We start from the raw sequence: 72,089 nt of genomic DNA on the forward strand, positions 1-72,089 counted from the left end.
GACTAACGACTTAACCAACATTCCTTCGTCTTTGTTGTCTCTTTTGAAGGAGTTCCAAGACGTCTTCCCCGACGAGCTACCTCATGGACTACCACCGCTTCGGGGCATCGAGCATCGCATCGACCTCATACCCGGCGCTCCCCTACCAAACCGCGCCGCCTACCGCACCAACCCCGAAGATACCAAGGAGATACAACGACAAATACAAGACCTCCTCGCTAAAGGGTATGTCCGAGAAAGCCTTAGCCCTTGTGCCGTTCCCGTCATTCTTGTGCCTAAACCGGATGAGACGCAACGGATGTGTATGGATTGCCGCCCTATCAATGCCATTACCGTCCGTTATCGCCATCCCATTCCGCGTTTAGATGACATGCTTGATGAATTGAGTGGTGCCACCATTTTCTCTAAGATTGATTTGCGTAGTGGCTACCACCAAATTCGCATGGCAATTGGTGATGAATGGAAGACGGCATTCAAGACCAAGCTTGGTCTCTATGAATGGCTCGTCATGCCATTTGGTCTTTCCAATGCTCCTTCCACTTTCATGCGTCTTATGAATCATATTTTGCGACCTCTCATTGGCAAGAGCGTGGTTGTTTACTTTGATGATATCCTCATCTATAGCAAAAATCTCGAGGACCATGTTCAACATGTGAGAGAAGTCTTATGCATCTTGCGCCACGAGAAGCTCTTTGCCAACCTACCAAAATGCCATTTCGCTCAAAACAAATTGGTTTTTCTTGGTTTTGTGATTTCCGCCAACGGGATTGAAGTGGATTCTTCCAAAGTTGAGGCCATCCACAATTGGCCCACTCCCACAAATGTTGGTCAAGTTCGAAGTTTCCATGGACTTGCCGGATTTTACCGCCGCTTTGTGAAAGATTTCAGCACCATTGCTTGCCCTTTAAACGATCTTACAAAAAAGAATGTTCCGTTTGTTTGGGGCAAAGCACAACAAAAAGCTTTTGATGAATTGAAAAAGAGACTCACCGAGGCACCACTACTTGCTCTTCCCGATTTTACAAAAACATTTGAGATAGAATGCGACGCGAGTGGCCTTGGAATCGGTGGTGTTCTCATGCAAAATGGAAAACCCGTGGCATACTATAGCGAGAAGTTGGATGGCGCACGCCTCAACTATCCTATATATGACAAGGAGCTTTATGCTTTGGTTCGTGTTCTTGAAGTTTGGCAACATTACCTTTGGCCAAAAGAGTTTGTTATCCACTCGGATCATGAGTCCTTGAAGTATTTGAAAAGTCAACACAATTTGAACAAGAGACATGCTAAGTGGGTTGTGTTCATAGAGTCCTTCCCTTATGTAATCAAATACAAAAAGGGCAACGAAAATGTGGTTGCGGATGCACTTTCCCGCAAGATTACTCTTCTACTCACCCGCTTGGAGTTTCACATTTTGGGTCTTGAGGAGATCAAAGAACTTTACCCTTCCGACGCTTTCTTTGGTCCAATCTTTGCCAAGTGTTCCGTTGACCGCGGATTTGATGATTTCTATTTGCATGATGGCTACTTGTTTAAAGCTAACAAGATTTGCATTCCCGAGTCTTCTCTTCGTAAGTTGCTTTTGCAAGAGTCACATGGAGGTGGTCTCATGGGTCACTTTGGACGAGAGAAGACATATGCCATACTCTCAACCCACTACTATTGGCCAAGAATGTACCGCGACGTGGAACGCCTTTGCCGCCGGTGTACAACATGCTTACAAGCTAAGTCTACTTCCAATCCCTATGGTCTTTACATGCCTTTACCCATTCCATATGCACCTTGGTCGGACATAAGCATGGACTTTGTACTTGGCTTACCACGCACAAAACATGGTCATGACTCAATATTTGTGGTAGTGGATAGGTTCTCTAAAATGGCTCATTTCATACCATGTCATAAGAGCGATGATGCTTCACACATTGCTTCGTTGTTTTTCAGGGAAGTGGTTCGCCTACACGGAATACCGGCAAGCATTGTGTCGGATCGAGACGTCAAGTTCATGAGTTACCTATGGAAGTCGCTCATGGCGAAGTTTGGAGTGAAGCTCTTGTTCTCATCGTCCTCGCACCCGCAAACCGATGGACAAACCGAAGTGGTCAATCGAAGCCTCGCAACACTCCTCCGCACACTTGTGAAGACAAATTTGAAGTCATGGGAAGATTGCCTACCCCACGCGGAGTTCGCCTACAATCGAGCCAAGCACTCCACAACCTCAAGGAGCCCCTTCATGATCGTCTACAGATTCGAACCTCTAACGGCACTCGACATCCTCCCACTACCTCTTCATGAAATAACGAACATGGACTTCGACGAGCGTACCACCGCCATGAAGAAACTACATGAAGAGACAAGAGCAACCATACAAGAGCATGTTCTTCGCCAAGCTAACCGCCTCAACGCCAAGAAAAAGGAACGCGTGTTTGAAGAAGGAGACCTCGTTTGGATCCACCTAAGGAAAGAAAGGTTCCCGCAAGAACGCAACTCCAAGCTCAAGCCAAGAGGAGATGGACCTTTCAAGGTCCTCAAGCGCATCAACAACAACGCCTACGTCATCGACATACCAACATCCAAGTACTTGGTGAGTAACACTTTCAACATCTCGGATCTCTCACCCTATCATGGAGATGAGGAGGAACAAGAGTCGAGGACGACTCTCTCCCAAGGGGGGGGAGATGATGCGGGGTGGCCTTCGGACACCTCCTCACCAAGACCAACAAGTCCCCCAAGTGGACCAATGACAAGGGCTCGAGTTAAAGCTCTACATGACAAGGTGAACTCGCTCCTCACTACCCTCGATCTCGATACCCCATTGGATGGAATGCTACCTCATGCCGAAACCCTTTGTGTCATTAGGTACGTGGAGCATCAAGATCACGGAGAGGACGGTACGTCATGGTCAAGGGAAGGAGAGGAGCAGCTGATCGAGAAGATGTACACGGAGCTGGACCCGAAGTCGCCCCAAGAACGCAAGGAAGAGACGATGAGCGGCCAGTCCAGAATCCGGTCTGACCGGCCTCCTGACCGGGCCACCCGGCTCAGAATCCGGTCGACCGGCCGCCTGACCGGGCCACCCGGTCCCCAACCGGACCACCAACCGGTGCCATCCGGACGACTTCCCGGGGCTCCAGAACCTCGCCCGGTTACTGCCCGGTCCAGGATCCGGTCACCGACTGGACGACCCGGTCCCAGGTCCGGTCCAACCGGCCTCCTGACCGGCCTACACGACTGAAGACTACTTTTCGGCCCGAAACGTTTTCCTTTGTGCCTTTTCGGCCCGTGTCGCCTTGTACCGCTATATAAGCACCTTGGACACCCCTTTTTCCCCTCAGACTTGTTTAGAACTCAAACCTAACTTTGAGCTTAGTCTCCCTTGGGTATCATCCCTCTGTAATCAAGGCAACCCTTGTGGATGTATGGATTTGGTAGTGAGAGATTCTAGTGTTTACACTCTCTCTCCCACTCCTTGATTCGTCCTCCCCACCGGTCTCTCCTCTCGGAATTCTACCTCGAGTCTCTTCCGGGCGGATTCTATTGGCACGGTCCATCGAGCCGTGAGGGTAAGCATCAATTGTATCGGGTTGGTGTGCGTGTTTCTTCGTGTGTTCTTCGCGTTCTTCGTGTTCTTCCGCCTCTCCCCCTCTTTCCCCCTTGATTCCTTGGGTCATTCGCGAGATCGGGCCACAATCGGGGTCTTAGACCTCATCACTATTGCTATGATAGTATTGATGTGTATTATTCCTCCTACATAAGCATGAAGGTGACAGTGTGCATGCTATGTTAGTACTTGGTTTAGTCGTTTCGATCTTTCATGCACTCTAAGGTTATTTAAATATGAACATTGAATTGTGGAGCTTGTTAACTCCGGCATTGAGGGTTCGTGTAATCCTACGCAATGTGTTCATCATCCAACAAGAGAGTGTAGAGTATGCATTTATCTATTCTGTTATGTGATCAATGTTGAGAGTGTCCACTAGTGAAAGTCTAATCCCTAGGCATTGTTCCTAAATACTGCTATCGCTGCTTGTTACTGTTTTACTGCGTTACTACTGCTGCGTTACTACTGCATGTTTACTTCCCGCAATATTACTACCATCAACTGCACGCCAGCGAGCTATTTTCTGGCGCCATACTACTGCTCATATTCATTCATACCACTTGTATTTCACTATCTCTTCGCCGAACTAGTACACCTATTAGGTGTGTTGGGGACACAAGAGACTTCTTGCTTTGTGGTTGCAGGGTTGCATGAGAGGGATATCTTTGACCTCTTCCTCCCTGAGTTCGATAAACCTTGGGTAATCCACTTAAGGGAAACTTGTCTTTGTTCTACAAACCTCTGCTCTTGGAGGCCCAACACTGTCTACAAGAATAGAAGCACCCGTAGACATCAAGCACTTTTCTGGCGCCGTTGCCGGGGAGGAAAGGTAAAAGGCACTCATACTCCGGTTCCAGGTAACAGTACTTTTCTGGCGCCATTGTGTGTGTGCTCGAAGCTATTTCCTTTAGACTCTGCAATTGCGACATTTGGTTTCTTGTTTACACTAGTTAGGCATAATGGACAACAATGACCTTTTTATTCTATTTCCTGATTTAAGACATGGATGGTTTGATGCGAAAATTAAAAAACCCATGGAACATATTAATATGAATGCTTTGAACACTATTGTTGCTAATGATATGGAAAATTCTAAGCTTGGGGAAGCTGGCTTTGATGAGCATGATATTTTTAGTCCCCCAAGCATTGAGGAGAAAATTTACTTTGATGATACTTTGCCTCCTATTTATGATGATTATAATGATAGTAGTCTTTTGTTACCACCTGTTATGGAGGATAAATTTGATTATGATTACAATATACCTCCTATATTTGATAGCTACTTTGTTGAATTTTCTCCCACTACAATTAATAAGAATGACTATGCCTATGTTGGGAGTAGTAATTATTTTATGCATGAGACTCATGATAAGAATGCTTTAAGTGATAGTTATATTGTTGAGTTTGCTCATGATGCTACTGAAAGTTATTATGAGAGAGGAAAATATGGTTGTAGAAATTTTCATGTTACTAAAACACCTCTCTATGTGCTGAAATTTTTGAAGCTACACTTGTTTTATCTTCCTATGCTTGTTACTTTGCTCTTCATGAACTTGTTTATTTACAAGATTCCTTTTCATAGGAAGCATGTTATACTTAAATGTGTTTCGAATTTGCCTCTTGATGCTCTCTTTTACTTCAACTTCTATTTCTTGCGAGTGCATCATTAAAACTGCTGAGCCCATCTTAATGGCTATAAAGAAAGAACTTCTTGGTAGATAACCCATGTGTTTATTTTACTACAGCAATTTTTGTTTTGTTGAGTCTTGGAAGTTGTTTACTACTGTAGAAACCTCTCCTTATCATGTTTTTGTGCCAAGTAAAGTTTCTATGTTAAAGTTGATGTTATATTTGGGATCGCTGCGCAGAAACAGCATTGCTGTCTGTCACGAATCTGGGCCTAAGTCTCTGTAGAAAATTCGAAAAAATCTGCCAATTTACGAGCGTGATCCTCAGATATGTACGCAACTTTCATTAGTTTTGAGTTTTTCCATTTGAGCAAGTCTGGTACCATTTTAAAATTCGTCTTTACGGACTGTTCTGTTTTTGACAGATTCTGCCTTTTATTTCGCATTGCCGCTTTTGTTAAGTTGAATGAGTTTCTTTGTTCCATTAACTTTCAGAAGTTTTGTGAAATGTCCAGAAGTGTTAAGAATGATTGTGTCACCTGATGCGGGGTGGCCTTCGGACACCTCCTCACCAAGACCAACAAGTCCTCCAAGCGGACCAATGACAAGGGCTCGAGTTAAAGCTCTACACGACAAGGTGAACTCGCTCCTCACTTCCCTCGACCTAGATACCCCATTGGATGGAATGCTACCTCATGCCGAAACCCTTTGTGTCATTAGGTACGTGGAGCATCAATACCACGGAGAGGACGGTACGTCATGGTCAAGGGAAGGAGAGGAGCAGCTGATCGAGAAGATGTACACGGAGCTGGACCCGAAGTCGCCCCAAGAACGCAAGGAAGAGACGATGAGCGGCCAGTCCAGAATCCGGTCTGACCGGCCTCCTGACCGGGCCACCCGGCTCAGAATCCGGTCGACCGGCCGCCTGACCGGGCCACCCGGTCCCCAACCGGGCCACCAACCGGTGCCATCCGGACGCCTTCCCGGGGCTCCAGAACCTCGCCCGGTTACTGCCCGGTCCAGGATCCGGTCACCGACCGGACGACCCGGTCCCAGGTCCGGTCCAACCGGCCTCCTGACCGGCCTGCACGACTAAAGACGCCTTTTCGGCCCGAAACGTTTTCCTTTGTGCCTTTTCGGCCCGTATCGCCTTGTACCGCTATATAAGCACCTTGGACACCCCTTTTTCCCCTTAGACTTGTTTAGAACTCAAACATAACTTTGAGCTTAGTCTCCCTTGGGTATCATCCCTCTGTAATCAAGGCAACCCTTGTGGATGTTTGGATTTGGTAGTGAGAGATTCTAGTGTTTACACTCTCTCTCCCACTCCTTGATTCGTCCTCCCCACCGGTCTCTCCTCTCGGAATTCTACCTCGAGTCTCTTCCGGGCGGATTCTATTGGCACGGTCCATCGAGTCGTGAGGGTAAGCATCGATTGTATCGGGTTGGTGTGCGTGGTTCTTCGTGTGTTCTTTGCGTTCTTCGTGTTCTACCGCCTCTCCCCCTCTTTCCCCCTTGATTCCTTGGGTCATTCGCGAGATCGGGCCACAATCGGGGTCTTAGACCACATCATCACCTCTAAACATGTGAATTTTTGATTATGCACTAACCCTCTAATGAGTTTGCTTGAAGTTTGGTGTGAAGGAAGTTTTCAAGGGTCAAGAGAGGAGTATGATATACTATGATCAAGAGGAGTGAAAGCTCTAAGCTTGGGGATGCCCCCGTGGTTCATCCCTGCATATTCTAAGAAGACTCAAGCGTCTAAGCTTGGGGATGCCCAAGGCATCCCCTTCTTCATCGACAAAGTATCAGGTTCCTTCTCTTGAAACTATATTTTTATTCGGTCACATCTTATGTACTTTACTTGGAGCGTCTGTGTGTGCTTTTATTTTTGTTTTGTTATCTTAGTTCTCTGAATAAGTTCATCCTTGTGTGGGAGAGAGACACGCTCCGCTGGTTCGTATGAACACATGTGTTCTTAGCTCATAATATTCATGGCGAAGTTTCCTCTTCGTTATATTGTTATATGGTTGGAATTGGAAAAATGCTACATGTAGTAATTGGTAAAATGTCTTGGATAATGTGATACTTGGCAATTGTTGTGCTCATGTTTAAGCTCTTGCATCATATACTTTGCACCCATTAATGAAGAAATACATAGAGCTTGCTAAAATTTGGTTTGCATATTTGGTCTCTCTAAGGTCTAGATAATATCTAGTATTGAGTTTTGAACAACAAGGAAGACGGTGTAGAGTCTTATAATGTTTACAATATGTCTTTTATGTGAGTTTTGCTGCACCGGTTCATCCTTGAGTTTGCTTCAAATAAACCTTGCTAGCCTAAACCTTGTATCGAGAGGGAATACTTCTCATGCATCCAAAATCCTTGAGCCAACCACTATGCCATTTGTGTCCACCATAACTACCTACTACATGGTATTTCTCCGCCATTCCAAAGTAAATTGCTTGAGTGCTACCTTTAAAATTCCATCATTCACCTTTGCAATATATAGCTCATGGGACAAAATAGCCTTAAAAACTATCGTAGTATTGAATATGTACTTATGCACTTTATCTCTTATTAAGTTGCTTGTTGTGCGATAACCATGCTTCTGGGGAACGCCATCAACTATTATTGAATATCATGTGAGTTGCTATGCATGTCCGTCTTGTCTGAAGGATCTATCACCTTAATGATTGGAGCATGCAAATTGTTAGAGAAGAACATTGGGCCGCTAACTAAAGCCATGAATCATGGTGGAAGTTTCAGTTTGGACATATATCCTCAATCTCATATGAGAATAATAATCATTGCTACATGCTTATGCATTTAAGAGGAGTCCATTATCTGTTGTCCATGTTGTCCCGGTATGGATGTCTAAGTTGAGAATAATCAAAAGCGAGAAATCCAAAATGCGAGCATTCTCCTTAGACCTTTGTACAGGCGGCATGGAGGTACCCCTTTGTGACACTTGGTTGAAACATGGCATGCAAAGATCCGGTAGTCCAAGCTAAGTAGGACAAGGTGCGGGCACTATTAGTATACTATGCATGAGGCTTGCAACTTGTAAGATATAATTTACATAACTCATATGCTTTATTACTACCGTTGACAAAATTGTTTCATGTTTTCAAAATAAAAGCTCTAGCACAAATACAGCAATCGATGCTTTCCTCTTTGAAGGACCATTCTTTTACTTTTATGTTGAGTCAGTTTACCTACCTCTCTCCACCTTAAGAAGCAAACACTTGTGTGAACTGTGCATTGATTCCTACATACTTGCATATTGCACTTGTTATATTACTTTATGTTGACAATATCCATGAGATATACGTGTTATAAGTTGAAAGCAACTGCTGAAACTTAATCTTCCTTTGTGTTGCTTCAATACCTTTACTTTGAATTATTGCTTTATGAGTTAACTCTTATGCAAGACTTATTGATGCTTGTCTTGAAAGTACTATTCATGAAAAGTCTTTGTCATATGATTCAGTTGTTTACTCATGTCATTACCATTGTTTTGATCGCTGCATTCATTACATATGTTTACAAATAGTATGATCAAGGTTATGATGGCATGTCACTTAAGAAATTATCTTTGTTATCGTTTTACCTGCTCGGGACGAGCAGAACTAAGCTTGGGGATGCTGATACGTCCCCAACGTATCGATAATTTCTTATGTTCCATGCTACTTTATTGATGATACCTACATGTTTTATGCACATTATATGTCGTATTTACGCATTTTCTGGAACTAACCTATTAACAAGATGCCAAAGTGCCAGTTCCTGTTTTCTGCTATTTTTGGTTTCAGAAATCCTAGTAACGAAATATTCTCGGAATTGGACGAAATCAACGCCCAGGTTCCTATTTTGCCCGGAAGCATCCAGAACACCCGAGAGCCGCCAGAGGGGGGCCCTATGGGCCCCAGATGATAGGGTGGCGCGGCCTGGGCCCTGGCCGCGCCAGCCTATGGTGTCGTCGCCCCTTCAACCCTCCGAGGCTGCCCTTTCGCCTATATAAGGTCCCTGACCTAAAAACCCCGACGAAAGAAGCCACGGTACGCGAAACCTTCCAGAGCCGCCGCCATCGCGAAGCCAAGATCTGGGGGATAGGAGTCTCTGTTCCGGCACGCTGCCGGAGCGGGGAAGTGCCCCCGGAAGGCTTCTCCATCGACACCGCTACCATCTCCACCGCCATCTTCATCATCGCTGCTGCTCCCATGAGGAGGGAGTAGTTCTCCATCGAGGCTCGGGGCTGTACCGGTAGCTATGTGGTTCATCTCTCTCCTATGTACTTCAATACAATAATCTCATGAGCTGCCTTACATGATTGAGATTCATATGATGATGCTTGTAATCTAGATGTCATTATGCTAGTCAAGTGAGTTTTACTTATGTGATCTCCGGAGACTCCTTGTCCCACGTGTGTAAAGGTGACAGTGTGTGCACCGTGTGGGTCTCTTAGGCTATATTTTACAGAATACTTATTCACTGTTATGAATGGCATAGTGAAGTGCTTATTTATATCTCTTTATGATTGCAATGTGTTTTGTATCACAATTTATCTATGTGCTACTCTAGCAATGTTATTAAAGTAGTTTTATTCCTCCTGCACGATGTAATGGTGACAGTGTGTGCATCCGTGTTAGTACTTGGTTTATGCTATGATCATGATCTCTTGTAGATTGCGAAGTTAACTATTGCTATGATAGTATTGATGTGTATTATTCCTCCTACATAAGCATGAAGGTGACAGTGTGCATGCTATGTTAGTACTTGGTTTAGTCGTTTCGATCTTTCATGCACTCTAAGGTTATTTAAATATGAACATTGAATTGTGGAGCTTGTTAACTCCGGCATTGAGGGTTCGTGTAATCCTACGCAATGTGTTCATCATCCAACAAGAGAGTGTAGAGTATGCATTTATCTATTCTGTTATGTGATCAATGTTGAGAGTGTCCACTAGTGAAAGTCTAATCCCTAGGCCTTGTTCCTAAATACTGCTATCGCTGCTTGTTACTGTTTTACTGCGTTACTACTGCTGCGTTACTACTGCATGTTTACTTCCCGCAATATTACTACCATCAACTGCACGCCAGTGAGCTATTTTCTGGCGCCATACTACTGCTCATATTCATTCATACCACTTGTATTTCACTATCTCTTCGCCGAACTAGTACACCTATTAGGTGTGTTGGGGACACAAGAGACTTCTTGCTTTGTGGTTGCAGGGTTGCATGAGAGGGATATCTTTGACCTCTTCCTCCCTGAGTTCGATAAACCTTGGGTAATCCACTTAAGGGAAACTTGCTGCTGTTCTACAAACCTCTGCTCTTGGAGGCTCAACACTGTCTACAAGAATAGAAGCACCCGTAGACATCAGTTGGTGATCTTGGACCTTTCCCATTCAGCGGTCCCCAGATCTGCGGCGGCCATGGAGGATTCCGGCGTGTTATGCCTGGTCAAGCGACGCGGTGGCATCAACAATGGCGCAGGAATGCAGCTGGAAAGAGATGAGCTCTGGGAGTTGTGGGACGCATGAGGAAGTTTTGCAGGTGAAAGCAGGGGAACGGCGCGAGCGGAAGTGCTCGAGGTAGAAGAAGGAGATCTTATATAGTGGTGCGGTGAAGCGGCAGACCGTTTGATGCGGGGTGGCCTTCGGACACCTCCTCACCAAGACCAACAAGTCCCCCAAGTGGACCAATGACACGGGCTCGGGCTAAAGCGATACATGACAAGGTGAACTCGCTCCTCACCACCCTTGACCTTCGTACCCCTTTGGATGGATTGCTACCTCATGCCGACGTGCTATGTGTCATTAGGTACAAGGCGCACCAAGACCCCGGAGAGGATGAGACGCCATGGCCAAGGGAAGGAGAGGAGCAGCAGAAACTGGAGATGAACATGAAGCCGACGTCGCCCGAAGAGCGCCAAGGAAGAGAAGGACGCTGGCCGGTCCAGGACCCGGTCAGACCGGACCCACGACCGGACTCCCCGGCCACAGGCCCGGTCAACCGGGCGCAAACCGTGCCAACTCCCTCATACCGGACGACGACCGGACCCAGGACCGGACTCTTCGCAGAATCCCGGTTGGCGGCCGGTCGACCGGACCCATGACCGGACAGCCCGGTCACAGGCCCGGTCTGACCGGACCCCTGACCGGACAGCCCGGTCACAGGCCCGGTCTGACCGGACGCCCAACCGGATCCGACGGGAATACCCCACCAAACTGCCTTGACTTACCCATTCGCGTACCTGTTCGCCCTTGCTGGCTGTGCTTGCCTATTTAAGTAGCTGGACCCCCCTCCTTGACTTTTCAGACTTGTTTAGAACTCAAACCTAACTTTGAGCTTAGTCTCCCTTGGGTATCATCCCTCTGTAATCAAGGCACTCTTGTTGTTGATTTGTGAATTGCTAAGTGAGATTCTAGTGCAAGGCACTCTCTCTCCCTTATCAATCCCCTTCTCTCCAACACCAATCTCTCTCCGGGAATTCTGCCGCGTGCCTCTTCCTTGGAGATTCTATTGGCGTGATCTACCGAGTCACGGGGGTAAGTATCGGGTGTATCGGGTTGGTGTGCGTGCGTGAGTACCGTGTTCCTCGTGTTCTTCGTGTTCCTCACGTTCTCCCGCCTTTTCCCCTTGGTCTTTGGGTTGAATCGCGAGATCGGGCCACATCCTCGATCTTAGATCGCATCATATGGTATCAGCAGCCTTTGGTTACCGCGATTTTGACCCTCCACCCACCCGATTTCGTTTCTAGAAAATTTTCCAAAAATAGCCCAAATTGCCTTTGGACCGATCTGTGATTTGGTTGAGTTTTGAGTGGTTTTGGTCCGTAGATCTGGTGTTGTTGTGCTTGATCTACTATTTCCCCAACTTTTAGCCTCCAATTCCATCGTTTCCTTTCGATTTGGTCGATTTGGCTTGGTTTTCATGAAGAACAGGAGAGAGAAAGCTCAATCCCGCGAAATCCGGTTGAGCAGCCGGTCGACCGGGCTACAGACCGGCCGGGCCGGTCCAGAATCCAGTCAACCGGCCACGCAACCGGCCAGGCCGGTCCAGAACCCGGTCCAACCGGGCCTCCGACCGGGCGACGCAACGCCCTCCTTCGACCTCGACATCCGGCGATCTCCACCACCACCACCACCACCACCATCGCAGGTATAACTTGCAGTAACCTTTGTAGCCCTCTTCTTTTTGCGATCTATCCCACGAGCGAAGCTTTTGAGTGTTGCGAAACATCGCACGAGGTCCCGACCGTGAGGGTGTGCGTTGTGTGAGTAAAGCTCATAAGTGGAGCTCGTGAGTGGCCAGCAAAAGAGTAAGAGCATAGTGTGCTAGTGAAAAAAAAAAAGAGAAAAGCAAAGTGCAAAGTGCCACCGATACAAAAAGAGTGAAAAGCTTTTAAGCAAGCAAGAGAGATAGAGAAGAGAGACCTCGTGCGAATCTTGGTGTTTCTACTCTATGCAACCTAGCTTCGATCTCTTCTTGCGTTAGTGTGACATTGAGCACCCTTGTTTTGGGTTTTCATTTTTCCGCTCGTTCCTTGGTTGCACTAACCCCGCTCATCCCGTGTGTGAGTTCCACATTTTTCCGTGTTTATAGTGATCTCCACTTTGACACTTGATTTTTGGACCTTACCCACTTTTAACAACATACTCGATTTTGGATTTCGTCTTTTGGCTTTCCACCATCCACTCCTAACACCATATTTGCTAGCTTTTGCGTGTGCCTTTGTGTGTGTCCCGATACACTTGATCTTACCTTGGGCTTGGTTGATTGCCTCAATACTATCTTACCAAGGTAAGAGTACGAGGTAGTCTCCTTCCACTAACATCCACAACATAGTTCTTGTCTTGTGATCATGGATAGGCACGGAGACCAAGCAAAGGAGGATGAGGTCCTACACCCCTCCGAGAGGTTGGCCACCCAACACAACCTATGGGTGCAACGCCAAGAGTTCAAGGACCAACTCAACTTGTTCGAGACACGCATCGATGAACAATATGAAGAAGTGGCCCACAACTTCGGCCAAGTGAACCAAGATATGATCCTTCTTCACGAAGCTACGGACAACTTGCATGACCAAGTGACGGCCAATGATGCAAACATGGAGCGGCGCATGGATAGCCTCGAGCGCGCCATCAACAACTTGGGACGTCGACATCGACATCGCTCTACTTCATCATCGTCATCGACCTCCTCACATGATGACTACTCCCGTGATCACCATTCGTCCTCAAGCTCCGACTCAAGGCATGGAGATCATCATCGCTCTCGTCGACCGCACGCTCGTCATGATGATTCTCGCTCAAACTCAAGGCGCGGAGAGTTCCACCGCCATGCTCGTCCTCATGAGCGTCCTCAACAAGACCAAGCTCTTCACCAAGATCGTCATCAAGCGGCTCGCCATGCCCACCACGGGCATGACGACCAACCCCAAGACAACGTCCTCCACAACATGGACCCGGCACCTCATCGTCAAGCCCATGTGGATGCTCAAGACCAAGGTCATCAAGATCCACCAAGGCGTGACCTTCGGAACCATCCTCGCCATGACCAAAGGGGCCGAGGACAACCTCAACATGATCAAGATGAGAGAGCCAACATTGGACAACGTCAACAACCTCGTCAAGATCCGCAACAACATCCCCAACATGAGCCAAGTGAAGCTAGTGTTCACCTCCAACGCCAACCCAATGCTATGGTTGGTCGTGGAAGACCTCCTCTACCACCTCAAGTCGCAAGAGATGAAGGCATCCGTCCTCGCCGAAGGAACATGGAAGATGAAGAGAATATGTATGGAAAGCTCAAGTTCAACATGCCCAAGTTCAAGGGTGAAGACGACGCCGAGGCCTACCTCTCATGGGCACTCAAGGTTGACAAGATCTTCCGCATCCATAACTACTCCGGTGCCAAGAAAGTAGCCATGGCCTCCCTCGAGTTTGAAGATTATGCGAACACTTGGTGGGAACAAGTTGTCACTCTTAGGGCAGAAAAGGGTGATCCTCCAATTGATACTTGGGAAGACATGAAGGAGGAGATGGAAGCTCGCTTTGTCCCTAAACACTACAAGACCGATCTCTTCAACAAGCTACAAAAGTTGAAGCAAGGCACCAAGACCGTTGAGGAATTCTTCAAGGAGATGGAGTTAACCATGATGCGAGCAAACATCCAAGAGTCCGAGAACCAAACCATCGCTAGGTTCTTCAATGGCCTCAACTACCCCATCAAGAGGATTGTGGAGTTCCAACAATACTCCAACATGGTTGAGTTGGTTCACCAAGCTTCTAAGGCCGAGCGTCAAGTGAATGAGGACATCAAGTACTCGAAGTCCAAGCAATACTTCGCCTCCAAGCTTGCCACATAAACTCCTACAACAAGTGTCAAGCCAACCGCATCCTCTACACCTTCCAAGCAACCTTCCATACAAAGTCGCATGAAGCAAACGGTATCCTCCACCGCCTCCTCTAAGGCCTCTACGGGACCCTCCAATGTCACTTGCTTCAAGTGTGGCACCCAAGGCCACAAGTCCTTTGAGTGCAAGAACACCAAGGTCATGATCACTATGGAGAATGGTGACATAGAAACTCTAAGTGAAGGTGAATATGAAGCCCTAGTGCAAGCCGCCGTTGCTAATGAGGAAGAGTATGATGAAGAAAGTGGAGAAGACCCTCTCTTATGCACACATGATCCAAGCCCTTCTCTTGTGGTCACTCGAGTGCTCACCACTCAACGCCAAGCTATGGAAGACCAAAGATGCAACATCTTCCAAACGCGTGCCGGCATTGGTGGCAAGTCAATCAAGGTCATCATCGATGGTGGGAGTTGCCACAACTTGGCAAGCACCGAGCTATGTGAGAAGCTCAACCTCACGCTTCGCAAACATCCTCATCCATACCATGTCCAATGGTTGAGTGACAAGGGCAATGTCAAGATTCAACACACCGTCACCGTCAACTTCAAGATAGGACCCTATGAAGACACCGTCGAGTGTGACGTGGTGCCTATGACCGTGTGCCACATGTTGCTTGGCCGCCCATGGCAATTTGACAAGAAGGCCATACATGATGGTTACTCCAATGCATACACCTTCAAGGTGAAGGACAAGAAGTTCGAACTTCGCCCAATGACTCCTAGCCAAATCATCGCCGACAATGCGAAGGCTTTAGCGAGGGCACAACACCACAACCACCATAGTGAGTTGAGAGGAGAGGAAGCTACCCACCAAAAAGAGAGTGAGCGCCACCACCCACATATGAGTGAGAGAAAGAGTGTCCTCCTAACCACCAAAAGCGAGTGGAGAGAAGTGAAAGACAACCCATCCACCACCATACACTACGTGCTCATTTGCAAGGGCCTCTCGTCGGAGACTAACGACTTAACCAACATTCCTTCGTCTTTGTTGTCTCTTTTGAAGGAGTTCCAAGACGTCTTCCCCGACGAGCTACCTCATGGACTACCACCGCTTCGGGGCATCGAGCATCGCATCGACCTCATACCCGGCGCTCCCTTACCAAACCGCGCCGCCTACCGCACCAACCCCGAAGATACCAAGGAGATCCAACGCCAAATACAAGACCTCCTCGCTAAAGGGTACGTCCGAGAAAGCCTTAGCCCTTGTGCCGTTCCCGTCATTCTTGTGCCTAAACCGGATGAGACGCAACGGATGTGTATGGATTGTCGACCTATCAATGCCATTACCGTCCGTTATCGACATCCCATTCCGCGTTTAGATGACATGCTTGATGAATTGAGTGGTGCCACCATTTTCTCTAAAATTGATTTGCGTAGTGGCTACCACCAAATTCGCATGGCAATTGGTGATGAATGGAAGACGGCATTCAAGACCAAGCTTGGTCTCTATGAATGGCTCGTCATGCCATTTGGTCTTTCCAATGCTCCTTCCACTTTCATGCGTCTTATGAATCACATTTTGCGACCTCTCATTGGCAAGAGCGTGGTTGTTTACTTTGATGATATCCTCATCTATAGCAAAAATCTCGAGGACCATGTTCAACATGTGAGAGAAGTCTTATGCATCTTGCGCCACGAGAAGCTCTTTGCCAACCTACCAAAATGCCATTTCGCTCAAAACAAATTGGTTTTTCTTGGTTTTGTGGTTTCCGCCAACGGGATTGAAGTTGATTCTTCCAAGGTTGAGGCCATCCACAATTGGCCCACTCCCACAAATGTTGGTCAAGTTAGAAGCTTCCATGGACTTGCCGGATTTTACCGCCGCTTTGTGAAAGATTTCAGCACCATTGCTTCCCCTTTAAACGAGCTTACAAAAAAGAATGTTCCGTTCGTTTGGGGCAAAGCACAACAAAAAGCTTTTGATGAATTGAAAAAGAAACTCACCGAGGCACCACTACTTGCTCTTCTCGATTTTACAAAAACATTTGAGATAGAATGCGATGCGAGTGGCCTTGGAATCGGTGGTGTTCTCATGCAAAATGGAAAACCCGTGGCATACTATAGCGAGAAGTTGGATGGCGCACGCCTCAACTATCCTATATATGACAAGGAGCTTTATGCTTTGGTTCGTGTTCTTGAAGTTTGGCAACATTACCTTTGGCCAAAAGAGTTTGTTATCCACTCGGATCATGAATCCTTGAAGTATTTGAAAAGTCAACACAATTTGAACAAGAGACATGCTAAGTGGGTTGAGTTCATAGAGTCCTTCCCTTATGTAATCAAATACAAAAAGGGCAAGGAAAATGTGGTTGCGGATGCACTTTCCCGCAAGATTACTCTTCTACTCACCCACTTGGAGTTTCACATTTTGGGTCTTGAGGAGATCAAAGAACTTTACCCTTCCGACGCTTTCTTTGGACCAATCTTTGCCAAGTGTTCCGTTGACCGCGGATTTGATGATTTCTATTTGCATGATGGCTACTTGTTTAAAGCTAACAAGATTTGCATTCCCGAGTCTTCTCTTCGTAAGTTGCTTTTGCAAGAGTCACATGGAGGTGGTCTCATGGGTCACTTTGGACGAGAGAAGACATATGCCATGCTCTCAACCCACTACTATTGGCCAAGAATGTACCGCGACGTGGAACGCCTTTGCCGCCGGTGCACAACATGCTTACGAGCTAAGTCTACTTCCAATCCCTATGGTCTTTACATACCTTTACCCATTCCATATGCACCTTGGTCGGACATAAGCATGGACTTTGTACTTGGATTACCACGCACAAAACATGGTCATGACTCAATATTTGTGGTAGTGGATAGGTTCTCTAAAATGGCTCATTTCATACCATGTCATAAGAGCGACGATGCTTCACACATTGCTTCATTGTTTTTCAGGGAAGTAGTTCGCCTACATGGAATACCGGCAAGCATTGTGTCGGATCGAGACGTCAAGTTTATGAGTTACATATGGAAGTCGCTCATGGCGAAGTTTGGAGTGAAGCTCTTGTTCTCATCGTCCTCGCACCCGCAAACCGATGGACAAACCGAAGTGGTCAATCGAAGCCTATCCACACTCCTCCGCACACTTGTGAAGACAAATTTGAAGTCATGGGAAGATTGCCTACCCCACGCGGAGTTCGCCTACAATCGAGCCAAGCACTCCACAACCTCAAGGAGTCCCTTCATGATCGTCTATGGATTCGAACCTCCAACGGCACTCGACATCCTCCCACTACCTCTTCATGAAAGAACGAACATGGACTTCGACGAGCGCACCACCGCCATGAAGAAACTACATGAAGAGACAAGAGCAACCATACAAGAGCATGTTCTTCGCCAAGCTAACCGCCTCAACGCCAAGAAAAAGGAACGCGTGTTTGAAGAAGGAGACCTCGTTTGGATCCACTTAAGGAAAGAAAGGTTCCCGCAAGAACGCAACTCCAAACTCAAGCCAAGAGGAGATGGTCCTTTCAAGGTCCTCAAGCGCATCAACAACAACGCCTACGTCATCGACATACCAACATCCAAGTACTTGGTGAGCAACACTTTCAACATCTCGGATCTCTCACCCTATCATGGAGATGAGGAGGAACAAGAGTCGAGGACGACTCTCTCCCAAGGGGGGGAGATGATGCGGGGTGGCCTTCGGACACCTCCTCACCAAGACCAACAAGTCCCCCAAGTGGACCAATGACACGGGCTCGGGCTAAAGCGATACATGACAAGGTGAACTCGCTCCTTGATACGTCTCCAACGTATCGATAATTTCTTATGTTCCATGCTACTTTATTGATGATACCTACATGTTTTATGCACATTATATGTCGTATTTACGCATTTTCTGGAACTAACCTATTAACAAGATGCCGAAGTGCCAGTTCCTGTTTTCTGCTGTTTTTGGTTTCAGAAATCCTAGTAACGAAATATTCTCGGAATTGGACGAAATCAACGCCCAGGTTCCTATTTTGCCCGGAAGCATCCAGAACACCTGAGAGCCGCCAGAGGGGGGGCCTGTGGGCCCCAGATGATAGGGTGGCGCGGCCAGGGCTGGGCCCGCGCCACCCTATGGTGTGGTCGCCCCTTTCACCCTCCTGCGCCGCCTCTTCGCCTATTTAAAGCCCCTGCATCGAAAACCCTTACAGAGGAAGCCACGATACGAGAAAAGTTCCAGAGCCGCCGCCATCGCGAAGCCAAGATCTGGGGGACAGGAGTCTCTGTTCCGGCACCCTGCCGGAGCGGGGAAGTGCCCCCGGAAGGCTTCTCCATCGACACCGCTGCCATCTCCACCGCCATCTTCATCACCGCTGCTGCTCCCATGAAGAGGGAGTAGTTCTCCATCGAGGCTCGGGGCTGTACCGGTAGCTATGTGGTTAATCTCTCTCCTATGTACTTCAATACAATGATCTCATGAGCTGCCTTACATGATTGAGATTCATATGAGTTTTGTATCACTACTATCTATGTGCTACTCTAGCAAAGTTATTAAAGTAGTTCTATTCCTCCTGCACGTGTGTAAAGGTGACAGTGTGTGCACCGTGTTAGTACTTGGTTTATGCTATGATCATGATCTCTTGTAGATTGCGAAGTTAACTATTGCTATGATAATATTGATGTGATCTATTCCTCCTACATATGCATGAAGGTGACAGTGTGCATGCTATGCTAGTACTTGGTTTAGTCTTTTGATCTATCTTACACTAAAGGTTACTAAAATATGAGCATTATTGTGGAGCTTGTTAACTCCGGCATTGAGGGTTCGTGTAATCCTACGCAATGTGTTCATCATCCAACAAAAGTGTAGAGTATGCATTTATCTATTCTGTTATGTGATCAATGTTGAGAGTGTCCACTAGTGAAAGTCTATTCCCTAGGCCTTGTTCCTAAATACTGCTATCGCTGCTTGTTACTGTTTTACTGAGTTACTACTGCTGCGTTACTACTGCATGTTTACTTCCCGCAATATTACTACCATCAACTGCCTGGCAACTAAGCACTTTTCCTCCCTCGTCAACTACGCGCCAAGCACTTTTCTGGCGCCATACTACTGCTCATATTCATTCATACCACTTGTATTTCACTATCTCTTCGCCGAACTAGTGCACCTATTAGGTGTGTTGGGGACACAAGAGACTTCTTGCTTTGTGGTTGCAGGGTTGCATGAGAGGGATATCTTTGACCTCTTCTTCCCTGAGTTCGATAAACCTTGGGTAATCCACTTAAGGGAAACTTGCCGCTGTTCTACAAACCTCTGCTCTTGGAGGCCCAACACTGTCTACAAGAATAGAAGCACCCGTAGACATCAAGCACTTTTCTGGCGCCGTTGCCGGGGAGGAAAGGTAAAAGGCACTCATACTTCGGTTCCAGGTAACGGTACTTTTCTGGCGCCATTGTGTGTGTGCTCGAAGCTATTTCCTTTAGACTCTGCAATTGCGACATTTGGTTTCTTGTTTACACTAGTTAGGCATAATGGACAACAATGAGCTTCTTATTCTATTTCCTGATTTAAGACATGGATGGTTTGATGCGAAAATTAAAAAACCCATGGAACATATTAATATGAATGCTTTGAACACTATTGTTGCTAATACTATGGAAAATTCTAAGCTTGGGGAAGCTGGCTTTGATGAGCATGATATTTTTAGTCCCCCAAGCATTGAGGAGAAAATTTACTTTGATGATACTTTGCCTCCCATTTATGATGATTATAATGATAGTAGTCTTTTGTTACCACCTGTTATGGAGGATAAATTTGATTATGATTACAATATACCTCCTATATTTGATAGCTACTTTGTTGAATTTGCTCCCACTACAATTAATAAGAATGACTATGCTTATGTTGGGAGTAGTAATTATTTTATGCATGAGACTCATGATAAGAATGCTTTATGTGATAGTTATATTGTTGAGTTTGCTCATGTTGCTACTGAAAGTTATTATGAGAGAGGAAAATATGGTTGTAAAAATTTTCATGTTACTAAAACACCTCTCTATGTGCTGAAATTTTTGAAGCTACACTTGTTTTATCTTCCTATGCTTGTTACTTTGCTCTTAATGAACTTGTTTATTTACAAGATTCCTATGCATAGGAAGCATGTTAGACTTAAATGTGTTTTGAATTTGCCTCTTGATGCTCTCTTTTGCTTCAATTTCTATTTCTTGCGAGTGAATCATTAAAACTGCTGAGCCCATCTTAATGGCTATAAAGAAAGAACTTCTTGGGAGATAACCCATGTGTTTTTTACTACAGTACTTTGTTTTATATTTGTGTCTTGGAAGTTGTTTACTACTGTAGCAACCTCTCCTTATCATGTTTTTGTGCCAAGTAAAGTTTCTATGTCAAAGTTGATGTTATATTTGGGATCGCTGCGCAGAAACAGCATTGCTGTCTGTCACGAATCTGGGCACAGGCCTCTGTAGAAAATTCGAAAAAATCTGCCAATTTACGAGCGTGATCCTCAGATATGTACGCAACTTTCATTAGTTTTGAGTTTTTCCATTTGAGCAAGTCTGGTGCCAGCTTTAAATTCGTCTTTACGGACTGTTCTGTTTTTGACAGATTCTGCCTTTTATTTCGCATTGCCGCTTTTGCTTTGTTGAATGGGTTTCTTTGTTCCATTAACTTTCAGAAGTTTTGTGCAATGTCCAGAAGTGTTAAGAATGATTGTGTCACCTCTGAACATGTGAATTTTTGATTATGCACTAACCCTCTAATGAGTTTGCTTGAAGTATGGTGTGAAGGAAGTTTTCAAGGGTCAATAGAAGAGGGTGATATAATGTGATCGAGAATAGTGAAAGGTCTAAGCTTGGGGATGCCCCGGTGGTTCATCCCTGCATATTTTAAGAAGACTCAAGCATCTAAGCTTGGGGATGCCCAAGGCATCCCCTTCTTCATCGACAACTTATCAGGTTTCTTCTAGTGAAACTATATTTTTATTCCATCACATCTTATGTTCTTTACTTGGAGCGTCTGTGTGCTTTTATTTTCATTTTGTTATTTTCATTCGCTGAATAAGTTCATCCTTGTGTGGGAGAGAGACACGCTCCGCTGGTTCGTATGAACACATGTGTTCTTAGCTCATAATATTCATGGCGAAGTTTCCTCTTCGTTAAATTGTTATATGGTTGGAATTGAAAAATGCTACATGTAGTAATTGGTAAAATGTCTTGGATAATGTGATACTTGGCAATTGTTGTGCTCATATAGATCTTGTTTAAGCTCTTGCATCATGTACCTTGTACCCATTAATGAATAATTACATAGAGCTTGTTAAAATTTGGTTTGCATGATTGGTCTCTCTAAGTCTAGATATTTTCTGGTTGAGGTGTTTGAACAACAAGGAAGACGGTGTAGAGTCTTATAATGTTTACAATATGTCTTTTATGTGAGTTTTGCTGCACCGGTTCATCCTTGTGTTTGTTTCAAATAACCTTGCTAACCTAAACCTTGTATCGAGAGGGAATACTTCTCATGCATCCAAAATCCTTGAGCCAACCACTATGCCATTTGTGTCCACCATACCTACCTACTACATGGTATTTCTCCGCCATTCCAAAGTAAATTGCTTGAGTGCTACCTTTAAAATTCCATCATTCACCTTTGCAATATATAGCTCATGGGACAAAATAGCCTTAAAAACTATCGTAGTATTGAATATGTACTTATGCACTTTATCTCTTATTAAGTTGCTTGTTGTGCGATAACCATGCTTCTGGGGAACGGCATCAATTACTCTTTGTTGAATATCATGTGAGTTGCTATGCATATCCGTCTTGTCTGAAGGATCTATCACCTTAATAATTGGAGCATGCATATTGTTAGAGAAGAACATTGGGCCGCTAACTAAAGCCATGAATCATGGTTGAAGTTTCAGTTTTGGACATATATCCTCAATCTCATACGAGAATAATAATTGTTGCTACATGCTTATGCATTAAAGAGGAGTCCATTATCTGTTGTCCATGTTGTCCCGGTATGGATGTCTAAGTTGAGAATAATCAAAAGCGAGAAATTCAAAATGCGAGCTTTCTCCTTAGACCTTTGTACAGGCGGCATGGAGGTACCCCTTTGTGACACTTGGTTGAAACATGGCATTGCGAAGATCCGGTAGTCCAAGCTAAGTAGGACAAGGTGCGGGCACTATTAGTATACTATGCATGAGGCTTGCAACTTGTAAGATATAATTTACATAACTCATATGCTTTATTACTACCGTTGACAAAATTGTTTCATATTTTCAAAATAAAAGCTCTAGCACAAATATAGCAATCGATGTTTTCCTCTTTGAAGGACCTTTCTTCTACTTTTATTGTTGAGTCAGTTTACCTATCTCCCTCCACCTTAGAAGCAAACACTTGTGTGAACTGTGCATTGATTCCTACATACTTGCATATTGCACTTGTTATATTACTTTATGTTGACAATATCCATGAGATATACATGTTATAAGTTGAAAGCGACCGCTGAAACTTAATCTTCCTTTGTGTTGCTTCAATACCTTTACTTTGATTTATTGCTTTATGAGTCAACTCTTATGCAAGACTTATTGATGCTTGTCTTGAAAGTATTATTCATGAAAAGTCTTTGTTATATGATTCATTTGTTTACTCATTATCTTCATCATTGCTTCGAATCTCTGCATTCACCTCACGTGCTTTACAATAGTATGATCAAGGTTATGATGGCATGTCACTTAAGAAATTATCTTTGTTATCGTTTTACCTGCTCGGGACGAGCAGAACTAAGCTTGGGGATGCTGATACGTCTCCAACGTATCGATAATTTCTTATGTTCCATGCTACTTTATTGATGATACCTACATGTTTTATGCACATTATATGTCGTATTTACGCATTTTCTGGAACTAACCTATTAACAAGATGTCGAAGTGCCAGTTCCTGTTTTCTGCTGTTTTTGGTTTCAGAAATCCTAGTAACGAAATATTCTCGGAATTGGACGAAATCAACGCCCAGGTTCCTATTTTGCCCGGAAGCATCCAGAACACCCGAGAGCCGCCAGAGGGGGGCCTGTGGGCCCCAGATGATAGGGTGGCGCGGCCAGGGCTGGGCCCGCGCCACCCTATGGTGTGGTCGCCCCTTTGACCCTCCTGCGCCGCCTCTTCGCCTATTTAAAGCCCCTGCATCGAAAACCCTTACAGAGGAAGCCACGATACGAGAAAAGTTCCAGAGCCGCCGCCATCGCGAAGCCAAGATCTAGGGGACAGGAGTCTCTGTTCCGGCACCCTGCCGGAGCGGGGAAGTGCCCCCGGAAGGCTTCTCCATCGACACCGCTGCCATCTCCACCGCCATCTTCATCACCGCTGCTGCTCCCATGAAGAGGGAGTAGTTCTCCATCGAGGCTCGGGGCTGTACCGGTAGCTATGTGGTTAATCTCTCTCCTATGTACTTCAATACAATGATCTCATGAGCTGCCTTACATGATTGAGATTCATATGAGTTTTGTATCACTACTATCTATGTGCTACTCTAGCAAAGTTATTAAAGTAGTTCTATTCCTCCTGCACGTGTGTAAAGGTGACAGTGTGTGCACCGTGTTAGTACTTGGTTTATGCTATGATCATGATCTCTTGTAGATTGCGAAGTTAACTATTGCTATGATAATATTGATGTGATCTATTCCTCCTACATATGCATGAAGGTGACAGTGTGCATGCTATGCTAGTACTTGGTTTAGTCTTTTGATCTATCTTACACTAAAGGTTACTAAAATATGAGCATTATTGTGGAGCTTGTTAACTCCGGCATTGAGGGTTCGTGTAATCCTACGCAATGTGTTCATCATCCAACAAAAGTGTAGAGTATGCATTTATCTATTCTGTTATGTGATCAATGTTGAGAGTGTCCACTAGTGAAAGTCTATTCCCTAGGCCTTGTTCCTAAATACTGCTATCGCTGCTTGTTACTGTTTTACTGAGTTACTACTGCTGCGTTACTACTGCATGTTTACTTCCCGCAATATTACTACCATCAACTGCCTGGCAACTAAGCACTTTTCCTCCCTCGTCAACTACGCGCCAAGCACTTTTCTGGCGCCATACTACTGCTCATATTCATTCATACCACTTGTATTTCACTATCTCTTCGCCGAACTAGTGCACCTATTAGGTGTGTTGGGGACACAAGAGACTTCTTGCTTTGTGGTTGCAGGGTTGCATGAGAGGGATATCTTTGACCTCTTCTTCCCTGAGTTCGATAAACCTTGGGTAATCCACTTAAGGGAAACTTGCCGCTGTTCTACAAACCTCTGCTCTTGGAGGCCCAACACTGTCTACAAGAATAGAAGCACCCGTAGACATCACTCCTCACCACCCTTGACCTTCGTACCCCTTTGGATGGATTGCTACCTCATGCCGACGTGCTATGTGTCATTAGGTACAAGGCGCACCAAGACCCCGGAGAGGATGAGACGCCATGGCCAAGGGAAGGAGAGGAGCAGCAGAACCTGGAGATGAACATGAAGCCGACGTCGCCCGAAGAGCGCCAAGGAAGAGAAGGACGCTGGCCGGTCCAGGACCCGGTCAGACCGGACCCACGACCGGACTCCCCGGCCACAGGCCCGGTCAACCGGGCGCAAACCGGGCCAACTCCCTCGTACCGGACGACGACCGGACCCAGGACCGGACTCTTCGCAGAATCCCGGTTGGCGGCCGGTCGACCGGACCCATGACCGGACAGCCCGGTCACAGGCCCGGTCTGACCGGACCCCTGACCGGACAGCCCGGTCACAGGCCCGGTCTGACCGGACGCCCAACCGGATCCGACGGGAATACCCCACCAAACTGCCTTGACTTATCCATTCGCGTACCTGTTCGCCCTTGCTGGCTGTGCTTGCCTATTTAAGTAGCTGGACCCCCCTCCTTTACTTTTCAGACTTGTTTAGAACTCAAACCTAACTTTGAGCTTAGTCTCCCTTGGGTATCATCCCTCTGTAATCAAGGCACTCTTGTTGTTGATTTGTGAATTGCTAAGTGAGATTCTAGTGCAAGGCACTCTCTCTCCCTTATCAATCCCCTTCTCTCCAACACCAATCTCTCTCCGGGAATTCTGCCGCGTGCCTCTTCCTTGGAGATTCTATTGGCGTGATCTACCGAGTCACGGGGGTAAGTATCGGGTGTATCGGGTTGGTGTGCGTGCGTGAGTACCGTGTTCCTCGTGTTCTTCGTGTTCCTCACGTTCTCCCGCCTTTTCCCCTTGGTCTTTGGGTTGAATCGCGAGATCGGGCCACATCCTCGATCTTAGATCGCATCACCGTTGGATGGAAAAAGTACGCGGCAGATGATAACCACGTGGAGACGAGGGTAAAAAAGTATTTTAACATTGAGAAGTTACGGTATGTACGCCAGGAAAAGCGGAGGACGTGTGTCCCCCACCAGACCGACGTGTCAAGATAATGGTTACTTTGGACCCACAAGGCAGTGAGAGAAGCGGTTATCCCGTATTTCCAAAACAGAAATCGTGGCTATCATCAGCAACGACGTCATCAAGGTAAAAGAAAAGCTCGACTATGAAGCTTGGAGAGATTATCGACAACGCAAGATTATTTCGGGACCCTTTGATCAAATACAAGTTTTTGCCCAAACGCTCGGGGGCTACTTTGGAAAAGAGAAAATTTCGAGTATGCCAAGATAGAACTGACGAGAGCCTATGACCAAATGCAAGCATTTGTTCATAGCTTCGGGGGCTACTCCCATCGGGAGCGCTGGTCGCGCACCCGATAAATAGAAAAATATCGAGAAAGATTATAAATATAGCGGCAAAGGATACTAATCTGTGGAGCCTACACCCAAGCACAAGTTCTTGGCTGTAGCCTCGGGGGCTACTCCCATCGGGAACGCTGTTCGCGTGCCCGATGAATTTTTATCAAAAGAAAAAATAGAAGTGAGTATATTTCGAGTTACACAGATAACTCTACATATACTCCCATCGGGAAGACAAAATAAGTCATCAAATATGACTCGATAAAATGTGCTATTCCAACAGCCGAAAAGCACTCGACAATATATTCTCAGAGCGCTAAAAGTCGCGACAAAATCTCTGAATGCCGCAAAACTTTGCGAAGGTAAGACCCCAGATCCGTTCTGAGCGGCGTGGCACCGTCTCTGACGGCGGATTGCTACTTTTTTCCGTATCAACAGATGCGAAGAAAATCCTAACGGACGCGTTAGGTACCCGATAAAATATGACTGGGACTCGACAGAATGGTAAGACCTTAAGCGGCACCTGTCGAAGTTTACACCAGTATCCCGAGATCATGTCCAGGGACGTGATCTTGAAGTAGGTTTTTGCGGATTGCCACTAGAGCAGTTAACTAGTACCTGATCCGTCAGATGAACTAGCCCCAACTACTGTTATCCCTGTACAAAATAGTGTTTGCATCTCGAAAGATTATGTAATGGGTAAAGTGATGCGGGCTAAGCCCGAGGGTGTGCCCAATCTTCACGGTTTGACCCGGGTGAGTGTGATTGCGGAGGGGATTCGCGGGGAAGTGGATGAACGCGAAGAACTCGATACAAACACACGCACACAACACAATCGGTTATCCACGTTGGCCCGAAACACCAACTCGATAGAAGTTGCAGGAAAAGACCTTTCGGTAGAAGTCCCGCAAAAAGATCGACAAATCGAAGATCCTATGAATCTAGAAGGGTGAAAAGACCAAACTCAATAGAAGTGCAAGCAAAAGACCAAATAGGTAGAAGTGCAAGCAAAAGACTAAGATTGGTAGAAGTCACCAAAGAGATACAATAGGATTCGATAAGGAGCCCGGGTGGTACAATAGGAATTAACCTAAGGTGGGGGTTTCCCAAATCCACAAGGGGATAATAGAGGCATAAGCCAATTCATCTAAACATCATCTCTCCTTCATGAAGGTGGGTGATAAGGCCTAAGGCCACGTGTGTTGCCCGATCTCACGAATTGACCGAGGGAAAGGCGGGGGAGAGGAAGAACACGAAGAACACGGCGAAGAACACGATGAACACACGCGAACGCACGCAACACAACCCGATACAATTCGGTTTACTCCCGATAGCCCGAACCACTATCCCGATAGAATCCCTCAAGGAGAGACACGAGGTAGAATCCCCGAGAGAAAGACCGATATACGATCTATGGAGTCACACGAGTGAGAGACCGCGGTAGAATCACAAGTGCGAAAGAAAAATCATATAAGGAGTGCCTTGATACAACTCATAGATGTGTGTCTAAGAGAGGAGGGGGTTTCCCTAATCCCAAAGGGATGGTGGAGGCATAAGCCAAGTTCTCACTCAAGTTATGTCTGACCTAATGAAGGTGGGGGTGGGTGCCTATTTATAGGGAACCACTAAGGAGGGGTATTTTGGGGGAAACAAAGATACAAGCACATAGCCATACATGTGGCAGCTAGGGTTCATATTGTAAGTGGCCGCAGCCTCGGCGGTAGTGCCGGTGAGGGGAGGCCGGCAGTGCCGGGGTGCGTCGGGCGGCAGTGCCGGAGGGGGCGGCAGTGCCGGCCATGGTGCAGCGGCAGTGCCGGCCTGGAGCGTCCAGCCCTTCCTCTTCCTTCTTCTCTTCCATGCCTCCGTGACATCGGCCTTGCGTCCTCGGGTCTCCGTGCCATCCTTCCTTCCCTCCGTACTTGTCGTTAAGTTCCTATCATCAAGATGTGACGGAGTATGAAGTAGTATATCATTCCACATAGGCGATTGTAGGCACGCATAAAGGAGAAGATTCACCTTTGCGTGCCATCTTGGCGAAGAAGCACATGATGCGGTGAAGACCGAAGGTCGCCCCGTATCATCTCCCCCCACTTGAAAAAGAGTCGTCCTCGACGATAGCTCTTCATGAACGTGTATAGGAGGTAGATGACAACCACGCTTGAATGTCGCTTCACTTGTCAAGAGCCCTATCAATAGCACAAGAAAAGCCAAGCAACACTCAAAGCATAGCCAATGTTCAACGGGTTTAGCAAAAGAGCGCAAGTAGAAGGAGGTCACCTTAGCAAGATGTCGATGTGCTCTCATGGAGAGATCTTGTGTAGTCGAAGTGTGGGGTTGAACCCATTCGTTGACGCTCATCCACAAGTCACTTGTACCTTCACACAACAAAGACCAAGCAAAGTATGTTTGTGTGTGATATTGGAGCACATCATCGATGACATGTCCTTTCATGTTCACAACACCGTTAGCACAACACAAATTTATCAAGAATAATGCATGTGCAAGGTCAATGTGTAAGAACTCCATATGAACATCTTCCAAATCCGGAGACACAAAAACTCCAAATTGTGAGACGACTATGATGTCCATCTCATGTAGAAACTCATGTGCATTATTGCATTCAAGGCATCGGAAATAGAAATTGTTCAACATCCTTGACGCACTAAGTGGAGAATTTGGCAAAAACACATACGGAAGAGTGTCCAAAATATCATCAACATGTGTGCACACAAACCATTGGAAAGAGAAATTGGTCCTCATATTTGTTGCAACATACAACATATCATCCAAAAAGTTCACCAAAACAACATTTACACAACCGTGCGTGCCAACAAACCAAATGAAATAGAAATTGGTCAACTTGTTTGAGGCAACACCAACGGTAAGAATCACATCATCATGCTTGCCAAAGAACCACAAGAAAGAGAAATTGTTCGGCATGTTCAATGCAAGAGGAAGTAACTCGAAAGACTCATAGCATGGCATGGAAATATTATCATAAGCAACTAATTCCACATGATCAACAATAGGTGTATCACAAGTATCACATGGGAATATGAAAGAAGCATATGTCATAGCAATCGGATCATCCAACTCATGCAAGCACTCACAAATCATCATGTCCACTAGTGGGATCATGGCATTATCAACACCCATATAGGTACCTTTGTAGTCCCGCTCATATGAGGTAGGTGTTGTGGAAGTGGTAGGCTCCATGTGGCCTCCATGTTCATCTTCAAGCAACAAGCATGGTGTGATATCATCATCTTCATGCCCCATGTACATCTTCTCCATGATCGGCGTCTCGTCATCCATGGAACCTAATGAGACACAAGGAAACACACTAGAGGTAGAGGGTAAGATGTTAGTATTGAAAATGGCCTCACATGACCTATCAACTACCACTCTCATCTCACTTGGTGCATCACTCATGCTCTCGAAGTGGAGGCACTCATCAAGCTCACATATAGTGGAGTCACTCATCTCACATATAGTGGAGTCGCTCATCTCACATATAGTGGAGTCCCTCATCTCCATGGCAATGGCGTCGTCGATGTCCGAGCAACCTAGCAAAGAGGAAGACAACACAAGAGGAGTAGAGGTTAAGTTGTTAGAAATCCAAGTGTCCTCACTCGACTCATGGGGTATGTCACTCTTGCTCTCAAGGTGTTTGAAGTATGCGTGGCACTCGGCTTTATCTTTGGGTGTCATATGGGCTTCTCGAGCATCTAGCTCGGCGAAGTATGCTCTCATCTCGGCTTGCTCTTGTGGGGTCACCATGTATATCTCTCACTAGGTAAGGTGTATGTGTATGTGGTGGAAGGAAACCTACACAAGTATCTCACCAATCAAGAAAGTATCGGAAAAATGGTTCAAGTCAAGAGCAAAGCCAAAATGTATCGGGGTTACTCACACACACACTCAAAGCACACGCAAAAGGCTAAGAACTCTATATGTGGTGGGTAAGGAGTGGATAGCAAACGAAAAAGATCAACGGAAAAGTCTATTGTCAAATGTGGGTAAGATCCAAAGTCAAATGTCAAAAGTGGTGATCTATGTCAAGAAAACACGGAAACACACACAAGGGAGAACAATGGGGTTAGCGCGACCAAGGAAGTGAGCTAAGTAACAAGATGGTCCTAACGAAGACTATAAGCTCGGTGTCACGCCAACACAAGAGAGACCGTAGCTTGGTTGCATATGAGAGAAGCAACAAGATTTGCACAAGATGCCACTCTTCTCTTTTCTCTCTTAGTGCTCACAAACTTTGCACTCCTTTGTATCGGTGGACACACACTCTCTTTTTCTATTCCTTTTTCTTTTTCTCTTTTTTTTCACTTTTTTTCTATGCTTAGAAGCTTTATTTTTCTCTATGTATATGTCACACTTTTTCTTCTTTTGTGTATCTTTCTCACCGAGCTTGCTTCGGAGCTTTGCTCAACACAACGCACACACACACCCTCTCACGGTCGTGACACTTGTGCAATGCTTCACAACACTCGAAAAGCCACTCTCAATGGGATAGGTACGCAAAGGAAGAAAGGTTTGGTAACAAGGGGAGGCAAGTTATACCTATTGATGTTAGGCGGTGTCAAGCACACGAACTTGCGATGATGGTGAGGTGGTGTCGATGATGGTGGCGAAGTTGCGCCGGAATCCGGGATGCCAACGGTGTCGTCGCGGTGTTGATGTAGGCGCGGAAGCGGAATAGACAACCGATGCACTCCAAATCGGAAACCGAGCAAATTAAGTCAATGCCCGAAAAGTTGGGTCAAAACGAGCGGTCAAAAGTTGGGCTCCAAAAATCGTCAAAAATTAGTGGTGGGCTATGTTGAGTATTTGGAGATTGTTGTTAAAATATGAAGTCAAACGGGCTCCGGAAAATTGTCAAGATTTGGGGCAAAAAGATGTATCAAAACTGAGTGGAAACTGTGTCCGGGCGGTAGTACCTGATGTGGTCTAAGACCCCGTGTGTGGCCCGATCTTGCGGATTGACTTCGAAACCAAGCGGGGGAGATGGGAAAACGCGAGGGGGACGAGGAACACGATGAACTCCGAGACTCACGCACGCACACCAACCCGATACACCCGATGCTTACCTCCGTGGCTCGATGGACCACGCCAATAGAATCTCCGTGGAAGAGGCACGAGGCAGAATTCCCGGAGAGAGATTGGGATTGGAGAGGATGAACTTGGGGAGGGAGAGAGAGTATCAAGTACTAGAATCTCACTCCACAAATTCAAAGTCAACAACCAAGGTACCTTGATTACAGAGGGATGATACCCAAGGGAGACTAAGCTCAAAGGTAGGTTTGAGTTCTAAACAAGTCTGAATCTCAGATCTGAGCCAACTAGCCTATTTATAGGTAGGGGGTGAAGAGTTAAGTTACACGCTGAAAAGTAGTGCTGTGCTGAAGTTCGCGGTGGCGGAAGTTCCGGCCGACTTGGGCGGAAGTTCCGGTCAGGGGCGGAAGTTCCGGTCCCGGCAGGCGGAAGTTCCGGCCCGACCGGAAGTTCCGGCCAAGTTCCGGTCAAGTTCCGAAATTAGCCCATTTCCTTGCAGTAACATCCAGGGGCGTTTTGACGGACTTTCGGAACTTGGGCGGAACTTGGGCGGAAGTTCCGGGTGGGCGGAAGTTCCGGTCCCTCGGGGCGGAAGTTCCGGCTGGCTCCACTTCTCTGGGCGCTGGACGGCATCTTGGCAGCATCTAGGCGGAAGTTCCGGTCCTGGAGGGCGGAAGTTCCGGCCCTGGGGGGCGGAAGTTCCGGCCCTGGGGGGCGGAAGTTCCGGCCTGTGCGCTGGGGCTCCATCTTCATCATTTCCAGCTCTCTCTCCATTGGCTTGGACTCCATGGCTTGTGTCTTGACCGATGTACCTGATTGAACATAGTGTAGTTGCATGAAGTAGCAAGCCATCCAAGGGGGTGTCAAAGGTAGAGGTAGAGAGGAGCGAATTCACCTTCTCATGTAGAGCTTTAACTCGAGCCCTTGTCATTGGTCCACTTGGGGGACTTGTTGGTCTTGGTGAGGAGGTGTCCGAAGGCCACCCCGCATCATCTCCCCCCCCCTTGGGAGAGAGTCGTCCTCGACTCTTGTTCCTCCTCATCTCCATGATAGGGTGAAAGATCCGAGACGTTGAAGGTGTTGCTCACCAAGTACTTTGATGTTGGTATGTCGATGACGTAGGCGTTGTTGTTGATGCGCTTGAGGACCTTGAAAGGCCCATCTCCTCTTGGCTTGAGCTTGGAGTTGCGTTCGTGCGGGAACCTTTCTTTCCTTAGGTGGATCCACACAAGGTCTCCTTCTTCAAACACGCGTTCCTTTTTCTTGGCGTTGAGGCGGGTAGCTTGGCGAAGTACATGCTCTTGTATGGTTGCTCTTGTCTCTTCATGTAGTTTCTTGATGGCGGTGGTGCGCTCGTCGAAGTCCATGTTCGTTCTTTCATGGAGAGGTAGTGGGAGGATGTCGAGTGCCGTTGGAGGTTCGAATCCGTAGACGACCATGAAGGGACTCCTTGCGGTTGTGGAGTGCTTGGCTCGATTGTAGGCGAACTCCGCGTGGGGTAGGCAATCTTCCCATGACTTCAAATTTGTCTTCACAAGTGTGCGGAGGAGTGTGGAGAGGCTTCGATTGACCACTTCGGTTTGTCCATCGGTTTGAGGGTGCGAGGATGATGAGAACAAGAGCTTCACTCCAAACTTCGCCATGAGCGACTTCCATAGGTAACTCATGAACTTGACGTCACGATCCGACACAATGCTTGCCGGTATCCCATGTAGGCGAACCACTTCCCTGAAAAACAACGAAGCAATGTGTGAAGCATCATCGCTCTTATGACATGGTATGAAATGTGCCATTTTAGAGAACCTATCCACTACCACAAATATTGAGTCATGACCATGTTTGGTGCGTGGTAAGCCAAGTACAAAGTCCATGCTTATGTCCGACCAAGGTGCATATGGAATGGGTAAAGGCATGTAAAGACCATAGGGATTGAAAGTAGACTTAGCTTGTAAGCATGTTGTACACCGGCGGCAAAGGCGTTCCACGTCGCGGTACATTCTTGGCCAATAGTAGTGGGTTGATAGCATGGCATATGTCTTCTCTCGTCCAAAGTGACCCATGAGACCACCTCCATGTGACTCTTGCAAAAGCAACTTACGAAGAGAAGACTCGGGAATGCAAATCTTGTTAGCTTTAAACAAGTAGCCATCATGCAAATAGAAATCATCAAATCCATGGTCAACGGAACACTTGGCAAAGATTGGACCAAAGAAAGCGTCGGAAGGGTAAAGTTCCTTGATCTCCTCAATACCCAAAATGTGAAACTCCAAGCGGGTGAGTAGAAGAGTAATCTTGCGGGAAAGTGCATCCGCAACCACATTTTCCTTGCCCTTTTTGTATTTGATTACATAAGGGAAGGACTCTATGAACTCAACCCACTTAGCATGTCGCTTGTTCAAATTGTGTTGACTTTTCAAATATTTCAAGGACTCATGATCCGAGTGGATGACAAACTCTTTTGGCCAAAGGTAATGTTGCCAAACTTCAAGAACGCGAACTAAAGCATAAAGCTCCTTGTCATATATAGGATAGTTGAGGCGTGCGCCATCCAACTTCTCACTATAGTATGCCACGGGTTTTCCATTTTGCATGAGAACACCACCGATTCCAAGTCCACTCGCATCGCATTCGATTTCAAATGTTTTGGAAAAGTCGGGAAGAGCAAGTAATGGTGCCTCGGTGAGTCTCTTTTTCAATTCATCAAAAACTTTTTGTTGTGCTTTGCCCCAAACGAACGGAACATTCTTTTTTGTAAGTTCGTTTAAAGGGCAAGCAATGGTGCTGAAATCTTTCACAAAACGGCGGTAAAATCCGGCAAGACCATGGAAGCTTCTCACTTGGCCAACATTTGTGGGAATGGGCCAATTGTGGATGGCCTCAACTTTGGAAGAATCAACTTCTATCCCGTTGGCGGAAACCACAAAACCAAGAAAAACCAACTTGTTTTGAGCGAAATGGCATTTTGGAAGGTTGGCAAAGAGTTTCTCGTGGCGCAAGATGCATAAGACTTCTCTCACATGTTGAACATGGTCCTCGAGATTTTTGCTATAGATGAGAATATCATCAAAGTAGACAACCACACTCTTGCCAATGAGAGGTCGCAAGATATGATTCATAAGACGCATAAAAGTGGAAGGAGCATTGGAAAGACCAAACGGCATGACGAGCCATTCATAGACACCAAGTTTGGTCTTGAATGCCGTCTTCCATTCATCACCAATTGCCATGCGGATTTGGTGGTAGCCACTACGTAAATCAATCTTAGAGAAAATTGTGGCACCACTCAATTCATCCAACATATCATCTAAACGCGGAATGGGATGTCGATAACGGACGGTAATGGCATTGATAGGGCGGCAATCCATACACATCCGTTGCGTCTCATCCGGTTTAGGCACAAGAATGACGGGAACGGCACAAGGGCTAAGGCTTTCACGGACATACCCTTTAGCGAGGAGGTCTTGAATTTGGCGTTGGATCTCCTTGGTGTCCTCGGGGTTGGTGCGGTAGGCGGCGCGGTTTGGTAGTGGAGCGCCGGGTATGAGGTCGATGCGATGCTCGATGCCCCGAAGCGGTGGTAGTCCATGTGGTAGCTCGTCGGGGAAGACGTCTTGGAACTCCTTCAAAAGAGACAACAAAGACGAAGGAATGTTGGTTAAGTCATTAGTCTCCGCCGAGAGGCCCTTGCAAATGAGCACGTAGTGTATGGTGGTGGATGGGTTGTCTTTCACTTCTCTCCACTCGCTTTTGGTGGTTAGGAGGACACTCTTTCTCTCACTCATATGTGGGTGGTGGCGCTCACTCTCTTTTTGGTGGGTCGCTCCCTCTCCTCTCAACTCACTATGGTGGATGTGGTGTTGTGCCCTCGCTAAAGCCTTCGCATTGTCGGCGATGATTTGGCTAGGAGTCATTGGGCGAAGCTCAAACTTCTTGTCCTTGACCTTGAAGGTGTATGCATTGGAGAAACCATCATGTATGGCCTTCTTGTCAAATTGCCATGGGCGGCCAAGCAACATGTGGCACACGGTCATAGGCACCACGTCACACTCGACGGTGTCTTCATAGGGTCCTATCTTGAAGTTGACGGTGACGGTGTGTTGAATCTTGACATTGCCCTTGTCACTCAACCATTGGACATGGTAGGGATGAGGATGCTTGCGAAGCGTGAGGTTGAGCTTCTCACATAGCTCGGTGCTTGCCAAGTTGTGGCAACTCCCACCATCGATGATGACCTTGATAGACTTGCCACCAATGCCGGCACGCGTTTGGAAGATGTTGCATCTTTGGTCTTCCATAGCTTGGGGTTGAGTGGTGAGCACTCGAGTGACCACAAGAGAAGGGCTTGGATCATGTGTGCATAAGAGAGGGTCTTCTCCACTTTCTTCATCATAGTCTTCCTCATTAGCAACCGCGGCTTGCACTAGGGCTTCATATTCACCTTCACTTAGAGTCTCTATGTCACCATTCTCCATAGTGATCATGACCTTGGTGTTCTTGCACTCGAAGGACTTGTGGCCTTGGGTGCCACACTTGAAGCAAGTGACATTGGAGGGTCCCGTAGAGGCCTTAGAGGAGGCGGTGGAGGATACCGTTTGCTTCATGCGACTTTGTATGGAAGGTTGCTTGGAAGGTGTAGAGGATGTGGATGGCTTGACACTTGTTGTAGGAGTTGATGTAGCAATCTTGGAGGCGAAGTATTGCTTGGACTTGGAGTACTTGATGTCCTCATTCACTTGACGCTCGGCCTTGGAAGCTTGGTGAACCAACTCAACCATGTTGGAGTATGGTTGGAACTCCACAATCTTCTTGATGGGGTAGTTGAGGCCATTGAAGAACCTAGCGATGGTTTGGTTCTCGGACTCTTGGATGTTTGCTCTCATCATGGTTAACTCCATCTCCTTGAAGAATTCCTCAACGGTTTTGGTGCCTTGCTTCAACTTTTGTAGCTTGTTGAAGAGATCGGTCTTGTAGTGTGTAGGGACAAAGAGGGCTTGCATCTCCTCCTTCATGTCTTCCCAAGTATCAATTGGAGGATCACCCTTTTCTTCCCTAAGAGTGACAACTTGTTCCCACCAAGTGTTGGCATAATCTTCAAACTCGAGGGAGGCCATGGCTACTTTCTTGGCACCGGAGTAGTTATGGATGCGGAAGATCTTGTCAACCTTGAGTGCCCATGAGAGGTAGGCCTCGGCATCGTCTTCACCCTTGAACTTGGGCATATTGAACTTGAGCTTTCCATACATATTCTCTTCATCTTCCATGTTTCTTCGGCGAGGACGGATGCCTTCATCTCTTGCGACTTGAGGTGGTGGAGGAGGTCTTCCACGACCAACCATAGCATTGGGTTGGCGTTGGAGGTGAACACTAGCTTCACTTGGCTCATGTTGAGGATGTTGTTGCGGGTCTTGGCGAGGTTGTTGGCGTTGCCCAATTATGGCTCTCTCATCTTGATCATGTTGTGGTTGCCCTCGGCCCCTTTGGTCATGGCGAGGATGATTCCGGAGATCACGCCTTGGTTGTTCTTGACGACCTTGGGCGGGAGCATCACCATGTGGCGCCATGTTGTGATGGATGTTGTCTTGGGGATGGTCGTCATACCCATGGTGGGCATGGCGAGCCGCTTGATGACGATCTTGGTGAGGAGCTTGTTCTTGTGGAGGTCGTTCATGAGGACGAGCATGGCGATGGAATTCACCTCTCCTTGAGTTAGAGCGAGAGTCTTCTTGACGAGCATGTGGTCGATGAGGACGAGGGATGGTCTTCATGTCTTGAGGAGGAGCTTGATGACGAACGGTGGCCATGAGAATAGTAATCTTGTGACGAGCTTGATGATGATGAAGTAGAGCGGTGTCGGCGATGACGACCCAAGTTGGTGATGGCGCGCTCGAGGTTATCCATGCGTCGCTCCATGTTCGCATCATTGGCCGCCATTTGGCCATTCAAGTTGTCCGTAGCTTCACGGAGGAGAGCCAAGTCTTGGTTCACCGTGGAGAAGTTGTGAGCCACTTCTTCATATTGTTCATCGATGCGAGTCTCGAAGAGTGATAGTTGCTCCTTGAACTCTTGGCGTTGAGCCCATAGGTTGTGTTGAGTAGCCAACCTCTCGGTGTTCCGAAGGACTTCTCCATCCCTTGTTTCGTCTCCACTCCTATCCATGATGGAAGAACAAGAACTATGTGGTATGTGTTAGTGGAAGGAGACTACCTCGCACTCTTACCAAGGTAAGATAGTATTGAGGCAATCAACCAAGCCGAAAGTAAGATCAAGTGTATCGGGGACACACGCAAAACCACACGCAAAAGCTAGCAAATATGGTGTTAGGCGAGTGTTGTGGAAAGCCAAAAGACAAATCCAAGATCAAGTATGTTGTTAAAAGTGGGTAAGATGCAAAAGTCACAAGTCAAAAGCGGTGATCCCAAAAGGCATACACAATGTGGAACACACACGTGGGACAAAATGGGGTTAGCGCGACGGAAAATGAGCACGAACAAAATTGGTCCTAACGAAGACTACTAGCTCGGTGTCACGCTAACGCAAGAGAGACCGTGGCTTGGTTGCAAAAATGAGAAGCAACAAGATTTGCGCAAGACGCCTCTCTTCTCTTTTCTCTCTTTTGCTTATAAGCTTTGGACTCTTTTGTGTATAGGTGTCACTCACACTCTTTTTCTTTTTCTTTTTCTCTTTTTCTTTTTCTTTTTCTCACTATGGAAAGCTACTACTATCTATGAGTATGTCACACTTCGTTTGCTTATCTTTTCACAACGAGCTTGCTTCGTAGCTTTGCTCAACACACGCACACCCTCACGGTCGGGACGCTTGCGCAATGCTTCGCAACACTAGAAAGCCACTCTCGATAGGAAAGGTACGCAAAGGAAGCTAAGGCTACAAGTTAGGTGCAAGTTATACCACTTGATGACGGTGGCCGACGAACTTGAACTTGCTATGGTGGAAGGTGTCAAATGAACCGCTTGGATCCTCGGGGTGTCGTCGTCGTAGTTGATGTTGCGGAAGGTATCTGAAATGGCACACACTACGGAGTCCAAACACAAGGGGTTAGTGCCAAAACGAAAAACGAAGTTAGTTGTGAAAAATTCGGCCAGGCGGAAGTTCCGGTCCTGAGGGGCGGAACTTCCGGTCCGGGGGCGGAACTTCCGGTCCTGCCGGCCGGAACTTCCGGTCGCAATCAGATCTGCGGGCTGTTCTTCGATTTGGGCGGAAATTCAGGCCGAAAATCTTCGAATTCGTGGAAAATTTGGCACTAGAAGCTGTGGGAAGGTGGGGGAATTGTAGATCAACACCAAAGACAAGTTTCTATTGGATCAAAACCACTCAAAACTCAACCAAATCACAGATCGGTCCAAAGGCAATTTCGGCTATTTTTTGGAAAATTTTCTAGAAACGAAATCGGGTGGGTGGAGGGTCAAATCCGCGGGAACCAAAGGCTGCTGATACCATATGATGTGGTCTAAGACCCCGTGTGTGGCCCGATCTTGCGGATTGACTTCGAAACCAAGCGGGGGAGATGGGAAAACGCGAGGGGGACGAGGAACACGATGAACTCCGAGACTCACGCACGCACACCAACCCGATACACCCGATGCTTACCTCCGTGGCTCGATGGACCACGCCAATAGAATCTCCGTGGAAGAGGCACGAGGCAGAATTCCCGGAGAGAGATTGGGATTGGAGAGGATGAACTTGGGGAGGGAGAGAGAGTATCAAGTACTAGAATCTCACTCCACAAATTCAAAGTCAACAACCAAGGTACCTTGATTACAGAGGGATGATACCCAAGGGAGACTAAGCTCAAAGGTAGGTTTGAGTTCTAAACAAGTCTGAATCTCAGATCTGAGCCAACTAGCCTATTTATAGGTAGGGGGCGAAGAGTTAAGTTACACGCTGAAAAGTAGTCTTTGTCTTGAAGTTCGCGGTGGCGGAAGTTCCGGCCGACTTGGGCGGAAGTTCCGGTCAGGGGCGGAAGTTCCGGTCCCGGCAGGCGGAAGTTCCGGCCCGACCGGCAGTTCCGGCCATGTTCCGGTCAAGTTCCGAACTTCGCCCATTTCCTTGCGGTAACATCCGGGCGTTTGACGGACTTTCGGAACTTGGGCGGAACTTGGGCGGAAGTTCCGGGTGGGCGGAAGTTCCGGTCCCTCGGGGCGGAAGTTCCGGCTGGCTCCACTTCTCTGGGCGCTGGACGGCATCTTGGCAGCATCTAGGCGGAAGTTCCGGTCCTGGAGGGCGGAAGTTCCGGCCCTGGGGGGCGGAAGTTCCGGCCCTGGGGGGCGGAAGTTCCGGCCCTGGGGGGCGGAAGTTCGGCACGTGTTGGGGCTCCATCTTCATCATTTCCAGCTCTCTCTCCATTGGCTTGGACTCCATGGCTTGTGTCTTGACCGATGTACCTGATTGAACATAGTGTAGTTGCATGAAGTAGCAAGCCATCCAAGGGGGTGTCAAAGGTAGAGGTAGAGAGGAGCGAATTCACCTTCTCATGTAGAGCTTTAACTCGAGCCCTTGTCATTGGTCCACTTGGGGGACTTGTTGGTCTTGGTGAGGAGGTGTCCGAAGGCCACCCCGCATCAGTACCGGTACCGGACGTGGTACCGGTCAAATAGAGAAAGTATACTGTAAGGAAAGTGATGTTAGCGGTAGCTAGAGCGGTATCAGCTCCGGTAGTACCGGTAGGATTTTTTTTTTTTTTGGAAAATCAAAATTGGGAATCGGTTGGAAATGTGCGTGGATGGGGAACTGAAATTTAGCAGGAATTGAGCAGAGCGGATGGCGCTGCGCGTTGGTTGCAGCAGCTGGGCATCAAGCGGTGGTTGCTGTGATGGATCAAACGCGGGCGCGTGCGCGTGGGTGGGAACGGAGCGGGTAGAGCCGGAGGCTGCGGCCTGGCCGGTAGGCGCGCGACGGCGCGAGCAGCTGTCCAGTGGGAGCGGCGGCTCGGTTGCAGGAGCGCGTCGAGGGCGAGCCGGGCAGGGCCAAGGTGGGGCGGGCACGCACTGCCTGGTGGTGCTGCTCGCGGCCTAGCGCATGGAGGGAGCGAAGCTGGCGACCGGAGCTTGCGCGCGGTGGGGCAGGGAGGTGGCGTGGGACGTGAGCCGGCGGTGGTTGATGCGCGCGGGGCGGTTCGGCTGCGTGTGCGCGCGGCGGAAGCGAGCTGCGGCTGCGCGTGGGCAAGCAATCGGGAGCGGCTCAGGCAAGGGCGGGGCGAGGCGCGCGCTCGGCGTGAGGAGCAGGAGGGTGGCGCGGCTTTGGCCGGCGGTGGGTGCTGCTGGGCGGGCGCGCGTGGGGTGGAGCTCGAGCTGCAGGTGGCTGCGCGCGATAGGAGGCAGGTGAGGTCGAGCGGGTGAGGTCCTGCGCTGCGGGTCGAAGGAGCGGGCAGGTGGTGGTTGTTGAGGTGACCCGCTCGGGAAGAACACGGATGAACAACACGAACTGCTCTTCACGGAAACAAGTCAAAAACTGCTCAGATTCGTGCTAAATCGGAAGAATTGGGGCACGAAAATTTGAGGAAGTGTAGATCAACCACTATAACAACAGATCTGTGGATCAAAAACACAAAAAACGCAACAAATCCGGAGATCAAATTTCGAGCTATTTTTTGGGAAAAATTTTGGGCGAAATTGGAGAGATTCGATGGTCAAATTCGTGGCAACCTTTGCTCTGATACCATATGATAAGGCCTAAGGCCACGTGTGTTGCCCGATCTCACGAATTGACCGAGGGAAAGGCGGGGGAGAGGAAGAACACGAAGAACACGGCGAAGAACACGATGAACACACGCGAACGCACGCAACACAACCCGATACAATTCGGTTTACTCCCGATAGCCCGAACCACTATCCCGATAGAATCCCTCAAGGAGAGACACGAGGTAGAATCCCCGAGAGAAAGACCGATATACGATCTATGGAGTCACACGAGTGAGAGACCGCGGTAGAATCACAAGTGCGAAAGAAAAATCATATAAGGAGTGCCTTGATACAACTCATAGATGTGTGTCTAAGAGAGGAGGGGGTTTCCCTAATCCCAAAGGGATGGTGGAGGCATAAGCCAAGTTCTCACTCAAGTTATGTCTGACCTAATGAAGGTGGGGGTGGGTGCCTATTTATAGGGAACCACTAAGGAGGGGTATTTTGGGGGAAACAAAGATACAAGCACATAGCCATACATGTGGCAGCTAGGGTTCATATTGTAAGTGTCCGCGGCCTCGGCGGTAGTGCCGGTGAGGGGAGGCCGGCAGTGCCGGGGTGCGTCGGGCGGCAGTGCCGGAGGGGGCGGCAGTGCCGGCCATGGTGCAGCGGCAGTGCCGGCCTGGAGCGTCCAGCCCTTCCTCTTCCTTCTTCTCTTCCATGCCTCCGTGACATCGGCCTTGCGTCCTCGGGTCTCCGTGCCATCCTTCCTTCCCTCCGTACTTGTCGTTAAGTTCCAATCATCAAGATGTGACGGAGTATGAAGTAGTATATCATTCCACATAGGCGATTGTATGCACGCATAAAGGAGAAGATTCACCTTTGCGTGCCATCTTGGCGAAGAAGCACATGATGCGGTGAAGACCGAAGGTCGCCCCGTATCAGTGGGGGTGGAGGTCTATTTATAGTGAACCACTAAGGAGGGGTAGTTTGGGGAAACTAAGATACAAGCACAACCATACATGGGGCAACTTAGGGTTAGGTTTGGGACTGGTCACGACCTCGGCGGCAGTGCCGGCGTGGGGAGGGCGGCAGTGCCGGCCCTGTGCGGCAAGAAATGTCGTGTAGGGCGGCAGTGCCGGCCCTGGAGCTTCCAGCTCCTCTTCCTCCTTCTCTTCCAAGCTTCCGTGACATCGGCCTTGCGTCCTCGGGTCTCCATGGCATCCTCTCTTCTCTCCGTACTTGTCGTCGAGTTCCTTAGCGGGCCGTCTTGGCGATGAAGCACATGATGCGGTGAAGACCGAAGGTCGGGCTGCATCATCTCCCCCCACTTGAAAAAGAGTCGTCCTCGATGATAAATCTTCATGAACGTGTAGAGGAGGTAGATGACACCAACGCTTGAATGTCACTTCACTTGTCAAGAGCCCTATCAATAGCACAAGAAAAGCCAAGCAACACTCAAAGCATATCCAATGTTCCACGGGTTTAGCAAGATAGCGCAAGTAGAAGGAGGTCACCTTAGTAAGATGTCGGTGTGCTCTCATTGAGAGATCTTGTGTAGTAGATGTATGGGGTTGAACCCATTCGTTGACGCTCATCCACAAGTCACTTGTACCTTCACACAACAAAGACCAAGCAAAGTATGTTTGTGTGTGATATTGGAGCACATCATCGATGACATGTCCTTTCATGTTCACAACACCGTTAGCACAACACAAATTTATCAAGAATAAGGCATGTGCATGGTCAATGTGTAAGAACTCCATATGAACATTTTCCAAATGCGGGAACACAAAAACTCCAAGATGTGAGACGACTATGATGTCCATCTCATGTAGAAACTCATGTGCATTGTTGCACTCAAGGCATCGGAAAGAGAAATTTTTCAACATCCTTGACGCAACAAGAGGAGAATTTGGCCAAAACACATAAGTGGAAGTGTCCAAAATATCATCAACATGTGTGCACACAAACCATTGGAAAGAGAAATTGGTCGTCATATTTGGTGCAACACACAACATATCATCCAAAAAATTCACCAAGCAAAAATTTGCACAACCGTGGGTGCCAACAAACCACATGAAAGAGAAATTTGTCAACTTGTTTGAGGCAACACCAACGGTAATAATCACATCATCATGCTTGCAAAAGAACCATAAGAAAGAGAAATTGTTCGGCAAGTTCAATGCAAAGCATGGGAAAGGTATTAGAGCCGGGTTCGATCTTGCACTCACTTGTATTATGCTCTCAAGAGCTCGTTTGGTCAACTCGTGCTCAATCGAGGTTGACCTTGTCTTCCGTGTACCTACACACACAATAGGCAAAGCAAAGAATGTGTGTGCATGGTATATGAACACATCATCCATCATGATGGTCCATCTCTTTTGCACATCACCATTAGCATTAAACAATATATCATAGTAGATGTGGTGAATATGCGGAGCAAACAGGGGAACATGCTCAACATGAATATATGCAAAGTCTCCAAAATTTGAGAGAGCTATGGGGGCAATCTCATTTACAAGCATATTAACATCATTGCAAACCAAGCATTGGAAAGAGAAAGTATTCAACATTTTGGTTGCACTAATGGGAGAGTATTGCAAGCATTTTTCACAAAACATGTTTAACATTTTAGCATTGTTGTCGACAAACCTAGGGAAAGAGCAATTGTTCGGCAAGGTTGTCACAACACAAGCATTAGCATCATCATTGCAAGCAATACATGGGAAAGAGCAATTGTTCAACATATTGCAAGCAATAGGAGAGAAAGTGAAACTCTCATAGCATGGCATGGACATATTATCATAAGCAAGTAATTCCACATGATCAACAATGTTATCAAGCAAAGCATCACATGGAGGAATGAATGAAGCATATGAAATAGCAATTGTATCATCATCATCATGCATGAACTCACAAATCATCATGTCCACTAGTGGGATCATGGCATCATCAACACCCATATAGGTACCTTTGTAGTCCGACTCATTTGAAGTGGGTGTTGGGGAAGAGGTAGGCTCCATGTGGCCTCCATGTTCATCTTCAATCAAGCATGGTGTGATAGCATCATCTTCATGCACCATGTACATCTTCTTTTCCGTGATCGACGTCTCGTCATCCATGGGACCTAAAGAGACACAAGGAGACACACTAGAGGTAGAGGGTAAGTTGTTAGAATTCGAAATGGCCTCACATGACCTATCAACTACCACTCTCATCTCACTCGGTGTATCACTCATATCCTCAAGGTGGAGGCACTCAAGCTCATGTATAGTGGATTCACTCATCTCACATATAGTGGAGTCACTCATCTCACATATAGTGGAGTCGCTCATCTCACATATAGTGGAGTCCCTCATCTCCATGGCAATGGCGTCGTCGATGTCCGAGCAACCTAGCAAAGAGGAAGACAACACAAGAGGAGTAGAGGTTAATGTGTTAGAAATCAAAGCGTCCTCACTCAACTCATGTGGTGTGTCACTCTTGCTCTCAAGGTGTTTGAAGCAGGATTTGCACTCGGCTTTATCTTGGGTGGTCATCTTGGCTATTTGATCATCTAAGTTGGCAAAGTAGGCTCTCATCTCGGCTTGTTCTTGTGGTGTCATTTTGGGTGGCTCTCAAGTTGTATGTATGGTGGAAGGAGAACTACTAAAAGGTCAAAACTCGCAAACCAAAATCGAGAAAATGGTTCAAGTTAGAGAATAACCGATATGTACTCACACACACACTCAAAGCACACGCAAAAGGCTAAGAACTCTATATGGTGGTAGGTGAGGAAGTGGATAGCAAACGAAAAGAACCAAAGAAAATGTCTATTGTCAAATGTGGGTAAGATCCAAAGTCAAATGTCAAAAGCGGTGATCTATGTCAAGAAAACACGGAAACACACACAAGGAAGAAAAATGGGGTTAGCGCGACCAAGGAAGTGAGCAAGTAACAAGGATGGTCCTAACGAAGACTACTAGCTCGGTGTCGCGCCAACACAAGAGAGACCGTAGCTTGGTTGCATATGAGAGAAGCAACAAGATTTGCACAAATGCCACTCTTCTCTTATCTCTCTTAGTGCTTACAAGCTTTGCACTCCTTTGTATCGGTGGACACACACTCTTTTTGTATTTCCTTTTCCTTTTTCTCTTTTTTTTCACTTTTTTTTTCTATGCTTAGAAGCTTTATTTTTCTCTATGTCACACTTTTTCTTCTTTTGTGTATCTTTCTCACCGAGCTTGGTTCGGAGCTTTGCTCAACACAACGCACACACACCCTCTCACGGTCGTGACACTTGTGCAATGCTTCGCAACACTCGAAAAGTCACTCTCAATGGGATAGGTACACAAAGAAAGAAACGGGGCTACAAGGGGAGGCAAGTTATACCTATTGATGTTAGGCGGTGTCAAGCACACGAACTTGCGATGCCGAAGTGGTGGTGTCGATGACGATGATGAAGTTGCGCCGGAATCCGGGTTGCCAACGGTGTCGTCGCGGTGTTGATGTAGGCGCGGAAGCGGGATAGACAACCGATGCACTCCAAATCGGAAACCGAGCAAATTAAGTCAATGCCCGAAAAGTAGGGTCAAAATGAGCGGTCAAAAAATATGTTCCAAAAATCGTCAAAAATTAGACGTAGACTATGTGGGGTAGTTGGAGGATGTTGTTAAAGTTTGGAGTCAAACGGGCTTCGGAAAGTTGTCAAGATTTGGGGCAAAAAGATGGGTCAGAAGTGGGTGAAACTGAAACAGACTGTGCGGAAATATACAGGGGCGGCAGTGCCGGTATGTTCCGAGCGGCAGTGCCGTGGTGCTGTGGCCGGTAGTGCCGGTCAGATCGGCCCGGCAGTGCCGGTTCTGGAATTTCTGCGTGAGCTAGCGCGAGGCGTGGATCTTGGGAATCAAATGGAGGAGGCGCGCGTGCTGTTGCTGCTTGCTGCGCGCGAGTGAATCGATTTGGAGGCCGGCGGGTTGACCAAGCGGAGCAGGGGCGGAAGCGGATGCTGTGCGCGCGGGATCGATCCCTGGTGGTGGCGCTCGCGGGGCTTGTGCGTGGAGGAGCAGGTGTTGATCGGGTGGTGGGCATGCAGCCTTGTTGGCGAGCAAGGGCGCGTGGTGTGGCGAGCGGCGGCGGTGGCGGCTGATGGAGCGGATGGTGGCGGCGCTGCGCGCTGGTGATGCGGCCAATCGGGGCGGGGCTGCTGGTGGTGGAGCGCAGGGCGAGCGGCGGCGTTGAGCGAAGCTGGGCGTAGGGCGAGGTGGGCCTGGTGGCGCGGCAGCCCTGGGTGGTTGGGCTCAGGCGTTTGACCGGCGGGAGCAGGGGCGGCGCTTGCGGCAGCGTGGGCGAGCGGCAGTGCCGCCGAGGATAGCCCGGCAGTGCCGGCCTGGAAAATTCGAGGATGAACTCGACGAACAGCCACGGAAATTGGAGCAGAAATTTGTCAAATCGGGGCAGAATACAAGGAATTTGACGGTGAAATTTGGAGGAGATGTAGATCAACACTAGAGACAACAGATCTGTGGACCAAAACCACAAAAAACTCAACAAATCCAGAGATCCAAATTCGAGCTATTTTTTGGGGAAAAAATTTTGGGGAAAATTTTTTTTTGGGCGAAATTGGTGGAATTGGAGGGTCAAATCCGTGGCAACCTTTGCTCAGATACCATATGATGCGGGCTAAGCCCGAGGGTGTGCCCAATCTTCACGGTTTGACCCGGGTGAGTGTGATTGCGGAGGGGATTCGCGGGGAAGTGGATGAACGCGAAGAACTCGATACAAACACACGCACACAACACAATCGGTTATCCCCGTTGGCCCGAAACACCAACTCGATAGAAGTTGCAGGAAAAGACCTTTCGGTAGAAGTCCCGCAAAAAGATCGACAAATCGAAGATCCTATGAATCTAGAAGGGTGAAAAGACCAAACTCAATAGAAGTGCAAGCAAAAGACCAAATAGGTAGAAGTGCAAGCAAAAGACTAAGATTGGTAGAAGTCACCAAAGAGATACAATAGGATTCGATAAGGAGCCCGGGTGGTACAATAGGAATTAACCTAAGGTGGGGGTTTCCCAAATCCACAAGGGGATAATAGAGGCATAAGCCAATTCATCTAAACATCATCTCTCCTTCATGAAGGTGGGGGTGGAGGTCTATTTATAGTGAACCACTAAGGAGGGGTAGTTTGGGGAAACTAAGATACAAGCACAACCATACATGGGGCAACTTAGGGTTAGGTTTGGGACTGGTCACGACCTCGGCGGCAGTGCCGTCGTGGGGAGGGCGGCAGTGCCGGCCCTGGAGCTTCCAGCTCCTCTTCCTCCTTCTCTTCCAAGCTTCCGTGACATCGGCCTTGCGTCCTCGGGTCTCCATGGCATCCTCTCTTCTCTCCGTACTTGTCGTCGAGTTCCTTAGCGGGCCGTCTTGGCGATGAAGCACATGATGCGGTGAAGACCGAAGGTCGGGCTGCATCATAAAGTTGGAGATTTTCCCTGATTCTTCGATTCAAGAAAAATCTCGGGGGCTACTGACATAGGCATCCCCAATGGGCCTGTGATGTCTACGGGTGCTTCTATTCTTGTAGACAGTGTTGGGCCTCCAAGAGCAGAGGTTTGTAGAACAGCAGCAAGTTTCCCTTAAGTGGATTACCCAAGGTTTATCGAACTCATGGAGGAAGAGGTCAAAGATATCCCTCTCATGCAACCCTGCAACCACAAAGCAAGAAGTCTCTTGTGTCCCCAACACACCAAATAGGTGTACTAGTTCGGCGAAGAGATAGTGAAATACAAGTGGTATGAATGAATATAAGCAGTAGTATGGCGCCAGAAAAGTACTTGCTGGCGTGCAGTTGATGGTAGTAATATTGTAGGAAGTAAACAAGCAGTAGTAACACAGCAGTAGTAACTCAGTAAAACAGTAAACAAGCAGCGATAGCAGTATTTAGGAACAAGGCCTAGGGAATAGACTTTCACTAGTGGACACTCTCAACTTTGATCACATAACAGAATAGATAAATGCATACTCTACACTCTCTTGTTGGATGATGAACACATTGCGTAGGATTACACGAACCCTCAATGCCGGAGTTAACAAGCTCCACAATTCAATGTTCATATTTAAATAACCTTAGAGTGCAAGAAAGATCGAAACGACTAAACCAAGTACTAACATAGCATGCACACTGTCACCTTCATGCTTATGTAGGAGGAATAATACACATCAATACTATCATAGCAATAGTTAACTTCGCAATCTACAAGAGATCATGATCATAGCATAAACCAAGTACTAACACGAGTGCACACACTGTCACCATTACACCGTGCAGGAGGAATAAAACTACTTTAATAACATTGCTAGAGTAGCACATAGATAAATTGTGATACAAAACACATTGCAATCATAAAGAGATATAAATAAGCACTTCACTATGCCATTCATAACAGTGAATAAGTATTCTGTGAAATATAGCCTAAGAGACCCACACGGTGCACACACTGTCACCTTTACACACGTGGGACAAGGAGTCTCCGGAGATCACATAAGTAAAACCCACTTGACTAGCATAATGACATCTAGATTACAAGCATCATCATATGAATCTCAATCATGTAAGGCAGCTCATGAGATTATTGTATTGAAGTACATAGGAGAGAGATGAACCACATAGCTACCGGTACAGCCCCGAGCCTCGATGGAGAACTACTCCCTCCTCATGGGAGCAGCAGCGGTGATGAAGATGGCGGTGGAGATGGCAGCGGTGTCGATGGAGAAGCCTTCCGGGGGCACTTCCCCGTCCGGCAGGGTGCCGGAACAGAGACTCCTGTCCCCCAGATCTTGGCTTCGCGATGGCGGCGGCTCTGGAACTTTTCTCGTACCGTGGCTTCCTCCGTAAGGGTTTTCGATGCAGGGCCTTTATATAGGCGAAAGGGCAGCGTCAGAAGGTCGAAGGGGCGACGACACCATAGGGCCACGCGGCCAGGGGGTGGGCCGCGCCGGCCTATCATCTGTGGCCTGTGTGGCCCCCCTCTAGCGGCTCTCGGGTGTTCTGGATGCTTCCGGGCAAAATAGGAACCTGGGCGTTGATTTCGTCCAATTCCGAGAATATTTCGTTACTAGGATTTCTGAAACCAAAAACAGCAGAAAACAGGAACTGGCACTTCGGCATCTTGTTAATAGGTTAGTTCCAGAAAATGCACGAATATGACATAAAGTGTGCATAAAACATGTAGATATCATCAATAATGTGGCATGGAACATAAGAAATTATCGATACGTCGGAGACGTATCAGCATCCCCAAGCTTAGTTCTGCTCGTCCCGAGCAGGTTAAACGATAACAAAGATAATTTCTGAAGTGACATGCCGTCATAAACTTGATCATATTGTAAACATATGTAATGAATGCAGCGATCAAAACAATGGTAATGACATGAATAAACAAATGAATCATAAAGCAAAGACTTTTCATGAATAGTACTTCAAGACAAGCATCAATAAGTCTTGCATAAGAGTTAACTCATAAAGCAATAAATCAAAGTAAAGGTATTGAAGCAACACAAAGGAAGATTAAGTTTCAGCGGTTGCTTTCAACTTATAACATGTGTATCTCATGGATAGTGTCAATGTAAAGTAATATAACAAGTGCAATATGCAAGTATGTAGGAATCAATGCACAGTTCACACAAGTGTTTGCTTCTTAAGGTGGAGGGAGATAGGTAAACTGACTCAACAATAAAAGTAAAAGAAAGGTCCTTCAAGAGGAAAGCATCGATTGCTGTATTTGTGCTAGAGCTTTTATTTTGAAAACATGAAACAATTTTGTCAACGGTAGTAATAAAGCATATGAGTTATGTAAATTATATCTTACAAGTTGCAAGCCTCATGCATAGTATACTAATAGTGTCCGCACCTCGTCCTACTTAGCTTGGACTACCGGATCTTTGCATGCCATGTTTCAACCAAGTGTCACAAAGGGGTACCTCCATGCCGCCTGTACAAAGGTCTAAGGAGAATGCTCGCATTTTGGATTTCTCGCTTTTGATTATTCTCAACTTAGACATCCATACCGGGACAACATGGACAACAGATAATGGACTCCTCTTAAATGCATAAGCATGTAGCAATGATTATTATTCTCATATGAGATTGAGGATATATGTCCAAAACTGAAACTTCAACCATGATTCATGGCTTTAGTTAGCGGCCCAATGTTCTTCTCTAACAATTTTGCATGCTCCAACCACTAAAATGATAGATCCTTCAGACAAGACGGACATGCATAGCAACTCACATGATATTCAACAATAGTTGATGGCGTTCCCCAGAAGCATGGTTATCGCACAACAAGCAACTTAATAAAAGATAAAGTGCATAAGTACATATTCAATACTACGATAGTTTTTAAGGCTATTTTGTCCCATGAGCTATATATTGCAAAGGTGAATGATGGAATTTTAAAGGTAGCACTCAAGCAATTTACTTTGGAATGGCGGAGAAATACCATGTAGTAGGTAGGTATGGTGGACACAAATGGCATAGTGGTTGGCTCAAGGATTTTGGATGCATGAGAAGTATTCCCTCTCGATACAAGGTTTAGGCTAGCAAGGTTATTTGAAGCAAACTCAAGGATGAACCGGTGCAGCAAAACTCACATAAAAGACATATTGTAAACATTATAAGACTCTACACCGTCTTCCTTGTTGTTCAAAACTCAATACTAGATATTATCTAGACCTAAGAGAGATCAAATATGCAAACCAAATTTTAGCATGCTCTATGTATTTCTTCACTAACAAGTGCAAAGTATATGATGCAAGAGCTTAAACATGAGCACAAAAATTGCCAAGTATCACATTACCCAAGACATTTTACCAATAGTCATGTAGCATTTTTCCAATTCCAACCATATAACAATTTAACGAAGAGGAAACTTCGCCATGAATATTATGAGCTAAGAACACATGTGTTCATACGAACCAGCGGAGCGTGTCTCTCCCACACAAGGATGAACTTATTCAGAGAACTAATATAACAAAACAAAAACAAAAATAAAAGCACACAGACGCTCCAAGTAAAGTACATAAGATGTGACCGAATAAAAATATAGTTTCAAGAGAAGGAACCTGATACTTTGTCGATGAAGAAGGGGATGCCTTGGGCATCCCCAAGCTTAGATGCTTGAGTCTTCTTGAAATATGCAGGGATGAACCACGGGGGCATCCCCAAGCTTAGAGCTTTCACTCCTCTTGATCATAGTATATCATACTCCTCTCTTGACCCTTGAAAACTTCCTTCACACCAAACTTCAAGCAAACTCATTAGAGGGTTAGTGCACAATAAAAGTTTACATGTTCAGAGGTGGCACAATCATTCTTTATACTTCTGGACATTGCATAAAACTTCTGAAAGTTAATGGAACAAAGAAACTCATTCAACTTAACAAAAGCGGCAATGCGAAATAAAAGGCAGAATCTGTCAAAAACAGAACAGTCCGTAAAGACGAATTTTAAAATGGCACCAGACTTGATCAAACGGAAAAACTCAAAACTAATGAAAGTTGCGTACATATCTGAGGATCACGCTCGTAAATTGGCAGATTTTTTCGAATTTTCTACAGAGACCTAGGCCCAGATTCGTGACAGACAGCAATGCTGTTTCTGCGCAGCGATCCCAAATATAACATCAACTTTAACATAGAAACTTTACTTGGCACAAAAACATGATAAGGAGAGGTTGCTACAGTAGTAAACAACTTCCAAGACTCAACAAAACAAAAATTGCTGTAGTAAAATAAACACATGGGCTATCTCTCAAGAAGTTCTTTCTTTATAGCCATTTAAGATGGGCTTAGCAGTTTTGCAAGAAATAGTATTTGGAGCAAAAAGGAGCATCAAGAGACAAATTCAAAACAAATTTAAGCCTAGCATGCTTCCTATGCATAGGAATCTTGTACACAAATGAATTCATGAAGAACAAGGTGGCAAGCAAAAGAGGATAAAACACGAGTAACTTCAAAATTCTCAACATAAAGAGGGGAAACTTACTATTATTAAGATGCATATAACCATGTTTCCCTCTCTCATAATAACTTTCAGTAGCATCATTGATGAAATCCACAATATACCCATCACTAAAAACATTCTTATCATGGTTCATATGCATAGGAGTATCATTAATTTTAGCATAAGAAGAGTTCTTCTCATTAATAGTAATTGGAGCAAGATTATTATCAAGAATTTGAACATGGTAAACAAGTTGCATATTAAGGGAATTGTTTTTGGCAACCCAATCATAACTATGACAAGTTTCATAAGGATAATTGTAACATGTGTCATATCCATCTCTATAGCGATTATCTAAACCAGAATATGTAATATTATCATTTTCACTAGAAGTAGAGGTCTCAAATATAGGATCTTCGAGCACAACGTCCCCAGGCTTAGAGCTTTCAATATCGTCGTTTACGGGGACATGAATAATGCTATCATCATTACTTTCATAATCAGTACCAAAGAGATTTCCAATATCAAAAGTAGTGCGCTCATCCAAATCATGATCACTAACATGGGTACAGGGCATAGGAAGATCATCGTACTCAGATTCATTATCATAATAATCATTAGGCGCAACATACTTACTGATGTAGCCCCGCTCACCGACGACGCTACACCAAGACCAACAAGTCCCCCAAGTGGACCAATGACACGGGCTCGAGTCAAAGCGCTACATGATAAGGTGAACTCACTCCTCACTACCCTTGATCTCGATACCCCATTGGATGGGCTGCTACCTCAGGCCGATATGCTTTGTGTTGTCAGATATGAACCTCGAGAGAAGGACATCACAGCAGACCCGAAGATGGACAAGGAAGAAGGAGAAGAAGAGTCCCAGCTGAAGGACGCCCCTGCTCACCCCGGCACTGCCGGCCTCAAGACCCCGGCACTGCCGGCCTGCTCACCGCAGATCGCCGGCCTCCAGACACCGGCACCGGCTGCCCCTCCAGTGAAGAAGATCCACGACCGCACCGCCGGCCTCAAACCAGCGGCATCGCGCCCACCGGCACTGCCGGCCCATCCTCACCGGCACTGCCGGCCCCACCCCTGTTGACTTCATCTCAACCGTCGATTTCGCATCCATGGACCAGGATAATTTATGTAATTCCGACTTTACCCCTGTACGAATCTGGGCCTATAAATACCTCACCCCTTCCTCCAGATTAGGGTTAGAGATGAACTAAGAAGAAACTTGAGCTTTGCTCCTACCCATGAGGGAAACCCTAGATCTATGATCTTGTATCCACCCGGGCTCCTTATCGAATCCTATTGTATCTCTTTGGTGACTTCTACCAATCTTAGTCTTTTGCTTGCACTTCTACCTATTTGGTCTTTTGCTTGCACTTCTATTGAGTTTGGTCTTTTCACCCTTCTAGATTCATAGGATCTTCGATTTGTCGATCTCTTTGCGAGACTTCTACCGGAAGGTCTTTTCTCGCAACCTCCATCGAGTAGGTGTATCGGGCCTACGAGAAAGAACCGGTTTGTGTGTGTGTGTGTGAGTTGTATCCCCACGAGTTCTTCCCCGTGTTCGTCGTGTTCATCGTGTTCATCCACCTCCCCCACGAAATCCACCCAAATCCGTGAAGATCGGGCACATCCCCAGGCTTAGCCTCATCATATGGTATCAGCAGCTCTTGGGTTGCCACGGATTTGACCCCCACATCACCAATTTCGCCCAAAAATTTTCCAAAAAAAAAATTCCCAAAAAATAGCCCCAATTTGGCCTTGGATCGATCTCTCGATTTGTTGAGTTATTTGTGGTTTTGTTCCAATAGAAACTTGTCTTTGGTGTTGATCTACTATTCCCCCAACTTTTCCCACCAGTTTGTGCCAATTTTCCCACGAAATCGAAGATTTTCGGGTCAGTTTTCCGCCAAATCGACGAACAGCAGCTGAGGCCGTGATCGCCGCCTCTAAAGTCGCCGGCACTGCGGCCAGGCCGACATCTGCCGCCTCCCGAACGCCGCATCGCTGCTGGCCCCGAAATTTTTCACACTTTCTTCGTTTTCGTTTTGGCACTTCCCATTTGTGTTTGGTCTTCGGTTTTGAGTGCCATTGCAGCTACCACAAGCTTCCGCAACATCAACAACGACGACGGCACCCCGAAGATCCAAGCGGTCCATTTGACACCTCCACCATAGCAAGTTCAAGGTCGTCGGCCACCGTCTTCAAGTGGTATAACTTGCCCCCTAACTTGTAGCCCCTTTGCGTACCTTTCCTATCGAGAGTGGCTTTCTAGTGTTGCGAAGCATTGCGCAAGCGTCCCGACCGTGAGGGTGTGCGTGTGTTGAGCAAAGCTACGAAGCAAGCTCATGTGAAAAGATAGGCAAAAGAAGTGTGACATACTTACATAGATAGTGAGAAAAAGAAAGCTTCTAAGCATACAAAAAAAAGAGAAAAAGAAAAAGAAAAAGAGTGTGAGTGACACCTATACACAAAAGAGTCCAAAGCTTATAAGCAAAAGAGAGAAAAGAGAAGAGAGGCGTCTTGCGCAAATCTTGTTGCTTCTCAATTTTGCAACCAAGCCACGGTCTCTCTTGCGTTAGCGTGGCACCGAGCTAGTAGTCTTCGTTAGGACCAATTTTGTTCGTGCTCATTTTCCGTCGCGCTAACCCCATTTTGTCCCACGCGTGTGTTCTACCTTGTGTATGCCTTTTGTGATCACCGCCTTTGATTTGTGACTTTTGGATCTTACCCACTTTTGACAATAGACTTTTCGTTTGGTTCTTCCATTTGGCTTTCCACATCCATACCTAACACCATATAGAGTTTTGTTTTTGTGTGTGTAACCGGTTGTTCCTCACCTAGATACACCTTTTCGATTTTGGTTTGCAAGTTTTGACATTCTTGGTAGTCTTTCCTAACCACCCACCACATAGTTCTTGTTTTAGTTGTAACCATGTCTAGTGGAGAAGGGAACCAACTACCGATGACGCGGCACCAACATTGGATAGCTACTCAAGCCGTCCACGCCAAGCTCAATCAATTTGAAGCCATGCTCAAGGATACCAACGTCCGCTATGAAGAAAGAGCTCAAGTGCAAAGGATTGACCTCAACAATCAAGTTCAAGAACTCAATGAGAAGATTGAAACTCAAGGCAATGAGTTGAAGGCAACACTCGCCATGCAAGGTCAAGAAACAAGAGAAATGAAGACGGCGTTGGACAACATCCTCCATACACTCAACCGACAAGAAGATAGAAGACACCATTCAAGGTCTTCACGCTCTCATAGCTCAAGGTCACAAGCTCCTACATCGTCGCATCATGATTCCAATCAAGACCCACGCCACCATAATGTGGATGCTCAAGTGCTTCAACAACAAGCTCAAGAAGCGGAGCAAGCACGACTTCGACTTGTCCAAGAACGTCTACGCCTTGAAGAAGAACGCCTTCAACAAGAACATCTCCATGCTCAATTCCAAGAGGAACAACAACGTCTTCGTCATGATCAAGATCTCCTTCATGCACGTGAGCAAGAAAGGCTCCGCCAAGAGCAAGAGGCACGTCATCATCAAGGGCAACCTCGCCCATCTCAAGTGGCCAATGCTCAAAGGCACCACCATAATGCCGAACAAGAAGTGAACCAAGACCGCCGCATCATCAATGTTGATCAACCTCAACCTCAACAACGTCAAGATCATGGTGAAGCAAGACCACCTCCTCGACGCAATGACCGCAATGAGGAAGAAATCTTTGGGAAGCTCAAATTCACCATGCCCAAGTTCCAAGGAGAGGAAGATCCCGACGCATACTTGTCTTGGGTCCTCAAGGTTGATAAGATATTCCGCATCCACAACTTCTCCGAAGCAAAGAAAGTTGCCATGGCATCACTTGAGTTTGAAGGATATGCAAATGTTTGGTGGGAAGAGGTCAACAAGAAGCGTGAGAAGGAAGACCTAGCACCCATTGACACATGGGAAGAAATGTAAGAAGTCATGCACACCCGCTTTGTACCAACTCACCACAAGCGTGACCTCTTCAACAAGCTCACTCAACTCAAGCAAAGCTACAAGTCCGTTGAGGAATACTACAAGGAGATGCACATGACCATGATGAGTGCAAATGTGGATGAGCGAGAAGAGCAAACTATGGCAAGATTCTTGAATGGCTTGAACATCCCCGTCAAGAGGATAGTGGAATTCTTGCCTTACAAAAACATGGTTGAGCTACTCCACCAAGCAACAAGGGCCGAGCGCCAAGTGCGAGAAGACCTAGCAAGTGCAAAGACAAAGACCTTCTTCGCCGCAAGAAATGCCATGAATGCCTCCTCAAGCATCAAGAACACAAGTGCACTTGCCTCCAAGGATCCTCCAAAGCAAGCAAGAAGCGCCATCAAGACAACAAGCTTCAAGCCGGACCAATCAACCATGTCCTCCAAAGCTTCCACCGGATCTAGTAACATCACTTGCTTCAAGTGTGGTGCTCAAGGACATAAATCCTTTGAATGCAAGAACACAAGAGTTATGATCACTCGAGATGATGGAGATGTGGAGTACTTGAGTGAAGGTGAATATGAAGCCTTGGTACAAGCCGCAACCTCTCATGAAGAAGATGACTTGGAAGACCAAGAGCAAGTCCTATGTGTGCATGATGCAAGCCCTTCTCTTGTGGTGACCAAAGTGTTGACAACCCATGCACTTCCAAATGAAGACCAAAGGTGCAATATCTTCCAAATAAGAGCCGGAATCAATGGCAAGTCAATAAAGGTTATCATCGATGGAGGGAGTTGCCACAATCTTGCAAGCACCGAACTATGCACCAAGCTCAACCTTCCGCTACGGAAACACCCCCACCCCTACCATGTGCAATGGCTAAGTGACAATGGAAATGTGAAGATACAACACACCGTCACGATATCTTTCAAGATTGGCGCCTACGAAGACACCGTTGATTGTGACGTCGTGCCTATGACGGTGTGCCACATGTTACTTGGTCGCCCTTGGCAATATGACAAGAAAGCCAACCATGATGGCTACACAAATGCCTATAGCTTCAAGGTCAACGACAAGACCTACATCCTACGCCCAATGACTCCTAGCCAAGTAATTGCGGACAATGCAAAGGCTTTAGCGAGGGCTAAGGAAGCCACTATCACTACTGAGTTGAGAGGTGAGAGAGTGATCCACCAAAAAGAGAGTGAGCGCCAAAAACCATATGTGAGTGAGATGAAGAGTGTCCTCCTAGCTACCAAAAGTGAGATGAGAGAAGTGCACCACAACCCATCCACCACTCCACACTACGTGCTCATTTGCAAGGGCCCTTCGGCGGAGACTAACGACTTAACCAACATTCCTTCGTCTTTGTTGTCTCTTTTGAAGGAATTCCAAGACGTCTTCCCCGACGAGCTACCTCATGGACTACCACCGCTTCGGGGCATCGAGCACCGCATTGACCTCATACCCGGCGCTCCTCTACCAAACCGCGCCGCCTACCGCACCAACCCCGAAGATACAAAGGAGATTCAACGCCAAATTCAAGATCTCCTCGAAAAAGGGTATGTCCGTGAAAGCTTAAGCCCTTGTGCCGTTCCCGTGATTCTTGTGCCTAAACCGGATGAGACGCAATGGATGTGTATGGATTGTCGCCCCATCAATGCCATTACCGTCCGTTATCGCCATCCCATACCGCGTTTAGATGACATGCTTGATGAGTTGAGTGGTGCCACGATTTTCTCTAAGATAGATTTGCGTAGTGGCTACCACCAAATCCGCATGGCAATTGGTGATGAATGGAAGACGGCATTCAAGACCAAACTTGGTCTCTATGAATGGCTTGTCATGCCATTTGGTCTTTCAAATGCTCCATCTACTTTCATGCGCCTCATGAATCACATCTTGCGACCTCTCATTGGCAAGAGTGTGGTTGTCTACTTCGATGATATTCTCATTTATAGCAAAAACCTCGAGGACCATGTGCAACATGTGAGAGAAGTCTTGTGCATCTTGCGTCATGAAAAGCTCTATGCTAACCTCCCCAAATGCAACTTTTCTCAAAACAAGTTGGTTTTTCTTGGCTTTGTGGTTTCCGCTAATGGTATTGAAGTTGATTCTTCTAAGGTTGAGGCCATGCACAATTGGCCAACTCCTACCAATGTTGCTCAAGTCCGAAGTTTCCATGGACTTGCCGGCTTTTACCGCCGCTTTGTGAAAGATTTTAGCACCATCGCTTGCCCTTTAAACGAGCTTACTAAAAAGAATGTTCCGTTTGTTTGGGGCAACGCACAACAAAAAGCTTTTGATGAATTGAAAAAGAGACTCACCGAGGCACCACTACTTGTTCTTCCCGATTTTGCTAAAACATTTGAGATAGAATGTGACGCGAGTGGCCTTGGAATCGGTGGTGTCCTCATGCAAAATGGAAAACCCGTGGCATATTATAGTGAGAAGTTGGACGGCGCACGCCTCAACTATCCTATTTATGACAAGGAACTTTATGCTTTGGTTCGTGTTCTTGAAGTTTGGCAACACTATCTTTGGCCAAGAGAGTTCATTATTCACTCCGACCATGAATCTTTGAAGTATTTGAAAAGTCAACACACTTTGAACAAAAGACATGCAAAATGGGTTGAGTTCATTGAGTCCTTTCCATATGTAATCAAATACAAGAAGGGCAAGGACAATGTCGTTGCGGATGCCCTTTCCCGCAAGCTCACCCTTTTACTCACTCGTTTGGATTTCCATGTGTTGGGTCTTGATGAAATCAAAGAACAATATGCCTCCGATACCTTCTTTGGCCCAATTTTTGCAAAGTGTTCCATTGAAAAGGGCATTGACGATTTCTATTTGCACCAAGGATTCTTGTTTAAGGGCAACAAACTTTGTGTTCCAATGTCCTCGCTTCGCCTTTTGCTCTTACAAGAATCGCATGGTGGTGGTCTCATGGGTCACTTTGGACGTGACAAGACGCTCTCTATGCTCTCCACCCATTACTATTGGCCACGAATGAAGCGCGATGTGGAGCGCCTATGCAACCGTTGCACGACATATTTACAAGCTAAGTCCACCTCCAACTCTTATGGTCTTTATACACCGTTGCCTATTCCTTATGCTCCTTGGTCCGATATAAGCATGGACATTGTGCTAGGATTACCTCGAACTAAAAATGGTCATGATTCAATCTTTGTGGTAGTTGATAGATTCTCAAAAATGGCTCATTTTATACCATGCTCCCGAACGGATGATGCTTCACATATTGCCTCCTTGTTTTTTAGGGAAATTGTGAGACTCCACGGCGTACCAAGAAGCATTGTCTCCGACCGAGATGTCAAGTTCATGAGTTATCTTTGGAAGACACTTATGGCCAAGTTCAACGTCAAGCTTTTGTTCTCATCATCCTCGCACCCCCAAACCGATGGGCAAACCGAAGTGGTGAACCGAAGCCTCTCCACACTACTACGAGTCCTTGTCAAGAAGAATTTGAAAGCATGGGAAGATTGCATCCCACATGCGGAGTTTGCCTACAACCGCGCCAAGCACTCTACAACAATGAGAAGCCCCTTCATGGTCGTCTACGGCTTTGAACCACCTACGGCGATTGACCTACTTCCTCTTCCGCTACATGAGCAAGTGAACATGGACATCGACAAGCGAGCACAATACATGAAGAAACTCCATGAAGACACAAGGGCAACGATCGAGCAACAAGTTCTCCGTCAAGCCACAAGACTAAACTTGAAGAAAAAGGCACGGATCTTCAATGAAGGCGACCTAGTGTGGATACACCTTCACAAGGACCGCTTCCCTCAAGAAAGGAACTCTAAGCTCAAGCCCCGAGGTGATGGTCCCTTCAAGGTCCTCAAGCGCATCAACGACAACGCCTACGTCGTCGACATACCAACATCCAAGTACTTGGTGAGCAACACATTCAATGTGTCCGACCTCTCACCATATCATGGAGATGAGGAGAACATCGAGTCGAGGACGACTCTTTCCCAAGGGGGGGGGGGAGATGATGTAGCCCCGCTCACCGACGACGCTACACCAAGACCAACAAGTCCCCCAAGTGGACCAATGACACGGGCTCGAGTCAAAGCGCTACATGATAAGGTGAACTCACTCCTCACTACCCTTGATCTCGATACCCCATTGGATGGGCTGCTACCTCAGGCCGATATGCTTTGTGTTGTCAGATATGAACCTCGAGAGAAGGACATCTGATGCAGCCCGACCTTCGGTCTACACCGCATCATACACTTCATCGCCAAGAGAGGATGCCATGGAGACCCGAGGACGCAAGGCCGATGTCACGGAAGCATGGAAGAGAAGGAGGAAGAGGAGCTGGACGCTCCAGGCCGGAACTTCCGCCCCTGATGGCCGGAACTTCCGCCCCACCGGAACTTCCGCCCCCAAGGGCCGGAACTTCCGCCCAGATGCCGCCAAGATGCCTTCCAGCGCCCAGAGAAATGGATCAGGCCGGAACTTCCGCCCCGAGGGACCGGAACTTCCGCCCAAGTTCCGCCCAAGTTCCGAAATTACGCCAAAACGCCCCTGGATGTTACTGCAAGGAAACGGGCCATTTTCGGAACTAGGCCGGAACTTGGCCGGAACTTCCGGCCCGGCCGGAACTTCCGCCCCCCAGGACCGGAACTTCCGCCCGGGGACCGGAACTTCCGCCCCTCAGGACCGGAACTTCCGCCACCACGAACTTCAGCATAGTAGTACTTTTCAGCGTGTAACCTACCCCTTCGCCCCCTACTATAAATAGCCTAGTTGGCTCAGATCTGAGATTAGACTTGATGTGAAATTAAACCTGAGCATGGCGCACCCTTGTGGGAACCCTACCTAGATCTATGATCTTGTATCCCCACCCGGGCTCCTTATCAACTCGTGAAGATCTCTTTGGCGACTTCTACCGTTTGTTTGATCTTTTGCTTGCACTTCTACCTATTTGGTCTTTTGCTTGCACTTCTATCAAACCTTCCGGTCTTTTCGCCCTTCTAGATCTCCCGAGCTTTGATTTGTCGATCTCTTTGCGGGACTTCTACCGGAAGGTCTTTTCCTGCAATCTCTATCAAGTTGGTGTTTCGAGCCAACGAGGGAAAACTCGAATTGTGTGCGTGTGTGTGTTGTATCCCCGCGATTCCCCCACGTGTTCATCGCGTTCATCCACCTACCCCCACGTATCCCTTCAAATCCGTGAAGATCGGGCACATCCCTGGGCTTAGCCCATATCATATGGTATCAAGAGCTCCTTGGTTGCCACGGATTTGACCCCCACACCCACCAATTCCACCAATTTCGCCCAAAAATTTTCCAAAAAATTTTTCCCAAAAAATAGCCCCAAAGTGGCCTTGGTTGGATCTCGCGATTTGTTGAGTTTTTGGTGGTTTTGGTCCAATAGAAACTTGTCTTTGGTGTTGATCTGCAATTCCCCCACCTTCCCACCGCTCTTAGTGCCAAATTTTCCACGAATTCGAAGAGTTTTGGCCCGGATTTCCGCCCAAATCGAAGAACAGCCCGCAGATCTGATTGCGACTGGAAGTTCCGCCCCGCAGGACCGGAAGTTCCGCCCGGGACCGGAAGTTCCGCCCCTGAGGACCGGAAGTTCCGCTCCGCAGGACCGGAAGTTCCGCCCCTCAGGACCGGAAGTTCCGCCTGGCCGAAATTTTGACAGCATTCTTCGTTTTTCGTTTTGGCACTAACCCCTTGTGTTTGGACTTCGTTGTGTGTGCCATTTCAGCTACCACTAAGCTTCCGCAACATCAACTACGACGACGGCACCCCGAGGATCCAAGCGGTTCATTTGACACCTTCCACCATAGCAAGTTCAACATCGTCGGCCACCGTCATCAAGTGGTATAACTTGCCCCCTAACTTGTAGCCTTAGCTTCCTTTGCGTACCTTTCCTATCGAGAGTGGCTTTCTAGTGTTGCGAAGCATTGCGCAAGCGTCCCGACCGTGAGGGTGTGCGTGTCTTGAGCAAAGCTACGAAGCAAGCTCGTTGTGAAAAGATAGGCAAAAGAAGTGTGACATACTTACATAGATAGTGAGAAAAAGAAAGCTTCTAAGCATACAAAAAAAAAAGAGAAAAGGAAAAAGAAAAAGAAAAAGAGTGTGAGTGACACCTATACACAAAAGAGTCCAAAGCTTATAAGCAAAAGAGAGAAAAGAGAAGAGAGGCGTCTTGCGCAAATCTTGTTGCTTCTCAATTTTGCAACCAAGCCACGGTCTCTCTTGCGTTAGCGTGACACCGAGCTAGTAGTCTTCGTTAGGACCAATTTTGTTCGTGCTCATTTTCCGTCGCGCTAACCCCATTTTGTCCCACGTGTGTGTTCCACCTTGTGTATGCCTTTTGTGATCACCGCCTTTGACTTGTGACTTTTGGATCTTACCCACTTTTGACAATAGACTCTTCGTTTGGTTCTTCCATTTGGCTTTCCACATCCATACCTAACACCATATAGAGTTTTTGTTTTGTGTGTGTGCATACATATCGGTTGTTCCTCGACTTGAAACACTTTTTCGATTTTGGTTTGCAAGTTTTGACACTTTTGGTAGTTTTCCTTCCACCATATATATACACCAATCATAGAGACTAACATGGATAGTGAGGATGAACCTACGGAGGACGACATGGAGTACGATGAGGGTGATAGCTCCGCAAGCACCGCGGATATGGAGGACCATGTGGAGCTCGACATCGACAATGGCTCCGCAAGCATTGGCGACATGACCGACATCGAGCATCTCTACACCGACCATGACTCGCCAAGCATGGACAACATGGTGGACCACCACTCCGAGCTCAACTACGACTACGACACCATGATGGAGCACCGCACCGAGCACTACCTCGACTACGACTACGACTACGACACCATGATGGAGCACCGCACCGAGCACTACCTCGACTACGACCATGACACCATGATGGAGCACCGCACCGAGCACTACCTCGACTATGACATTGACACCATGGTGGAACCAAGCTTCAACACAACCTTGCACAAGACCGGTACCTACAAGTTCCCCACCTTGGCCAATGGAAATACTTATGACGGTTGCGGACCTTCAAGACGGCGCTACCATGAGAGTGCTTACGCACATGATCATCTACATCGAGCTCGTCATTTGGAACAACAAGAGCGTCCCCGCCATGATCGCCATCGACACTCTCCTCCGAGCTCAAGAAGGCACCACAAGCAAAGTGCCAAGCTACATGAACCATCATCTAGGCATGTTGAGGATCGTCATCGACACTCGTCACCTCAAGATCGTCGTCGACCATCACCACCTCATGATCGCCATCGACATGCGTCACCACATGATCATCACCGACACAAGTCACCTCATATTCGCCATCGACATTCGTCACCACATGATCATCGCCGACACAAGTCACCTCATGTTCGCCATCAACCAACACCTCCCAAGGATCTTCGACGACACCCGCCAAGACATGGTGATGATGCAAGAAGACGAGAACCTCGACATGAAGCGGCCAAGGCTACAAAGAACAACAACACCAACAATATGGTGTCCACAAAGCCTAGCGCCACAACCAAAATGGCATCTCCAAGACCGCCTACACATGAGAAGATCTCCAATGGTGCGAGACAAGACGCTACATCAACAAGGAAGATGGTGGCAAGTGCACATAAAGAGGAACCACCTATCATGGTGCCTTCCCCTCATACCGCCACCACCACAATGGCACCTACAAGAAGCTCAAGCCCCAAGATGAAGACCGTGGAGTCTACACTTCAAGATGAAGGACGATCTACCCATCTTTATGCCAACATGACAATGATTTGTCCACCAAGACCACGTAGCTCCCAATGCTTTCGTTGCACACAAGACGGTCATCATCTTTGGGAATGCCCCAATCTCCATTGTGATGTGTGCACATCCAACAAGCACATGACATGGGAGTGCAACACACCTCAAGCCCACAAACTCTACTTCGCCCAATTGGATGCCCAATTCGCCAACAAGACACTTCAAGATACCATCATCTTCAAAGAATGGTGCAAGGAAATGGACAAGATGACGACTATGAAGCCCACACTTCAAGATGGAGTTGAGAAGGTTGAGCATGGGATGATCCCTTCAACCAAGGTGGCGAATGGAGTTGAGAATGGTGAGCATGGGATTCTCCCTTCACCCACGGAGGCGCATGGAGTTGAGAATGGTGAGCATGGGATGATCCCTTCACCAATGGAGGCGCATGGAGATGACAAAATCGAGCCTACTCCTATATGCTTGAATGATGAGTTGGTACCAACCCCATGTGAGCATGAGAGCCACTTAGCCCACTTGAGCGAGAGTGATGGTGAGTTGAGTGACTTCCACCCCATATGTGAGTTTGAGTGCTTCCATTTGGAGGACATGAGTGATACACCAAGTGAGTTGAGAGAGGTAGTTGATAGGTCTATGGAGGCCATTTCACATTCTAACAACTTAACCTCTACCTCTAGTGTGTTTTCTCATGTTGCAATAGGTTCCATGGAGGACAAGTTCCCGATCATGGAGAAGATGTACATGGTGCATGAAGATGATGATATCACACCATGCTTACAAGAAGTCAAAGATGTCGACCACATGGATCCTACCACTTCCACAACACCTACCTCAAATGAGTCGGACTACAAAGGTACCTATATGGGTGTTGATGATGCCATGATCCCACTAGTGGACATGATGACTTATGAGTGCATGCATGATCTTGAGGATACAATTGCTATGCCACATGCTTTGTTCATTCCCCCATGTGATGCTTTGCTTGATAACATTGTTGATCATGTGGAATTACTTGCTTGTGACAATATGGTCATGCCATGCTATGAGAGTTTCACTTTCTCTCCTATTGCTTGCAATATGTCGAACAATTTCTCTTTACCATGTATTGCTTGCAATGAAATTGATGATGCTAATGCTTGTGTTGTGACACCCTTGATGAACAATTGCTCTTTCCATAGGGTTGTCGACAACAATGATAACATGTTAAACATGCTTTGCCCAAAATGTTTGCACTATTCCATGTTACTTGCATCCAAGATTGTGAATAATGACTCTTTCTTATGCTTGGTATGCAAGAATGCTTATTTCATTGTCCATGAGATGGCCCCCATAGCCTTCTGAATTTTTGATGATCCTAAGTTAACACATGCCATGAATGCACCTTCTTGCCATATGCACCATCACCATGCATTTCATACTATCTTGCTTGACACTAATGGTAATGTGCACAAGACATGGAACATCATGATGGATGATGTATTCATCTACCATGCACACACACTTTTTGTTTTCTCCATTGTGTGTAGAGGTACCCGAACGACAACATCCACCGCCACGGAGCATGAGTTGACGACACGTGCCATTGAGAGCTACCCCACCAAGGACAACCTCCATCACCAAACCCGCGGGATTCAAACCAAAGGGTATGTTTCCCAACGCCTTCTCCATCATGTGTTTCCAATTTTTCTTGTCGAGCTTCCGGTTTGGTCCAATTCCTCGTCACCTCTTTTGCTTCTTATGCAACATATCTTGAAAGATCTTGTTGGCACAATGGTTGTTGTATGTATTGATGATATCATCATACACTATGAGAATCTCAAGGATCATGTCATACATGTGAGAGACACATTATGCACCTTGTGCCACATGTCACACCAAAAGTTGCTCTCCTTTGGATTTCTCATTTCATCTTTGGCAATTGCAATGGATTCTTTGACACTTGAGGATACCCATACTCGGCTCACGCCAACCATACGTTCCCAAGCTAGAAGTCTCCATAGCTTTGCCATTGCACATAACAATTTTGCCCCAAATTTTGCCACCGATACTTGCCTTTTGATTGTTCCATTTGTGTGGGACAATGCTATACACAACATTTTTGCCCTACCACATTTAGGATACATCGAAACTCTTTTGATCACCATTTTTGCAAAATGCCTCTTGGAGAAACAACTTGATGCTTCGTATTGGATTGAGAGCATAAGACAAGTGAGTTCAAGATCGAACCCGGCTCTAATACCTTTACCATGCTTTGCATTGAACATGCCGAACAATTTCTCTTTCTTATGGTTCTTTTGCAAGCATGATGATGTGATTCTTACCGTTGGTGTTGCCTCAAACAAGTGGGACAATTGCTCTTTCATTTGGTTTGTTGGCACGCGCGGTTGTACAAATATTGTTTTGATGAACATGTTGGAAGATATGTTGTGTGGCGCACCAAATAGGAGGACCAATTTCTCTTTCCAATGGTTTGTGTGCACGCACGTTGATGACATTTTGGACACTCTTTCGTATGTGTTTTTGCCAAATTCTCCACTTGTTGCTTCAAGGATGTTGAACAATTTCTCTTTCCGATGCCTTGAGAGCAACAATGAAAATGACTTCCTACATGAGATGGACACCACGGTTGTCTCACAATTGGGAGTTTTTGTGTTTCCACATTTGGAAGATGTTCATAAGGAGTTTTTACACATTGACCTTGCACATGCATTATTCTTGATATATTTGTGTTGTGCTAACGGTGTTGTGAACATGAAAGGACATGTCATCGATGATGTGCTCCAATATCACACACAAACATATTTTGCTTGGTCTTTGTTGTGTGAAGGTACAAGTGACTTGTGGATGAGCGTCAACGAATGGGTTCAACCCCACACTTCGACTACACAAGATCTCTCCATGAGAGCACACCGACATTATACTAAGGTGACCTCCTTATACTTGGGACATATTGCTAAATCCGTTGAACATTGGCTACGCTTTGAGTGTTGCTTGGCTTTTCTTGTGCTATTCATAGGGCTCTTGACAAGTGAAGGGACATTCAAGCGTTGGTGTCATCTACCTCCTTTACACATTCATGAAGAGTTATCGTCGAGGACGACTCTTTTTCAAGTGGGGGGAGATGATGCAGCCCGACCTTCGGTCTACACCGCATCATACACTTCATCGCCAAGAGAGGATGCCATGGAGACCCGAGGACGCAAGGCCGATGTCACGGAAGCATGGAAGAGAAGGAGGAAGAGGAGCTGGACGCTCCAGGCCGGAACTTCCGCCCCTGATGGCCGGAACTTCCGCCCCACCGGAACTTCCGCCCCCAAGGGCCGGAACTTCCGCCCAGATGCCGCCAAGATGCCTTCCAGCGCCCAGAGAAATGGATCAGGCCGGAACTTCCGCCCCGAGGGACCGGAAGTTCCGCCCAAGTTCCGAAATTACGCCAAAACGCCCCTGGATGTTACTGCAAGGAAACGGGCCATTTTCGGAACTAGGCCGGAACTTGGCCGGAACTTCCGGCCCGGCCGGAACTTCCGCCCCCCAGGACCGGAACTTCCGCCCGGGGACCGGAACTTCCGCCCCTCAGGACCGGAACTTCCGCCACCACGAACTTCAGCATAGTAGTACTTTTCAGCGTGTAACCTACCCCTTCGCCCCCTACTATAAATAGCCTAGTTGGCTCAGATCTGAGATTAGACTTGATGTGAAATTAAACCTGAGCATGGCTCACCCTTGTGGGAACCCTACCTAGATCTATGATCTTGTATCCCCACCCGGGCTCCTTATCAACTCGTGAAGATCTCTTTGGCGACTTCTACCGTTTGTTTGATCTTTTGCTTGCACTTCTACCTATTTGGTCTTTTGCTTGCACTTCTATCAAACCTTCCGGTCTTTTCGCCCTTCTAGATCTCCCGAGCTTTGATTTGTCGATCTCTTTGCGGGACTTCTACCGGAAGGTCTTTTCCTGCAATCTCTATCGAGTTGGTGTTTCGAGCCAACGAGGGAAAACTCGAATTGTGTGCGTGTGTGTGTTGTATCCCCGCGATTCCCCCACGTGTTCATCGCGTTCATCCACCTACCCCCACGTATCCCTTCAAATCCGTGAAGATCGGGCACATCCCTGGGCTTAGCCCATATCAACATCACAGCAGACCCGAAGATGGACAAGGAAGAAGGAGAAGAAGAGTCCCAGCTGAAGGACGCCCCTGCTCACCCCGGCACTGCCGGCCTCAAGACCCCGGCACTGCCGGCCTGCTCACCCCGGCACTGCCGGCCTCCAGACACCGGCACTGCCGGCCCCTCCAGCTGAAGAAGATCCACGACCGGCACTACCGGCCCCAACCCTGTTGACTTCATCTCAACCGTCGATTTCGCATCCATGGACCAGGATAATTTATGTAATTCCGACTTTACCCCTGTACGAATCTGGGCCTATAAATACCTCACCCCTTCCTCCAGATTAGGGTTAGAGATGAACTAAGAAGAAACTTGAGCTTTGCTCCTACCCATGAGGGAAACCCTAGATCTATGATCTTGTATCCACCCGGGCTCCTTATCGAATCCTATTGTATCTCTTTGGTGACTTCTACCAATCTTAGTCTTTTGCTTGCACTTCTACCTATTTGGTCTTTTGCTTGCACTTCTATTGAGTTTGGTCTTTTCACCCTTCTAGATTCATAGGATCTTCGATTTGTCGATCTCTTTGCGAGACTTCTACCGGAAGGTCTTTTCTCGCAACCTCCATCGAGTAGGTGTATCGGGCCTACGAGAAAGAACCGGTTTGTGTGTGTGTGTGTGAGTTGTATCCCCACGAGTTCTTCCCCGTGTTCGTCGTGTTCATCGTGTTCATCCACCTCCCCCACGAAATCCACCCAAATCCGTGAAGATCGGGCACATCCCCAGGCTTAGCCTCATCACTTACGGTTACCTATTGTTACCTCATACACGCGGGGATATGCCATTGCCTCTTTCTCTTTATTCTTCTTCTTCTTCTTCTTCTTCTTCTTCTTCTTCGTTCCCTTCTTCTTCTTCTTTTCCTTCTCCTCGTTCCCTTCTTTAGGAGTAAGAGGCTTGAAGGGTGGCTTGTCCGCATAACCTGATTTACTTTTAGAAACAATAGAAGAAACTTGGGAGGATCCCTCCTTTTCATTAATTAGTTGAAAACACACAGCGGTCCTATCATATTTTGGCAAGGTGTCATCTTCTAAAATATTTTGTATGTAATTGTTTGTATGGCAATTATTAATGCAATAAGAAAGACACCCATGCAGGACATCATCAATATCAAGATCGTTAATATCTAACAAAGAAATTTTTCTTGATAACTCTTCACACTTCAAAAATAAGGTAAGTTCATCATGCTGATTAGGAATAATTTCATCATCACAATACAAATTTGCAGCACTCATGGGGTTCGAATTATCATTGGAGGTGCATTGAAAATTAAAATGACCAACTCTATGGCAAAGTTCACAAATAAAAGGATAGAGGGCACACACTTTTTCTCCAAGATCATCTAGAGCCCTAGACCACTTTCTAGTTTTTTCATTCCTATGGTGGATACAATATTCTTCTTCAATTTGATTAATTCCACAAGGTCTATGTATTCCACAAAAATTAACATGCTTATAGGAAATAGCATTTTCAGGAGTTTGAGCATGCTTATTGCAATCATTAACAACAATTTCATTCTTCATGCAAGCCTCTTTAAAAGGTTCATGATACTTATCAAAATTCTTCCTAGGCAATTCAATGTGAGAAGCAAAAGCTTTATAAAGATTTGCAATAACTTGAGAATCAAGACCATAAGTAGCACTCATATTTCGAAATTTATCAGTATTCATAAAAGTTTCAATGCATTCATAATCATAGTTTATACCTGATTCTTTACCTTTGTCATTCTCCCAATCTTCATCGTTCTCCTTAATCCGATCAAGAAGGTCCCTTTTAAACTCTTCTTTGTTGCGCGTGAATGATCCAGAACAAGTAGTATCCAGCAAGGTCTTATCTTGAAAAGAAAGTCTTGCATAGAAATTATCAATGATGATATTACCTGGAAGCTCATGATTGGGGCATTTGAGCATTAAAGACTTCAATCTCTCCCACGCTTGGGCAATACTCTCTCCATCATGAGGCCAGAAATTATATATATGGTTTCGATCTTTGTGAATTTCACTTGGAGGATAGAACTTAGAACAAAATAGAGGCATAATATCCTTCCAATCAAGAGAGCGCCCGTCCTTCAGCAGTTTATACCAATGCGCCGCTTTACTAGACAGCGACATAGAGAATAGTTTCTTCTTCACTTCATCCATAGAGATACCTGCACACTTGAATAACCCGCATAATTCATGCAAAAACAGTAAATGATCTCCAGGATGGACAGTTCCATCCCCTTCATAGCGGTTGTCCATAACACGTTCAATAATTTTCATAGGGATTTTATATGGAATACTTTCAGTAGATGGATTTAAAATATCACATGCATCATTAGAGTTATCGCATATGGAAGATAAAGCATTATCAGAGCAAAATATTTCTTCCAAAGTTGAGGAGCAAAAAAGATTATTTTTATGTAAACTAGCTTCCCCAAGCTTAGACTTCTTCATAGCATTAGCAGTAATTGCATTCATACTAATAACATTGCTACTATCATGTAAATAAGGTTCCATAGGTTTTTTAATTTTCGCATCAAACAATTCTAAATCAGGAAAAAGATTAAAAAGCTCACTAATTTTTTTGTTGTTTTCCATTATGCCTAACTAGTGAAAATAAAAACAAGAAACAAAAAGATGCAGTTGCAGGATCTAAAGGAAATAGCTTCGAGCACACACACAATGGCGCCAGAAAAGTACAAGTACTGAACCGGAGTATGAGTGCCTTTTACCTTTCCTCCCCGGCAACGGCGCCAGAAAAGTGCTTGATGTCTACGGGTGCTTCTATTCTTGTAGACAGTGTTGGGCCTCCAAGAGCAGAGGTTTGTAGAACAGCAGCAAGTTTCCCTTAAGTGGATTACCCAAGGTTTATCGAACTCAGGGAGGAAGAGGTCAAAGATATCCCTCTCATGCAACCCTGCAACCACAAAGCAAGAAGTCTCTTGTGTCCCCAACACACCAAATAGGTGTACTAGTTCGGCGAAGAGATAGTGAAATACAAGTGGTATGAATGAATATAAGCAGTAGTATGGCGCCAGAAAAGTGCTTGCTGGCGTGCAGTTGATGGTAGTAATATTGTAGGAAGTAAACAAGCAGTAGTAACACAGCAGTAGTAACTCAGTAAAACAGTAAACAAGCAGCGATAGCAGTATTTAGGAACAAGGCCTAGGGAATAGACTTTCACTAGTGGACACTCTCAACTTTGATCACATAACAGAATAGATAAATGCATACTCTACACTCTCTTGTTGGATGATGAACACATTGCGTAGGATTACACGAACCCTCAATGCCGGAGTTAACAAGCTCCACAATTCAATGTTCATATTTAAATAACCTTAGAGTGCAAGAAAGATCGAAACGACTAAACCAAGTACTAACATAGCATGCACACTGTCACCTTCATGCTTATGTAGGAGGAATAATACACATCAATACTATCATAGCAATAGTTAACTTCGCAATCTACAAGAGATCATGATCATAGCATAAACCAAGTACTAACACGAGTGCACACACTGTCACCATTACACCGTGCAGGAGGAATAAAACTACTTTAATAACATTGCTAGAGTAGCACATAGATAAATTGTGATACAAAACACATTGCAATCATAAAGAGATATAAATAAGCACTTCACTATGCCATTCATAACAAGAATAAGTATTCGTGAAATATAGCCTAAGAGACCCACACGGTGCACACACTGTCACCTTTACACACGTGGGACAAGGAGTCTCCGGAGATCACATAAGTAAAACCCACTTGACTAGCATAATGACATCTAGATTACAAGCATCATCATATGAATCTCAATCATGTAAGGCAGCTCATGCGATTATTGTATTGAAGTACATAGGAGAGAGATGAACCACATAGCTACCGGTACAGCCCCGAGCCTCGATGGAGAACTACTCCCTCCTCATGGGAGCGGCTGGTGATGAAGATGGCGGTGGAGATGGCAGCGGTGTCGATGGAGAAGCCTTCCGGGGGCACTTCCCCGTCCGGCAGGGTGCCGGAACAGAGACTCCTGTCCCCCAGATCTTGGCTTCGCGATGGCGGCGGCTCTGGAACTTTTCTCGTACCGTGGCTTCCTCCG

Source organism: Lolium perenne, chromosome 5 (assembly GCF_019359855.2).
Source record: "Lolium perenne isolate Kyuss_39 chromosome 5, Kyuss_2.0, whole genome shotgun sequence".
NCBI classification, from domain to species: Eukaryota; Viridiplantae; Streptophyta; class Magnoliopsida; order Poales; family Poaceae; genus Lolium; species Lolium perenne.